We start from the raw sequence: 60,423 nt of genomic DNA, 5'->3' as shown, positions 1-60,423 counted from the left end.
CTCCAATGGGAACCGACGGACACACCGACCTCAACAAAGGAGGTAAGTCCGTTGATCAAAAGGCATACCGGTCTATGATAGGGTCCTTACTTTATTTATGTGCAAGTAGACCGGATATTATGCTTAGTGTATGCATGTGTGCTAGATTTCAATCCGACCCAAGGGAGTGTCACTTAGTGGCCGTGAAGCGAATACTTAGATATTTAGTCGCTACGCCTTGTTTCGGGATCTGGTATCCAAAGGGGTCTACCTTTGACTTAATTGGATATTCAGACTCCGACTATGCTGGATGTAAGGTCGATAGGAAGAGTACATCGGGGACATGCCAATTCTTAGGAAGGTCCCTGGTGTCGTGGAGTTCCAAGAAACAAACTTCCGTTGCCCTATCCGCCGCTGAGGCCGAGTATGTTGCCGCAGGACAGTGTTGCGCGCAACTACTTTGGATGAGGCAAACCCTCAGGGACTTTGGCTACAATCTGAACAAAGTCCCACTCCTATGTGATAATGAGAGTGCTATCTGCATGGCGGATAATCCTGTTGAACACAGCCGCACAAAGCACATTGACATCCGGCATCACTTTTTGAGAGACCACCAGCAAAAGGGAGATATCAAAGTGTTCCATGTTAGCACCGAGAACCAGCTTGCTGATATCTTTACCAAGCCTCTAGATGAGTCAACCTTTTGCAAGCTGCGTAGTGAGCTAAATATCTTAGATTCGCAGAACCTGGATTGATTTATAACATACATGTGTTTTATGCCTTGATCATGTTCCTTAATGTATATTGTTGTTTATTTATGGTGCTCAAGTTGTACAAGCACTCCTCGGACCTCACAAGTCCATTTGCAAGTGATGCACATATTTAGGGGGAGATGTGCTACAACTTGACCCTTTGAGACTAACTGTGTGCTTGAGTTTGCTTAATTTAGTCTCAAAGGAGGTTTGAAAGGGAAAAGGTGGACTTGGACCATGCAAGACTTCCACTGCACTCCGATGAAAGAGTAACTAATTCCAAGTTCATCTATGTACTCTTATTGCCTTTTTACTCTTAGTTGAAGATTTTGGTGAGGCAATGGGGTTAGAGGGCCAAAATTGATCCCGTTTTGGTGCTTGATGCCAAAGGGGGAGAAAATAAGGCCAAATCAAGAAATGGATCAGCTACCACTTGAGAATTTTGAAAATAGTAGAGTTAGAGTTTTTAGTAGAGTTAGAGTTTTTGTTTGTCAAAATACTCTTGTTTGTCTCTTATTGTCAAAACATTGATCTCTTGTGGGGAGAAGGCTTGATTATGGGAAAAAGGGGGAGTTTTTGAATCTTTGATCAATTTCTCTTGAAATATCTCTCTTTATGTTTCAACAAGTGTGTTTGACTTAGAGATAGGAAATTGAATTTGATTTGCAAAAACAAACCAAGTGGTGGCAAAGAATGATCCATATATGCCAAATTTGAATCAAAACAATTTTGAGTTCTCATTTGTATTGATGTTGCACTTCCTTTAGTTGATTTTTATTGTGTTGGCATAAATCACCAAAAAGGGGGAGATTGAAAGGGAAATGTGCCCTTGGGCCATTTCTAAGTATTTTGGTGATTGAGTGCCAACACAAGTGGACTTATGCAAAGTAATGGACAAAGTGCAAATCAAGTAAAAAGGTATGTTTCTAAGACTTAGTACATTGTTTTGGAGACTAATGTATTGTGTCTAAATGCTGGAAATAGGAGAAATCAAGTTGGAAAAGAGATGACTTTGTTCAGCCGAAGACAGCTCGGTCTGGGTGCACCGGACTGTCCGGTGGTGCACCGGACAGTGTCCGGTGCGCCAGGCCGGCGTCTGTCAACTGGCTGCTCTTGGGAAGCAATTAACGGTGTACGGCTATAAATCACCGGACTGTCCGGTCGTGCACCGGACTGTCCGGTGAGCCAACAGTCAGCCGGGCCAACGGTCGGCCGTGGATTCCGCGCGCGACGCGTGGCAGAGCCAACGGTCAGAAGGGGGCACCGGACTGTCCGGTGTGCACCGGACTGTCCGGTGTGCACCGGACAGTGTCCGGTGAGCCAACGGCTAGGAATCTGCAACGGTCGGCTTCGCCAAATAAGGAAAGAGATCCGCACCGGACAGTGTCCGGTGGTGCACCGGACTGTCTGGTGCGCCAGGCGACAGAAGGCAAGAATTGCCTTCTTGAAATGCTCTCAACGGCTCCTAGCTGCCTTGGGGCTATAAAAGGGACCCCTAGGTGCATGGAGGAGTACACCAAGCATTCCTTGAGCATTGTTGATCACTCACACTTCATTCTTGCGCACTTGTTCGACATTCTTAGTGATTTGAGCTCCGTTCTAGTGAGAACCTCGAGATATTGTCTTGAGCTCAAGTCTGGGTCTTGTGTGTGCGTATTTGCTGTGGATTTGAGTGTATTGCTTCCCTCCCTTACTCTTGTGCTTCATATTGATTCTTATTGTAAGGGCGAGAGACTCCAAAGTGTGGAGATTCCTCGCAAACGGGAAAAGAGTAAAGTAAAGAAGAACACCGTGGTATTCAAGTTGATCATTGGATCACTTGAGAGGAGTTGAGTGCAACTCTCGTCCGTTGGGACGCCATAACGTGGAGTAGGCAAGTCTTGTACTTGGCCGAACCACGGGATAAATCCTAGTGTCTCTTGTGCTTGTCCTTATTGTGTCTATTGTGCTTCACAAGAGCTCTCCTTTCTACTCACTTGATTTCATTGTTCTAACTCTTAATCAAGTTTGTGGTGTTAAGTTTTAAGTTTTACAGGATCACCTATTCACCCCCCTCTAGGTGCTCTCAATGGGTTTATCTTCTACTAATGAAATCCTAAAGGGTGTTTTGCTAGCATTTGGGAGATACCCTTCCTTAGATGTTGATATTGGCCCCAAGGCCCATCGGAGGCCTAAGGAGACTTGTAGGTGGTACCATTTTTCCCACAAATGCATGACAAAATAGCTATGTCACGTTCATGGGGGATATTGTACCAAAGAAGAGCTACTCACATAGAGTACATTAGACACACAAGTGTGCACCAAACATCACAAAGATATGGCACTTAGAGAAGTGTGTAGTGTGTTTTGGGAGATCCATAAGGCACTAGACGTATCTGGTGCACCACCAAATACCCCACTAGACATGGCTTAAAGAGATTGCACAACAACCTAAGAAGAGCTATCATGCACTAAACGTGTTTGGTCCAACGCTAGTCAAAGCACTAGATATGCATAATCAAATAGTCAGCAATGACTAGTTCCAATGTCAAGCTGATGTGTACTCATCGAACGTGTATAATGACTGCATCAGGCATGTCCAGTGAGTATATAAATTTCTAGATCATTTTTAATAGTTAGTTTTAGACTATGGGCTATATATACCCACCCATCTTCCATTTGACAGACATAGATTAGGATGCTTTACAAAATGTTAGGTTAGTTAGATCGCTTCATTAGTGCTTGCTATAGGTTTTTCTAGTGATTAGAAATGAGGTTAGACACTCCCAAACCCTTGGTGTTTGTGTGCACCAATGTATCTCTTGACGCTTGCGCATCATTGTAGGTTATAGTGGGAAGGCCTGCAATCTTATGAGATCACACTATCTGTGTTTATGGTATGACCACCACCATATACTCAAGAGAACGAGACCCATGACATTTTAGCCATAAATTCGATAGTAGGGATGGTGGGGAGCATTCGGGATAGGCTAGAACCGAAGCACCACATATGTGTAGAGAGGAACTAAAACTATTCATTGATTTACTCTTGACTAGGAGGTTGGCCCTTACATGGGGATCTAACAAGGATTACAGAGAAGCTTGCACACTTCTCGATACATTGGTAAAAAATATCGGTGTGTCAATGAAAATTTGTATCTCTATCACATTTAAGCTTTCATATATTATACCATGTTATTTTGGTTGTATGTTTTAGCTCTCTAGGCTAGTTGGGTAGATTTAAAACCTAGGTTACATACTCCATTGCGGTAGGGATAGCAACATTTAGTTTAAAATATAGTTGTACAAAAGGTAGCTTTATTTTATTGTATAAGTTTTTACTAGAAAAAATAGAGGTCGTAAGTTACAAAGAAATTAGATTACTATTGAGCACCATATCTGCCACCTGGGAAAGGCTGGACGGTACGACCGCGGACGGTCCGCCCCTAGGTATGGACGGTCCACGAGTTGATTAGATCAGGCATGATTAACCCCTTTTCCATGCGTGTTTATCCATATAAACACACAGATTCTATTGATGGACGCCTAGGAATGGGTTAAGACCTCCTCTGTTACATATATCAAGGGGCACGACCGATTGTAGGCACCAACAATCGAACCAAATCAATATATCATTTGTTCCTTTACTTTTTTCCCTAGGAGTAGCCAGTAACATAGCCTTCTTCACCTCAATCTTCACCTCTCTTCGACTCTACGCCATCTGAAGATGTCTTGGGTGGCATGCCGACCCTAAGACAAACCCTAGGATTTCTCTTCCCTGATGGGGTCCCTCCCCGGGGGGTGAGATCCAGGTGTTGTTGGTGAACGCTGCCGCCCCTGCGTAGACATGGAATGTCCGACCACTAAGCATGGACTGTCCAACTCGATGTAGGGAGACCCGCTCCTACCCCTAGGTCGTGGATCATCAAGCCCTAGGCCGTGGACCATCCACTCCACTACAGAGAGCCTGCCATGCGAGACAACTCTCAGTGATATGCGCGTAGATTTGCGCCAACACACTTTTTTGGTGACTCCGTTAAAGAATATGAGATTGGATTTATTAGGTCGGCCCCATATGGCCAGTATGAAAGATAACTCTAATGTCTCCCCTAGAAATATCATCAAACTAGCCACGGATGACATGTTGGTTTAAGAATACCAAAAACTGGAAGACGTGAGGAAGAAGATGCAGGTACAAGTTGGCGAGAAGTTCTTGGATGATTTCAAGGTCGACCGAAAACAGAAGCTCATCAAGGTCGACCGAAAACAGAAACTTGGTGAATCTTTGACTCGTTGCACTCGAACCCACTGTAAGTAAATCCGATGACATCCAAGCTCTTTGATCTTACGTACATGAAAAACGGGAACATATGCAACAAATATTAGGGGGTGTGCAAGAGGATTATAGGAGGCTAGCACGGGCATTTGATAAATCAGTCATTACCCATTTTCCATCGCATGATGTTGAAACTAAACAAAACCCATAAGATCCATCGGTTGCAAACGGGCATGCCCAATCCCAGCAACTTTATGGGATGCCGATGAACTCTAAGACTGGATAACCACATCCTCTACCACCTATATGGGAACACCCTGTGCCCTTGTGCACGACTAGACAATCCAGGCCTAAGGTCAGACGGTCCGGCCCAGTGGAGGTCGGCTCTGTTCACCGCAACGAGCTACTGAGGCCCACACTAGGAATAACAGAGAAAAATACATATTTTTACCATCAACACCTCTATCAGCCCCCAACTAACATCTCTCTAGCACCCACAGACCCTCAGTATCATGGAATGAACCCACCCACATAATGGTACGAGCCCTTTTTGACCCCCAGAAGGCCAAAAAGTTCTAGTATGCAATATGGAGTACCTAGGCCAGCATTAATGCCACACATTACCCAAGCCCGTGGGCAAGGGAGCGACATAATGATACACCAACATCCACACATATGAACCAAAGGGCCGGTGGATTACCACCGGCCGTCATTGATATAGTTAGATAGGAGATAGATGGGGCACTCCAAGACAAACTTAGAGTTAACATGTCCCATGGGGGCACTCTTATCGGAGGCCATATGATAGCTGGTTCGACTACGACCCATACCCACATGGGATGAGAATACCCGAATTTACAATTTTTTTGGATGACAAGGGTAGGAGCACACATGAGCACATAAGCCAATTCTTAGCTCAAGTAGGAGAATTGGTCGATAAGGAGGCATTCCGCGTATGTTTATTCTCATTGTCCCTAATCAGTATCGCTTTCGCATGCTACGCCACCTTGCCACCTAACTCTATTTACTCTTGGGGAGACTTAGAGGAGAATTTTCATGACAATTTTTTCTGTGGGGATTATGAGTATAGATCTAGTTGACTTAGCAGCCCTACGATAGGGAAAGGATGAATCGGTTAATGATTATATCTGGAGGTTCTAGGACACTAGAAACTGATGCTTCCAGATCCACACCATAGAGAAGCAAGCGGTAGGGCTAACTCTTTAGTGGGATGTGCTATTATCTAAAATAAAAACTAGAAGGCATCCAATTTTTTACATTAGCGCAATTACATCAGCGGGCTTTGGCTTGTGAAAGTCTGAGCAGAGATACACCTAAGGCAGCATATCACAGTATTAATTTAGTAAATTATGATCAAAGTTGCTCGGACGACAACCCAAAAGAGGTGTATGCCGTTGAGATGGTTTGGCGAGCCGAGGTCAAAGCGTCATCCTTTACCTCTCTCCAACCGGTCAAAAAAACCAGCAAGAAGAGGTAAAATATACATTTAATATTGCCAAATACGACAAAATATTTGATAAATTAGTGAAGAGCGGCAACATTAAAATGGCTCATACCATCCCACCTACTAATGTATTAAAAAGGAAAACATATTGTAAATGGCACAATTCTTTTTCTCACGCTACTAATGATTGCAATGTGTTTCACCGACAGATACAATCGACCATTAATGAGGACCGATTGAGTTTTCAGAAAATGTAGGTGGATAAAAAACCCTTCTTTGTCAACACCCTTGATCTCAATGGTAAGGAAGTCTTGGTTCTGCCGGAGGTGGCCAATAAAGACTAGAGAAATGGTGTCCTCATCGGCGACCCTTGGGTTCCTGATGAAAACAAGGAAACTATCTCCAGGAAGGTCATTGCCAAAAGAACACCAGATGGGTGAGAGACGCTGAAGATCACCATCATGTCCTCCAACACTGGGACAGGCATAGACAAGCGGCAAAGCCAAAGCTCATGTTCTGCACATCGCGGACGGTCTAGAGGCGTGGACGGTCCGGATCGCTGGTAGACAGTCCGACCACCACGGGCGGACGGTCCAGCATCGACTAGAGGCAGCAGCAACCACGAACCTTCAAACCTCAACGACCCGAAATAGGTATTTGGAAGCAAAATACAGCTAAAGCACCTAGTCAGCTGATTAAAGCCGACCCAACTTTTGATCAGTTGTTGTCCAAGTATGTCAACAAGAAGGTCGGTCACCATTATCGGTCAGGAAAGCGACCTCACACACCTGACCTGGAAAAAAACAAAACAATTGGACCTCTCCACCAAGCAAGGTCGAATGAATCATCCTAATATGTTGTCCAATTGACACCACAAACACCAGCATGGTCGCCTCCACCCCAATATTCACCCTATTATCCACTCATGACATACCCACCTAAATTCTCATACCCTCATACACCCACATCGACGGCATATGTCCCAAATAAAATGTGGGGCATACCGCTATACCCTTACAGGATGCCACCACACCAAGCCTGGGGGCACCACAAACATCTGTGTTTGACAGGTTAACCCCACCGTTGCAAGACCGATTGAGTCTCCCTCAATCTGGTCAGCAAGGATAGCTCCATCAAGATTGTCGCAATACTCAGCCACAAAGACCGACCAATTTGGCAGAGGGCATGAGAAGAAAACTCCCACATATGTAGAATTGGCCTCAAGTTCCTAGGAAGGAAAAATGACAACATCTAGTGACATCATTAAAATAGGCACAACATATGTCATCATTAATGGTAATAAGCCGATGACCTTCAGTGAACCATCCAAAAATAATAAAGAAAAAGTAAAGTCAATAGCAGTAAAAACACTTGACCCTAAATACTCCATATCCCCGATGGTGCCCATCGGGAGTAAAGCACTCTCAAAAGCGCAAGCTGCAGCACCTGAGAGCAAAAGAAAGAAGGCATGAGAAGGTGGAAAAGATATTCAATGATACACACCCTCAAATCCACCACCAAAAAGGTGGAGACCCAAGGCCGTTGAAATAAAAGAAACGGTAACAAAAATGCAAGATGAAACACCCAAGGCGCAAGCCCCTGTAGGTATCGTGGACAGTCTGGCTCCAGAAGTCGGACCGTTCGCGTCTATGGAGGACCGTCTGGCCATAGCGGTTGTACCGTCCATGCCCCACTAGGGAGCTCTTGAAGACTCCCGGTCCCTATGGACCTGAGTGGCAATAGCAATGACAATTTATTAGGAGAATACATGGTGGATTATGAAGCTTCGTTGCAGCGCGCAGATATGTAAATTAATATAATTACCTTTTCAGTCGATTATACTATTATCAGAGATGATGAACCTGTGGAGGCTCAGTTTGATTTCGGTCATAAATACATGATCTTCACCAAACCCAAGGAATCGGTCAATCATTTGAAGCTGCTATTCGTGCACCACCACATTGATGGGATACCAATTTCTAGGACGCTAATTGATACATGAGCGACCGTAAATTTAATGCCTTACTGTTGTATAGAAAGCTAGGCAAACATGATAGCGAGTTGATCAGTACCAACATGATGCTCAACGGTGTCGGGAGTGACAGACCGATCAAGGCAAAGGGTGTCACAACCGTTGAACTAACCATCAGGACAAAGACCCTCTCTGCAGCCTTCTTCGTTGCCGAAATAGAATGAAATTGTAGTATCATCTTAGGCAAAGATTGGATTCATGCTAATCAATGTGTATCTTCCACTTTACATCAAATTTTACTTCAATGGTAGGCAATGAAGTAGAAATTGCGCATGCAGACACATCCACTTGCATTGCTATGGTCGATGCCCCTTTGCTTTGGACTTATGGCACTACTAAATGTTTAACAGGAGTTGATTTTTTTAGACTACCAGTTCATAAGTGTATGCAGAGACGGCTTCACGCTGGTGATGCTAGAGCCGATGGGAAATCGGTTAAACCATAAGTGAACGATGAAAGAAACACCCATCAACTTGTACCAGGTCGCGGATGGTCCAGGCTCTAAGGCTAGACAGTACAAAGTTCAGTAGAGAGGGTCGCAGTGTGCATGCCCTCTCGTAGATGGTCAGGCCACTAGGGAGAGGGAACCTCGACCGGGACGAGGATTTTCCCGAGAACACACCCTGTTCGAGGGAAGACTCGGGCAAGGCGGAGTTATGGTGACCCTGAGAGGGGCCTCGGGCGATGCGCGGTTCATGATCCTTCGTCCTCGAGGAATGTGCCTTGATGGTGGTCTAGGGGTTAAGCGTGTTTTAGGGGTGTAATCTAGGTACCCCTAATTACGATACCCGACAGTAGCCTTCTTCACCTCAATCTTCATCTCTCTTCGACTCTACGTCGTTTGGAGGCATCTTGGGTGGCGTACCGACACTAAGACAAACTCTAGGATCTCTCCTCCCTAACGGGGTCCCTCCCCGGTGGCAAGATCCAGGTGTTATTAGTGAAAGCCGCTACCCGTACGCACACGCGGTCCATCCGACCACCAAACGCGGATCATCCGGCTCAACGCAAGGATACCCGCTCCTGGCGCCAGGTTGTGGACCGTCCGCGCCACTGCAGAAAGCCCGCCAAGCGGAACAACTCCCAGCGATTGATGCCCAAATTTGTGCCAACAATTACCTAATTCCGAGTGATTGATGCCCAAATGGCTCAAATGACAAACACAATTAGCTAGCTATTGCCTATGGTATACACGTACGAAGGTCGATCGTCGACGATGTGTCCCGACGTTTGTAGTCATGTCCAGTCCTTTGGCGTTTGTAGTCATGTCCAGTCCTTTGGCGACGTGGTGGCAGCACCGTGACTAGAATTATGTGTTCTAAGTCCTAACTTAGAAACTGGCTTACGTGAGCAGGCCAACAGTTGCTGCTAACTTATGTTACATGAGGAAGATAGCAGAGGCTGGACTGCTTAGCATGAGACTGTTGAGTGAACCAAACGAACATTGTTTGATAAATTAAATAACTAAGTAATATACTTAAGTGTATACTTGAGAGACCCAATATTTTGGGACCATGGAAGGCCGCCAGCTCGACCCCTCAGCTATGGACCTGGATCTGTTGCTGGTTGTAATCGTTTTTACCATTTATCTTTCAGCTCATCTATATAGCAATTAACTGTTCACTTTTAATTTATGATCTATTTGTCACTCACATTTTTTAAATTCTCACCTCACCTCTCTCCTCCCTCTCTCACAGACACAGCATACAAGCTTCGAAGTGAAATTTAGCTAATTTTTCCGCTGCACTGCATCTCACTGCTCCCGGCCCGGGGTACTATGTTTCGAAAATTTAATTGATCTTCTTGATCAATACAATAGCAGCTCTGCTGTCTGATTTTTTTTCAGTTTTTTTTTTTTTTTGATTGATGATGATGCCCTTACTTACGCCTTAAGTCCGATCCTGTCTTAATTTGACAGGGTATTTCGTGGTGGTCAACTAAGTTGCTATTGTTTACCCCACCCTTGCCACCTTACATTCCATTTCGGTTCACCAATTCTCAGTCCGAAGGTGAGTCCACTGACACAGACATAGTAGGGTCGTGAGTTACGAGAGGTGCGGTCATTAACAATGGCAGAACAAGGCTGAAACTCTCTCTGCACACACCATCTGACCAGATTCATCATCCTCTCAGCCTGCTAGTCAACAATTACCCAACCTCCTGGTGGGTCAAATCACCTTAATTTACCGCATCCACAAGGCTGCACGGGAGCATGCCCTTCGTATTTAGGATCAGGTGGGAGATGTCTCCAGATTTACAAGTCCAACCATGGCTCTCTGTGTGGCAGCCGTAGCAGCGCTGCACCTGCTGCATCTCCTGTCCGCCGCACCAGCGCTCCACGCAGCCACCAGCGTAGCATCGCCAGGTTGCCTCAGCGAGTGCGGCGAGGTCAGTATACCTTACCCGTTCGGTGTCGGCGCCGGCTGCTACGCCGAGGGGTTCCAGCTCACCTGCGACGAGACCCACGACGCCCCAAAGCTCCTGTTGGGCAACACTAGTGTGGTGGTGCTCAACATCTCTCTGCACGACGGGAGCCTGCACATCGACAACGGCGTCGTCAGTCTGACGGGGAGAAGCCTGTACAGCATGGACTGGGGGATCCCCCTCGGCGGCAACGGCATCTTCACGCTGTCCTCGTTCTGGAACAGCTTCTTCGTCATGGGGTGCGGGTTCAGGTTCCAGGTCAGGCAGCCGGGCGCGGACAACATGATCGTCGTGTGCCGTTCGCGGTGCCTGAGCGGGCGTCCCGCGGTAGCCACCGACGGCACCTGCTCGGGTGCTGGATGCTGCGAGGCGTCCTTGCCCGGATCGAGCAGCATGTACTCGATCAAGCTCGAATCTCTGGACGGCACCGCGACGGAGGAGCAGCCGCCGTTCAACGCCACGTTTGTCATCGCGGATAAGGAGTGGTGGATCACAGGCAACCACGGTATGCTTCTGCAGGAGGCCGTCTCGGATGGCCAGCTGGGCGTGTCGTCTGGCTCCGCTCTTCCGCTGCAGATCAAGGCTGGTGGCAAGTGGAACTTTGGAAACCTGTCTTGTGCGGACGCTCCGAGGTCAAGTGGCTATGGGTGCCTTAGCTCCAACAGCTACTGCCATGATCACTGGAACGGTGAATCGTCTGGGTACATATGCCGCTGCAGCGACGGCTACGAGGGCAACCCTTACATAAGAAATGGATGCAAAGGTCTGCAACTTGTCATCACTGAAATATAAGAGAGAAGAGTCCCAGTTCCAATTCTTCTCACAGCAGCTAGCTAACATGCTGTTTCACATAACTGTGTTTTGCATTGCAGCAAATGTTGACGAGTGCACAATCCGAGACAAGTACCAGTGCTTTGGTGACTGCATTAACGTGGATGGATTTTATAAGTGCGTCTGTCCACTTGGCACCTCTGGAAACCCCATGGAACCACATGGATGCATCCAAGATACAGAGAAGTTCTCAGGTAACACAGGTAACAACGTTTTCCAACAACCTGTAGCTTCACAACTGTCTGTGACAATGTTATCTTTTGTGGGGAAAAAAACACTACTTGAAACATATCTGAATGATTGAATCCACATACTTTTTTTTTCAGGATTAGCTGTTGCCACAGGGATTTGCTGTGGCGGGTGCCTTGTTCTTCTCATCTTCGCTGCCATCCTCCTGAGGCAAAAGCTAAGAGCCCGGAAAGCCAAGAAGCTGAGGAACTTTTACTTCAGGAAGAACCGTGGGTTGCTGCTGCAACAACTGGTAGACAAGGACATTGCTGAAAGGATGATCTTCAGCCTGGAAGAGCTAGAGAAGGCAACAGATACGTTCAACGTGGATCGCAAGATCGGCAAGGGAGGCCATGGTACCGTCTACAAGGGCATTCTGTCCGACCAACGCGTCGTAGCCATTAAAATGTCAAGACGAGCGGTGCAGAGCGAGACTGACAACTTCATAAACGAGGTCGCCATTCTTTCCCAGGTGAACCACAGGAACGTGGTAAAGCTCTTCGGATGCTGCCTGGAGACAGAGGTCCCACTGCTAGTGTACGAGTTCATCTCGAATGGAACCCTTCATGAGCACCTTCATGTCAGCTCTTCGCAGTCGTTGCCATGGAGGGAACGGCTGAGGATCGCACTTGAAGTCGCGCGATCTCTTGCGTATCTACACTCTGCTGCTTCCCTGTCAATAGTTCACAGGGACATCAAGGCTACCAATATTCTGCTTGACGACAATCTAACGGCGAAGGTGTCGGACTTTGGAGCTTCTCGTGGCATCCCTATTGACGAGACCAGAATAACCACCGCCATCCAAGGAACTTTTGGGTACCTGGATCCGGAATGCTATAACACGAGACGGCTCACCGAGAAGAGCGACGTGTACAGCTTCGGCGTCATGCTTGTGGAGCTTCTAACAAGGGAGAAACCGCATGTCTACATGTCAGCGGCAGGCGACAGTCTAGTGGAGCAGTTCCTGATACTACACAGGCAAGACAAGCTCGCTGAGATACTGGACCCGCAGGTTGCCAAGGAAGGGGAGGAAGAAGCCCGAGTAGTGGCCGAGATCGCAGCGATGTGTGTGAGCTCAAGCGGGGACGATAGGCCCACCATGAAGCAAGTCGAGATGGGACTCGAGGTGCTGCAAAGCGCAGCGACCAGCGTTAAGAACACTCCGAGAACTGAGGAGCACGTCGTGGACATTCCTTCAGCTGGGCGCCGACAGAGTGGCGGTACTACTGACGGGAAGAACATCAGCAGGCGGTTTAGTATGGAAAGGGAGGTCTTGTTGTCCATGGATTTCCCACGCTAACTTGGGTCCATTTTTGTACTCCATTTATAATGTACATAGATTTAAATATTACCAGGTAATAACCGCACGGTTGCAACGGAAAAACATAATATCATAATCTATTATGTTAAGTAAGTATTATATCATCCCAGTCATTCTCACTACCGGAATCGGCTTCTTTGCCGAGTGTCTGAATCACTCGGCAAAGCCTGAAAAACACTCGGCACAGGCTTTGCCGAGTGTCGCACTCGGCAAAGAGGGCTCGGCAACAGTACATCGGCAAACAGGGGCGGAGGGCCCATTATGGCCCATTATGGCCCAAGCCATACCTAGAAAAACAGAAATCCCTAATCAGCTATCCGCCTATCCGGCCGCCGCACGTCCGTCGAGCAGCCAACAGGCAACAGACGCCCAGCCGGCCAGCCGCCAGCCCCAGCAGCGGCACTCAGGCGCCCAGCCCCACGCCGTTCGCCCGCGGCCCCGCGCCCAGCACTCCAGCAGCCCCAGCAGGCAGTAGCGGCGCCCAGCCAACGCCAGCAGCACCCAGCACGCCGTCCGCCGCCCAGCAGCACTCCAGCAGCCGTCCGCCCAGCAGCCGCGCGCCGTCCGCCCAGCAGCCGCACGCACGCCGTCCGCCCAGCCCAGCCAGCAGCACGCCGTCCGCCCAGCAGCCGCGCGCGGCAGCCGGCAGTGCGGCACGCCGTCCGCCCAGCCCAGCCCAGCCCCACGCCATCCGCCCAGCCCAGCAGGCAGCAGCCGCGCGCGGCAGCCGGCAGTGCGGCACCGCCCAGCAGCCGAGCACTGCGGCACTCCGGCGCGCCTTCCGCTTCCAGGTTCGAGCACACGCAGCAGTAGCACGCGAGGCCTTCCGCTTCTTTGTTTGAATGTTGATGTGTGTCACAAATTTGTAGGTAATAATTATGCCAAATCAAAGGGAAAGTGGACGAAGTCACAAATTTGTAGATTTAAAAAGCTATTTTAGCCGGGCTTCTAGTAGTACAAACCCAAACCCAAGTACTCATGGAAGTGGAGTTGGCCAAGAGGTGAACAATGAAGAAGTCCAATATGAACAAGATGTCAGTGGAACAGGTAGTACAGTCAATGAGTTTCATATGGATCATATTATCTCTGATCCCGGTATTCGCATTCCAATTGATCAATTTGCTCCTAATATTAGAAGTGAAGTTAGGAGAGCATTCATAGAAAAAGGTCCAACACAACCAATTGGTCATAATTTTCCTAAAGCACATGATAAAAGGTCATTTCAGGAACATTGGTTTAAGCAACACAATTGGTTGGAATATAGTTTGGTGAAGGATAGTGCTTATTGCTATTATTGCTATCTTTTTAGAGATGATTGCAAGGATGAGAAATTCTGTCATGACACTTTCACAAAAACGGGCTTCAAGCAATGGAAGAACGCCCTGTTGATATTTAGAAAACATGTTGGGGGTCCGAGTAGTTTGCACAATCGGGCAAGATCGACTTTTGAGGATTTTGATAATCAAAGATCAAGTTTAAAACATAAAGTCATAACTCATAGCAAAGATGCACTTGTGAAGTATGAAACTCGATTGGAAACTTCTTTGGGTATTGTAAGTCTGCTTGCATTGCAAGGTGAACCATTTCGTGGCCATGATGAAACGGTTACTTCACTAAATAAAGGGAATTTTCTTGAGACTCTTGAGTGGTACAAAATTAGAAATGAGGAAGTGAGAAAGGCATTTGATGAGCTTTGTCCTAAGAATGCAAAAATGATTTGAGAAGTGAAGGTTGGGATCCATTGTTTGAAGAAGTCAAAGCTTTTTGTGTGGAAGCTGGTATTGATATACCAGATATGGATGGTCCAATACCAAGATTTGGTCAGTCAAGAAGAGGAGGAAGAAATAATATCACTCAAGATCATTTTTATCGTGTTGATATCTTCTATGCTGCCATTGACTCTCTTATATCAGAGTTGGATCATCGATTCAATGAGGTATCCTCTGAATTGCTTACTTGTTTTGCTTGTCTTGATCCAAGAGATTCATTCAGCAAGTTTGATGTGAATAAGCTTGCTAGTCTTACGGAGATATATTTGGAGGATTTCTCTTTTGATGATCGCAAGTTAATCAAAGATCAGTTACTGACATTTATTGTTCATGTGCGAAGAGTTGATGAATTTAAAGCTTGTCATGATCTTGCAAGCCTAGCAAAAACAATGGTTCAAATTGGCAGGGATACTGTATTTCCTTTGGTCTATCGGCTCATTGAGTTAGCATTGTTACTCCCAGTAGCAACGGCCACGGTTGAAAGGGCTTTTTCTGCCATGAAGATTATCAAAACTGAGTTGCACAACAAAATGGGTGATTATTGGCTTAACGATTTAATGGTGATCTACATTGAGAGAGAATTGTTCAAAGAGCTTGATCTTCAAAATATTAAGAAGGCATTTCAAAAGAAGAAGGATAGGCAAATGCAATTGCCTAGGTCTCCAAGACATATATAACAAAATCAGTGGTATGACAATTTCATGTTTTGTAGCAATTTGTTTTTATTTTAGACAATGTTTTATTTCTTTATATATATCGCGAGTTGTTATATAAGTTGATCGATTGTGTGTTAAATATTATATGGTTGTGTAGAGCCATACCTAATTTTTTTTCGTCCTCCGCCACTGTCGGCAAAACCTTCTTTGCCGAGTATTTTTTCTCGGACACTCGGCACAGACTTTGTCGAGTGTCAGGCAATACTCGGCAAAGAAAAGCCGCCGTCACGGCGCTGGGGTGATGGAGACGGCATCTTTGCCGAGTGTCCTAGGAGACACTCGGCAAAGGAGTTACCTTTGCCGAGTGACTGTCGTCCAGTACTCGACAAAGAATCCGTCAGCGGGTTCCCATGTCAGGTTCTTTGCCGAGTGCTTTATACGGCACTCGACAAAGCGTGTCTTTTTGCCGAGTGCCAGGGCCACTACACTCGACAAAGAACCTCTACCGGTGCCCAGGTCTTGGTTCTTTGTCGAGTGTTATAGCCCTGACACTCGGCAAAGCACCTTTTTGCCGAGTGTCACACTCGACAAAGTGACCAGTACACACCTTTTTTATTTGTTTTTCCTATTCCATCCAAACAAACAAAAAATATATCACAGATATCACATATATACATCACAGATCATCACAGACATAAATATCCAACACAAACATTAATATACAAGTTCTCAACACAAACAGTATCAACACAAGTTCAGAAGTATCAATACAAGTTCTTTGCCGAGTGCTATGGCCCTGACACTCGACAAATATTCCTTAACCTCAATGCAAACATGTTAAGCAAAGATTATATAATCTTTGCTTAACATGTTTGCATTGAGGTTAAGGAATATGCAATCAATTAGTGTGTCAAGATCATGGTGTGTGGTACACATATATCATGAGGAAGACATATTTCACCATCACCACCCGCCACCTCAGACCCTCTCCACCGATGCGCAGCCTGCAAACTAGTGCTGGGAATTGGGTCGGGCCGGGCCAGCCCGGCCCAAGCCCATCGTGCTTCGTGCCAAACGGGTTCGGGCCAGAAAAGCCGTCGTGCCGTGCCAGCCCGAAATGCAAAAACAGTGGCCCAGTCCGGCCCTAAACCACGTCGTGCCTTCGTTGGGCCGTGCTGACCCAAGCCCGGCCCGAATATTTGACCGCATAATATCAAAATATTACAACCACATGAAGTACATAACTTACTAAATTAAAGATATTAAACAATCCTAATCATATAAACTCTAAATATTACAACAATATAAAGGTGATATCTTACTAAAATAAAGAAATTAAACCAATTGGGCCTAATTGGGCCGTGCCGGCCTAAGCCCGGCCCATCTGTGCGGGCCATGCTGGGGGCCCGACGGGTCGGAATTTGAGGCCCGACTTCGGGCCGTGCTAGCCCGGCCCATATTATTTCGTGTCGGGTCGTGCTTTGGCTCCTGTTTTTGGGTCGTGCTCGTGCTGGCCCAAAAAGTCCAACCCATATTCCCAGCACTACTGCAAACCACGTGTCACTTTTGCCATCATTTTGCGCACTAGCTTTAGATGTCGCATAGGATCCCAAAGGTAATGATATTAGCAATGAAGCAACGACTATCTTGGAATAACAAGAAGAACCTGTCTAAAATCTCCACCTACAACTACGGTCTTCCCTCCGAACAACGCCTCAGGTTGGTCCATTATATCATGGTGATTATTGTTTAGCGCCTCGATGGCCTTCCCCTTTGTCATGATAGTTGTCGGATATCGTAATTAGGGGTACCTAGATTACGTTCCTAATACGTGCTTAACCTCAAAACCGCCGTCAGACACATTCTCCAAGGTCAAGAAAGAGTAAACCACGATTTGCATGAGGTCCCTCTCGGCGGTCGCTCATAACTCCGCCACGCCCGAGCCTGCTCTCGGACAAGGTATGTACTCAGGGAAATACTCCTCCCAACTGTGGTACCCTGTCTACGGAACCACTGTTTCCACCTCGCCCGAGCCCGTCTCGGGCAAGGAAGACAACCCCGAGCCAAGCCTCAGCCGAAGGGAACATGAGTATTCAATGCGCATACCTACCCCATGCAATGTCGTAGTCGAACAGGAGCAACAAGACCGCGGTCCCGTCGGTTTTCACCAACTACGATGACGCATGCCTAGGTACAACGTCCACTGTTCCCCCACATCGCATGACAACTCCTGATGGGACGCGCATACGACAAAGCATAGGCTGGTCCTCGGGAGGAAACTACGCCTCGCCTGAAGCCAGTCTCAGCCTCGGAACAAACTCTACCTTGCCCGAGCTCGGCCTCAGCTACCAACTCCCTGTGTATCCCGCAGGAGGCCACTCCTTCAACTGTGTCATGCATAGCTGCGAACCCCGGAGCAAGCTCGGCCACGGCCTCGGGAAGGCTTCAGCCTCGCCCGAGCATGGCTTCAGCCTTGATATTAGCAACAGGTATAGATGGCCAAATGTGTCGTGCTTGACGGGCCGGCCCGAAGCACGACCCATTTAATAGTGCCGGGCCAGGCCCGGCACGATAGTCATGCCGTGCTTGGGCCGCTGCCTCGGCCCACAGTGTCGGCCCGGCCCAGCATGATTATATTTTTTATTTTATAAAACATAGTGTGTATATATATATTTTATATTTGCTATTTACAATAAATGCACTAGAGTTTCACTGGTTAGTCTCTTATGTATAGTGCGTTCCGCCTTGTAGAGGGAGGTCCTAGGTTTAAAACCCCGTTGCGCACAGTTTTTTTGCAATTTTTCTGATTTAATGGGCAACATAGGCAAATTAAACGGGCTGGCCCGGCACGGCTACCAGTCCGGCGTGCCATGCTTGGGCCGCGTCTGCGGCACATGGGCCGACCAGGCACGACCTGTTTATCTGTCGGGCCTAACGGGCCCGTGCCGGGCCGCCCGTTTGGGCACCTATAGCAACAGGAGAGCACCCGACGTCACCAGAAGCAACAGAGCTGATGTATTATCAGGAGCTTTTCGTCATACTTACGACTCCTCCAACCACTACGACCTGGACAGTTTCCCCATCAGACAGGCTCGGGTACATTACCGAACCCTCAGCCCTGACCTCGGCTCTCTGCGTAGTCAAAGATGCAAATACATGAACCGAACGCCCTCCTCCCGGCACAAGTCAGCAGCAAGTACAATGGCTATACCACAGGCCATACCGGCTATAGGGGCTCAGCCACACCTCCTCTCTCGTATGTGACAAGCCCCAACGCTCTTGGCACCCTCCTTGAGGCTATAAATAGATTTAATGTACATAGATTTAAATGTTTTTAGGTAATAACCGCACATTGCAACAACAAAAAACATAATACCATAATCTACTATGTTAAGCAAGTATTATATCATCCCAGCCATTCTACGTATATAAACTTTGCTTAACATGTTTGCATTGAGGTTATAGCATTCCAGATATAATCTATTATGAGTAGCACCCCATGCCCGGCTGATGCTCCCGGATTGGCCGATGACGAGACACCCTCGTGAGGGACCTGACGAGCATTAGCCTTATGCCTGGAGCATCTGCATCAACACACGTCACCCCTGCACTAACTCTACTGACTCCTCCTATAGTGTGGGGAGTGTCGGCTTTTCCTGGCTCCCCATGCCATGGGTCGAGTCACGACATCTTTGCTGGCACCCCCACTTGCGGGTCGGGAGGCGCTAGCTTCACCAAGCTAGGAGATGTCGGCTCCATCATTTGCAAGAAGAGAACCATCGGTGTTCAACCCCATCCCTTTCAAGCAAGCTTTGACACAAGCGCCTTCACCAGCATGTATGTTGATCTCCCCTTCCGCTCAGAGTGCCTTGACTCCGAGGAGGAAGATGGTCTGGGCCCTGGCCTGGACTTCTCTAGACTTCGTGACCCTGAGGCCATGCTACAGTTCTTGTTCGCATGCGACGGCCTCCTCTTCGACGGCTCCAACGACTACAACTCTGACGAGGAGGGTTACGACCCGACTTGAGAGTGCTTTCACGTGGGGCACGAGGAGCATGGCGAAGGGAACCATCTCGACATGCCTTGGGAGGACAACACCCTGGCACCACCCCTGCACACCGGTGTGGCTCAGACCCCCACGAGGAGTCACATAGTCCACCTCGAGTAGCTAGCGAGCTGCACACCAAGCTCGAGGAAGAACAACAGCGACTACAACAGCTTTGGCAAGTTCTTGAGCAGGAAGTCACAGGTAGAGCCCTTGACAAGGGAGCACGCGCCAAGGCTCACGATGTCCATCGGCGCATCATGGCAGATGCCGAGGTTGAAGCCCCTCTGGCCTTTCATAGGGCTAGCCAGAACCTCGTTGCAGCAACAATCTTGCTTCGAACCAAGCCGGAGCCATCCACCACCAAGGGAAGCCGAATCCACGGTGAGATCAAGGGACTTCTAGAGTGTGCTATGGTCCAGCAGGCTGAGAGCTATGCCTCTCGACTTCGGGAACCCGCCTCGGAACAACGAGAGGGGCCCTCTCACCAAGAGAGGGAGGCCTTGGTCCATCCCGAGCCAACAAAGGAGAAAGCCTCGTGGTTCGGGACCACCTCTTCGATAACCGCCAGAACTGTGGTGTTCACGACCGCCTCAACGGACGACTACACCACGACGACCGACGACATGCCACACATGGCTACCACCCTTGGCGGGGTGGTTGGTACGACAGTGGGGAAGATCGAAGCCCCTCGCTCGAGCCATTAGGTCCACAAGTCTTCAGCCGAGCCATCCACAGGGCGCCGTTCCTAACCTAGTTCTGAGCCCCAACGACTATCACCAAGTACTCAGGGCAAACCAAACCAGAGCTATGGCTCGCTGACTACCGCCTGGTCTATCAGCTCAGAGGGACGAGTGATGACAACCTCATCATTCACAACTTACCCTTCTTTCTATCCGATTCTGCTCGACCACCTCCCACCTTCCCAAATCCATGATTGGGAGGACCTCGAGAATTCTTGGGACCTTCGGAGCTATCGACAGAAGCAGGACGAGACTCTATGGGAGTACATCCACCGATTCTTCAAACAACACACCGAGCTCCCCAACATCACTAACTCCAACGTCATCAGTGCATTCCTCACTGGCAAGTCCTACCACGATTTGGTCAGCAAGATGACTCGCAAGACCCCCACCAACGCACGCCAACTGATGGACATCACCACCAAGTTCGCTTCGGGGCAGGAAGGCATCGAAGCCATCTTACACAAGGACAAGGATAGTGGGAAGCAGAAGGAGGATGCCCCCAAGGCGACCTCCCAACGCAACCCCAAGAAAAATAAGAAGGCATCGTAGGGCCAGCGCAAGGCTCTCAACATAGATCTTGTTGCCATAGCGGGAACGACAGAACCCCGAGGTCCTCAAGGAGGTCCCAATGCTTTCGACAAGACAAGATGCTAAAGGATTCTTGCCCTTATCACAAGGGCCTCATCAAGCACACCCTCGAGGAGTGCGACATGCTCCGACGCTTCTATAATAAGCCTAGACCCTCAATAGAGGATGGCAAGAAGAAGTGTTCCAGTGACAAGAAAGACGACTAGGGTGAAGAGTTCCCGAATGTCCACAACTGATATATGATCTTTGGCAGGCATACGGTGAACCTCTCCACACAACAGTGGAAGCAGGAATGGCGAGAAGTCTTCTCCATCGAGGTAGCAGCGCTAGTCTATCTAGACTGGTATAGCCGCGCCATCACCTTTGACCGAGACGACCACTCAGACTACGTCCCGAACCCTGGGAGGTACCCGCTCATCGTCGACCCAATCATCAATAACACCAAACTCAGCAAGGTAATCATGGATGGAGGCAACAGTCTGAACATCATCTATGTAGAAACCTTGGACCTCATGGGGATTGGTCGGTCCCAGGTCCGAGCTAGGGCCGCGTCATTTCATGGCATCACCCCGGCAGAAGAGTTCACCCCCTCGGGCAGATCGACCAACCCATCTGCCTCGGGACCCCATCCAACTTCAGGAGGGAGGTCCTGACTTTTTAGGTGGTAGGGTTCAGAGGTACCTATTTGTAAGTGCAATCAACCCCAATTGAGGGTTTTGGTGATTTAATAACAAAACAAATAAGGTTACTAACAAATTTGCTCCTAGTGTATACTCAGTGTCAATAAAGATAAAAGGAGCAACAACTTTAGTTGAGAAATTAAAAGGGAAGTTTCAAGGACAAAGCAAATACATCAGTGGTGCCTTGGAAAGTTTCCATACGACGATCGTGTAAAATTTTCTATATATCTTGAGTCGCAAGATCTAATTATTCCTTAGTAGTTTTTGCTTAGGTAATGGTGTTTGCTATTGCTCAAGCCTCTAAATTCAAAAGTTATTTTGAAAACCAAAATTCTTTGGACACTCTGTATGTGACTGATGTTAGGATTGAGAAACGGAGAGTGTTCCTGATGAAAAGCAGCAGAACTTGACTTTGCTGAGTTGAGCTTTTCTTGAGCTAGGTTGAACTTGACTTTAGGTGAGTTGAGCTTTTCTTCAGCTGGGTTGAACTTGACTTCAGCTGAGTTGAGCTTTTGTTCAACTGGGTTGAACTGACTTCAGCTGAGCTGAGCTTTTCTTCAGCTAGGTTGAACTTGACTTCAGCTGAGTTGACCTTAACTTCAACTGAGAAACTCTCTAGTCAAAACCGTTGAACCTGCCTCAAGGCCAGTTCAACCTGGGTTTTCTCTCCTGAACTCTCTGGTCAATACTAGTTGAACCGGCCTTGAAGCGGTTCAATAGGTGTCTGGGTCAGGTGCCCAGTCTGACCTGCTGGCATACTGCCACCAGGCGGTTAAACCGGCCCTAGGGGTGGTTCAACCGGTGTTAGGGCCAGCTGACCAGTCTGACCTCTGGCGAACTGTCTGTCAGCCTGCCATGAGGCGGTTGAATTAGCCCTAGGGGCGGTTCAACCGGCCCTACACAGAAAAAGTCAGTCCAATAGCTCTTTTTGCGGAGGCTCTATAAATACCCCCTCATACCTCTCTTCTCATTTACCCTGGTCGCCCTCACACTTATTGCTCACCTAACTTGAGACAAAAGCACTCTCTCTCTCACCCGATCTAGCTCTCAAATCAATAAATTGAAGGGGCCCCTTTGGTGTGAGGTATGTGCTTATGGCCCTCGGATTTGGTTTTCCTCTCCCTTCTCTTTCTCATCTCTTGAGCTTGTTGCAAACACCTCTTATGCAATATTGTTGTTCTTGGAACCCTCGAGTTCCTCGACGGGTTGAGGTTGTTTGGGAGTCTCCAAAGTTGTAGATGACCCTAAGAAGTTTGTAATCCCCGCTCCTGTGAGCAGATTTGGGAAAAGATTCCCTTGACCTTGGTGGTCAGGTTGAGGAGGATTAGGGTTGGAAAAGACCCGGCCCTTTGTGGGCTCCTCAACAGGGAGTAGGACCCTTTTTGGTGTGGTCGGACCTCAGGATAAAATCTTGTGTCTTGTGTTCCTACTTGGATCCATGATTGTGTTTTCTAGTTGGCAAGATAGGCATATAGGTTTGTTCATTGTGTGGATCTCGTGGTGAATTAACTCTTGTATTTCTCACCATCCACACTTAGTTTAAACCTTGTGTTTTCCATTCTAAGGAATCCCTCATTGTATTTCCGTGTAGTTCAAAGCCTAGATTTACTCTAGCAGTTGGACTGGTTCAGAGTAGTTCAACTTGCCTTTGTAGCGGTTGAACTGGCCTACACTAGTTGAACTATAGATTTAACATTATCTCGAAGTTTGTGGTGATAATTTTTAGGTTTAGCCTATTCACCCCCTCTAGGCTACTTTCACTATCATGCCATTCTGGGAAGGCCATGCTATGCCAAGTTCATGGCCATCTCAAACTACGCCTACCTCAAGCTAAAGATGCCAAGACCAGCAGGTGTCATCACCGTCGGCCCCACGTACCGCCATGCCTACGAGTGCGACGTCGAGTGCGTCGAGTACGCCAAAGCACTCATATAGTCCGAAGCGCTCATTGTCAACCTGGAGAACCTCGCCAACAAGGTTCCCGATCCCATGCGGCATGTTGGCAGCTTTGAGTCAGCTGAAGTGTGACAAAGACCATCCCCTCGACCCCAGTGGTTCCGACGATAAGACACTGCAGATCAGCTCTAAGCTCGACCCAAAATAGGAAGAAGTGCTCATCGACTTCCTCTACACGAATGCTGAGGTATTTGCGTGGAGTCCCTCGGACATGCCAGGCATACCGAGGGAAGTCGTCGAGCACTCCTTGGACATCCGCGCCAGCTCCAGATCGGTGAAGCAGCACCTGCGTCGATTAGACGAGGAAAAGTGCAGGGTCATCAGGGAGAAGGTTCACAAGCTTTTGGCGGTCGAGTTCATCAAGGAGGTTGTTCATCCCGAGTGGTTGGCAAATCTCATATTAGTTAGGAAAAAGGGGGGAAATGGAGGATGTGTATAAACTACACTGGTTTAAATAAAGCATGTCTGGAAGTTCCCTACCCCCTGCCTCGGATTGATTAGATCATTGACTCCAATGCGGGATGCGAAACTTTATCCTTCCTTGACGCCTGCTCCGGTTATCACCAAATCTGGATGAAAGAGTCCGACCAGCTCGCAACCTCTTTCATCACCCCTTATGGTATATATTGCTATACAACAATGCCCTTCGGTTTGAGTTCGACCAGCAGTCACTTCGGCGCTATCACACAAGGAGTCTCTGACCCCGAGGATTCCAAGAGGGGGACATGGTACTTCGGTTACAGCAAGACAATCGAGGGCGTCACAAGCTCACTCCTCCCTGGGGAGGACCTTTCATCATTGCCAAGGTGCTAAAACCTAGAACCTACAAGCTCAGCAACGAACAAGGAGAAGTCTACGAGAATGCTTGGAACATCGAACACCTATGTTGCTTTTACCCTTAGATTTGCAAGTTGTTATGTACTTCAAATACTTATGAATAAAAAGTCTAACCTTCAAGAGAGGCTCGGCCCTGTCTTCCCCATACCAAACCTCCCTTGGGGCTAGAAGGGGGAACCCCTCTGTGCCACTTTTTCTCTGAAGTTTTTTCTTAAAAAATGAGCTTCGTGCTTTCGGCCTAGTCATAAAATGGGATCCTAAAAGAATAGGAGACATCCTAATAGGAAAGGGTGGCCGAGCCACGGGAACACCTACGTCTCCGGGATATGGTTTCCGCACTCACCATGCTTCTCTTAAAAGAAGAGAAGTTGGGCCAGACTGGGCACCACCAGACATGCCTGGTGCTGGCCTGGTCGGCTGGCCCACACTAGCTGTTCTCAGGAAAATATCGAGGCTCGCTGGCTAAAATTCACCGGACAGTCTGGTGTGCACCAGACATGTCTAGCGTGCCAGACGAGCAACGACTCTTCACCCGCACCAACGGTCAGCCGCGCGATCAGCACCGGCCACGTTAGCAGACGACGTGAGGGTGCGCCACCGGACAGTCCAGTGCACCCACAGATAGAAGGCAACTAGGGCCTTCCAAATGGGACTTCAATGGCTCCTAGCCCCCTTGGGGATATAAAAGGGAGTCCTAGGTGCATAGAGCAGAAAAAACATACTTTGAGCACACTACCACTCTGAGACTCCGCGACCACGCCTCTGAAGTGTTCTAGAGATATTTGAGCATATTTTCTGAGTCGTTACTCCATCGCTTTATTGCTGCGCTCTTTTCTTTGCATTTGTTTGTGTTGTGTTGTGCTCTTGTGTGCGTACTCTACTCCCTCCCTTGCTCAGGTTTTTTATTGTGATCTCTTGTGTAAGGCATGAGACGCTCCAACTTGTAGATATTCCTCACATCCGGGATATTGTGAAATATAAGGAAGTATCGTGGTACTTGAGAGCACCTAAAGGGGGTGAATAGGTGATCCTGTAAAATCAAACACTAAATAGCCACAAAGCTTAGTTATTGAAGTGTTAGTGTGACTAAGTAGCTTTGAAGTGAGTTCTTGTGAACAAAACAATCACAGAGAAAGCAACACAAGAGACACGCGATTTTTATCCCGTGGTTCGGCCAAGTAACACTTGCCTACTTCCACGTTGTGGCGTCCCAATGGACGAGGGTTGCACTCAACCCCTTTCAAGTGATCCTATGATCAACTTGAATACCACAGTCTTTTCTTTTAGAGTATTTTCTCGCTTGCGAGGAATCTCCACAATTTGGAGCCTCTCGCCCTTATAGTGATGATCACAAGAGAAACACAAAAGTAAGGGAGGGAAAAGCAACACACACAAGATTCAATCCGCAGCACACACACACACATAAGTGAAGAATTGAGCTCAAATGACAACACGGGGAGTTCACAACTCAAATGGAGCTCAAATCACTAACACGACGAATCAAATGCGTGGGAGTGGAGTATGAATGTCTTAGTATGCTTAGAGAATGCTTGAGTGCCTGCTCCATGCGCCTAAGGGTCCCTTTTATAGCCTCAAGACTGCTAGGAGTCGTTGGAGATCAACATGGAAGGTTATCCTTGCCTTCTGTCGAGTGGCGCACCGGACAATCCGGTGTGCCACCGGACAGCCACTGTAGCATGTCCGGTGCGTGATTTCCTTCCAAATCAGGCACAACTTACCGTTGCTCCCGTGGGTCAGATGGCGCACCAAACACTGTCCGGTGCACACCGGACAGTCCAATGCACCTAGCCGACCGTTGGAGCAGCCACGTGTCGCGCGTTGATTGCGCGGACAACCGTTGGCGTGGGCGCCGTTGGCTCACCGGACAGTCTGGTGCACCACCGGACAGTCCGGTGAATTATAGCCATGTCACCCTGTTCCTTTTCCCGAGAGCAATGAGTTCGCTATGGATGTCTCACCAGACAGTCCGGTGTACCACCAGACAGTCCGGTGTACCACCGGACAATCCGGTGAATTATAGCCGTACGACTCCGTCGAATCCCGAAAGTGGCTAGTTCACCGGAGACTCGCCTGGGGCACCGGACACTATCCGGTACACCACCGGATAGTCCGGTGTGCTAGGCCGAGCTGGAATTGGTTGTACACAGCCAACTCTTTTCCAATTCATTTCTTCTCTCCTCGACACTGTTTCTAGCACTTAGATAACCATGTTAGTACTCAAAAACAATTCACAAAGTCTAGAAACATACCTTGTCTTTGATTTGCACCTTTTGCTTGTTTAGCACATAAGAGTTCAAAACATTTGTGTTGGACACTTAATCACCAAAATAATTTTAGAAATGGTCCAAGGGCACATTTCCCTTTCAATCTCCCCCTTTTTGGTGATTTATGCCAACACATCAAAAAGCAACAAAAAGAGTGCAACATCAATGCAATTTAAGACCAAATTATTTTTGCTTATGATTTGGCATATTCGGATCACTCTTTGCCACCACTTGGTTTGTTTTTGTAAATCAAATTCATTTTCCTATCTCTAAGTCAAACACGCTTGTTTGGGCACAAAGAGAGATATTCCAAAAGTGAGATTGATCAAGTGCCAAAAACTCCCCCTTTTCCCATAATAAAAAATCTCCCCCATAAGAGACCGAATTTTGCAATAAGAGCATTTTGGGAAAAATGCAAACTCTAGCTCTACTATTTTTGAAATTCACACAAGTGGTAGCTGATCCATTTGCTTTGGCCTTAATTTCTCCCCCTTTGGCATTAAGCACCAAAACGGGATCATTTTTGGCCCTTTAACCCCCATTGCCTCACCAAAAATGTCAATTAAGAGCAAAAAGGCAATGAGAGCATAAGAATGAACTTGGAATTAAATACACTAATACTAGAGTGCAGTGGAAGTCTTTGCCTCATCCAAGTCCATTTTCCCTTTTAATGTACCTTTGAGACTGCATCAAGGGTACTCAAACAAACAGGTAAGTCTCAAAGGGTCAAGTTGTAGCACATCTCCCCCTTAATATGTGCACCATTTGCATATGGACTTGTGAGGTCTAGGGATGACGTGTACAACTTGAGCACCACAATTAGACAATAATGGATTAACTACATAAAGTGACATGATCAAAGGCATAGAACACATGTATGCTATAGATCAATCCAAGTTACGCGAATCTAAGACATTTAGCTCACTACGCAACCTGCAAAACCTTTTCTCATCTAAAGGCTTAGTGAAGATATCAGCTAGCTGGTTCTCGGTGCTAATATGGTACACCTTGATATCTCCCTTTTGCTGGTGGTCTCTCAGGAAGTGATGTCGGATGTCTATGTGCTTAGTGTGGCCGTGTTCAACAGGATTATCCGCCAAGCGGATTGCACTCTCATTGTCACGTAGGAGTGGGACTTTGCTCAGATTGTAGCCAAAGTCCCGGAGGGTTTGCCTCATCCAAAGTAGTTGTGCGCAACACTGTCCTGTAGCAACGTACTCGGCCTCAGCGGTGGATAGGGCAATGGATGTTTGTTTTTTTAAACTCCAGGACACTAGGGACCTTCCTAGAAATTGGCACGTCCCCGATGTGCTCTCCTATCAACCTTGCACCCGGCATAATCGGAGTCTGAGTATCCAATTAAGTCAAAGGTAGGCCACTTTGGATACCAGATCCCAAAGCAAGGCGTAGATACTAAATACCTAAGAATTCGTTTAACGGCCATAAGGTGACATTCCTTGGGGTCGGATTGATATCTAGCACACATGCATACACTAAGCATAATGTCCGGTCTACTAGCACATAAATAAAGCAATGAACCTATCATGGACCGGTATGACTTTTGATCAACAGACTTACCTCCTTTGTTGAGGTCGACATGCCCGTCAGTTCCCATCGGTGTCTTTGTGGGCTTGGCGTCCTTCATCCCAAACCTCTTGAGAAGATCTTGAGCATACTTCATTTGGGAGATGAAGGTGCCATCCTTAAGTTACTTCACTTGGAACCCAAGGAAGTAGGCCAGCTCGCCCATCATTGACATCTCAAACTTTTGTGTCATCACCCTGCTAAACTCCTCACAAGACTTTTGATTAGTAGAACCAAATATTATGTCGTCGACATAAATTTGGCACACGAAGAGATCACCATCACAAGTCTTTGTAAAAAAGAGTGGGATCAGCTTTCCCAACCTTGAAAGCATTAGCAATTAGGAAATCTCTAAGGCATTCATACCATGCTCTTGGGGCTTGCTTAAGTCCATAGAGCGCCTTAGAGAGCTTATACACGTGGTTGGGATACCTGTCATCCTCAAAGCCAGGGGGTTGTTCATGTATACCTCCTCCTTGATTGGCCCGTTGAGGAAAGCGCTCTTTACGTCCATTTGAAACAACCTAAAAGAGTGATGAGCGGCATAGGCTAATAATATTTGAATAGACTCTAGCCTAGCCACAGGAGCAAAAGTTTCCTCGAAATCCAAACCTGCGACTTGGGCATAACCTTTTGCCACAAGTCGAGCCTTGTTTCTTGTCACCATCCCGTGCTCGTCTTGCTTGTTACGGAACACCCACTTGGTTCCCACAACGTTTTGCTTTGGACGTGGCACCAGGCTCCAAACTTCATTTCTCTTGAAGTTGTTGAGTTCTTCCTGTATGGCCAACACCCAGTCCGGATCCTGCAAGGCCTCTTCTACCCTGAAAGGCTCAATAGAAGAGACAAACGAGTAATGCTCACAAAAATTAGCTAAGCGTGAGCGAGTAGTTACTCCCTTGCTGATATCACCCAGAATCTGATCGACGGGGTGATGTCTTTGGATCGTTGCTCGGACTTGAGTTGGAGGGACTCGTGGTGCTTCTTCCTCCATTGCTTGATCTTCTTGTGCTCCCCCTTGATCATGCCCTTCTTCTTGCGATACCTGTTCATCGTCTTGAGTTGGGGGATGCACCATCGTGGAGGAAGATGGCTAATCTTGCTCCTGTTGTTCCTGTGGTCGCACATCACCTGTCGGCATCGTGCGCATTGCGACCGTCGGAACTTCGTCTTCATCTATGTCATCAAGATCAACTTGCTCTCTTGGAGAGCCATTAGTCTCATCAAATACAACGTCGCTAGAGACTTCAACCAAACCCGATGATTTGTTGAAGACTCTATACGCCTTTGTATTTGAGTCATACCCTAGTAAAAAACCTTCTACTGCCTTGGGAGCAAATTTAGAATGTCTACCTTTCTTCACCAGAATGTAGCATTTGCTCCCAAATACACGAAAGTAAGAGACATTGGGTTTGTTACCGGTAAGGAGTTCGTAGGAGGTCTTCTTTAGGAGGCGATGCAGATAGAGTCGGTTTATGGCGTGACAGGCTGTGTTCACAGCTTCCGACCAAAACCGCTCGGGCATCTTGAACTCTCCAAGCATCGTTCTTGCCATGTCGATTAGCGTCCTGTTCTTCCTCTCTACTACACCGTTTTGCTGTGGTGTGTAGGGAGCGGAGAATTCATGCTTGATTCCTTCCTCCTCAAGATACTCCTCAACTTGCAGGTTCTTGAACTCGGACCCATTGTCGCTTCTTATCTTCTTCACCTTGAGCTCAAACTCATTTTGAGCTCTCTTTAAGAAGCACTTTAGGGTCCCTTGGGTTTCTGATTTGTCCTACAAAAAGAACATCCAAGTGAAGCGGGAAAAGTCATCAACAATTACAAGACCATACTTACTTCCCCTGATGCTGAGGTAGGCAACGGGTCCAAAGAGGTCCATGTGAAGAAGCTCCAATGGTCTTGATGTTGTCATCACGTTCTTGCTGTGATGAGTGCTTCCTACCTGTTTCCCTGCCTAACATGCTGTACAAGGTCTGTCTTTCTCAAAACAGACATCGGTTAGTCCTAACACATGTTCTCCCTTTAGAAGTTTATGAAGGTTCTTCATCCCAACATGTGCTAGACGGTGATGCCAAAGCCAACCCATATTAGTCTTAGCTATTAAGCATGCATCTAGATCGGCCTCTTCTTTCGAAAAATCAACTAAGTAGAGCTTGCCATCTAATACACCCTTAAAAGCTAATGAACCATCACTCCTTTTAAAGACAGATACATCAACGTTTGTAAAAAGACAATTGTAACCCATGTGACACAATTGACTTATAGACAGAAGGTTGTACCCAAGCGACTCTACTAGAAATACATTCGATATGGAGTGCTCGTTAGTGATGGCTATCTTGCTCAAGCCTTTGACCTTGCCTTGGTTTCCATCTCCAAAGATGATCATATCCTGGGAATCCTTGTTCTTGACGTAGGAGGTGAACATCTTCTTCTCTCTCGTCATGTGGTTTGTGCATCGCTGTCGATTATCCAGCTAGAGCCCCCGGATGCATAAACCTGTAAGGCAATTTAAGCTTAGGTTTTAGGTACCCAACTCTTATTGGGTCCTGCAAAGTTAGTCACAATAACTTTTGGAACCCAAATACAAGTCTTGTCTCCCTTGCATTTGGATCCCAGCTTCCTAGCAACTACTTTAGCATTCTTACAAGTAAGTACAAACGAAGTATTGCAAGCATGATAAATAGTAGACGGTCCATTGCACATTTTCTTAGGAGCATGAGACACAACATGATTTCTCCTAGGCCTACCTCTACCATGAACAAAAGTTGAACTAGAGGCGAACATTGCATGTGAATCATAAGCAGCATGATCATAATTCTTATGAGAACGACTAGCAGTTTTTCTATCATAAATAAAGGCATGGTTCCTTTGAGGACTACTAGCCATAGGGGCATTCCCTTTCTCCTTGTTGAGAGCGGGAGTCCTTTGACTTGTTAAGTTCTTGGTTTCCTTTCGAAAACCAAGCCCATCCTTAATTGAGGGGTGTCTACCAACAGTGTAGGCATCCCTAGCAAATTTTAGTTTATCAAATTCAACTTTGCAAGTCTTAAGTTAAGCATTAAGACTTGCCACCTCATTGTTCAATTTAGTAATAGAAGCAAGATGTTCATCACATGCATCAACATCAAAATCCTTGCATCTATTACAAATAACAACATGCTCTACACATGAACTAGTTTTGTTAACTTCCTCTAGCTTAGCATTTAATTCATCATTTAAACTCCTTAAGCTAGAGACAGATTCATGGCAAGCATACAACTCAGAGGATATCATTTAATTCCTTTTAGCTTCTAAAGCAAGAGATTTTTGAACATTAACAAACTTGTCATGTTCCTCATACAATATATCCTCTTGTTTCTCTAGCAATCTATCCTTTTCATTTAGAGCATCAATTAATTCATTAATTTTGTTTACCTTAGCTCTATCTAAACCCTTAAACAGATCAGAGTAATCTACTTCATCATCAGAGAATTCTTTGTCACTAGAAGAAGAGTACTTAGGAGTATCTCGAATACGTACCTTCTTCTCCTTAGCCATACGACATATATGACGTTCGTTGGGGAAGAGTGAAGACTTGTCGAAGGCCGAGGCAGCAAATCCTTCGTCGTTGGAGTCTGATGAAGAGCAGTCAGAGTCCCATTCCTTTCCTAGATGCGCCTCGCCCTTCGCCTTCCTGTAGTTCTTTTTCTCCCTCTTCCCGTTCTTTTCTTGTCCCTGGTCATTATCATTATCAGGGCATTGTGCTATGAAATGACCAGTCTTACTGCATTTGAAGCATGAACGCTTTCCCCTTGTTTTATTCTTGTTGGGGTACTCTTTGCGTCCTTTAAGCGCGGTCTTGAAGCGCTTGATGATAAGCGCCATTTCGTCCTCGTTGAGCCCGACAGCCTCCACTTGTGCTACCTTGCTTGGTAGCACCTCCTTGCTGCTTGTTGCTTTGAGAGCAACGGGCTGCGACTTGTAGACGAATAGTGGACCGTTCAAGGCATCATCTACATATCTTGCCTCCTTGACCATCATGCGCCCGCTTACGAATTTTCCGAGGATCTCCTCGGGTGTCATTTTGGTGTACCTGGGGTTTTCACGAATAAGATTCATAAGATGGGGGTCAATTACAGTAAATGACCTTAGCATGAGTCGGACGACATCATGATCCGTCCAGCTTGTGCTTCCATAGCTTCAAATCTTATTGACTAGGGTCTTGAGCCTGTTGTAGGTTTGAGTTGGCTCCTCTCCCCTGATCATCGCGAACCTCCCTAGCTCGCCTTCCACTAGTTCCATCTTTGTGATCATAGTGGCGTCGTTTCCATTTTATGACTCCAGAAAGAGTAGTCTTCTCCATCAAAGTGAGGAGGTTTCCCAAGTGGAATTGATAGCAAATGAGCATTTGAATTGTACGGAATACGAGAATAATCAAATGAATAGTTTTGATTAACCGTCTTTTTCTTTGACGAGGAGTCGTCGTCATGTGGTGAAGAAGACGAGGCATCGCTGTCATAGTAAATGATCTTCTTGATTCACCTCTTCTTCTTCCCGTCTCTCTTCTTGTGACTTGAGCCTGAGTCGGTAGGCTTGTCGTCTCTTGGCTCATTGAAGACAGACTCCTTTTCCTTGTCGTTGACCACTATCCCCTTTCCCTTAGGATCCATCTCTTCGGGCGGTTAGTCCCTTAGATGAAGAGTATGGCTCTGATACCAATTGAGAACACCTAAAAGGGGGGGGGGGTGAATAGGTAATCCTATAAAATCAAACACTAAATAGCCACAAAGCTTAGTTATTAAAGTGTTAGTGTGACTAAGTAGCTTTAAAGCGAGTTCTTGTGAACAAAACAATCACAGAGAAAGCAACACAAGAGACACACGATTTTTATCCTGTGGTTCGGCCAAGTAACATTTGCCTACTTCCACGTTGTGGCGTCCCAATGGACGAGGGTTGCACTCAACCCCTTTCAAGTGATCCTATGATCAACTTGAATACCACGGTCTTTTCTTTTAGAGTATTTTCCCGCTTGCGATAAATCTCCACAATTTGGAGCCTCTCGCCCTTACAGTGATGATCACAAGAGAAACACAAAAGTAAGGGAGGGAAAAGCAACACACACAAGATTCAATCCGCAGCACACACACGCACACAAGTGAAAACTTGAGCTCAAATGACAACACGGGGAGTTCACAACTCAAATGGAGCTCAAATCACTAACACGACGAATCAAATGCGTGGGAGTGGAGTCTGAATGTCTTAGTATGCTTAGAGAATGCTTGGGTGCCTGCTCCATGTGCCTAGGGGTTCGTTTTATAGCCTCAAGGTAGCTAGGAGCCGTTGGAGATCAACATAGAAGGCTATCCTTGCCTTCTATCGAGTGGCGCACCGGACAGTCCGGTGTGCCACCGGACAACCACTGTAGCATGTCCGGTGCACGATTTCCTTCCAAATCGGGCACAACCGACCGTTGCTCCCGCGAGTCAGATGGCGCACCGAACACTGTCCGGTGCACACCGGATAGTCCGGTGCAACCAGCCGACCGTTGGAGCAGCCACGTGTCGCGCGTTGATCGCGCGGACGACCGTTGGCGCGGGCGCCGTTGGCTCACCAGACAGTCCGGTGCACCACCGGACAGTCCGATGAATTATAGCCATGTCGCCCTGTTCCTTTTCCCGAGAGCGATGAGTTCGTCGCGGATGTCTCACCGGACAGTCCGGTGCACCACCGAACAGTCCGATGAATTATAGCCGTACGACTCTGTCGAATCCCGAAAGTGGCTAGTTCATCGGAGACTCGCCTGGGCACCGGACACTGTTCGGTGCACCACCGGACAGTCCAGTGTGCCAGGCCAAGCTGGAATTGGCTGTACACAGCCAACTCTTTTCCAATTCATTTCTTCTCTCCTCGGCACTGTTTCTAGCACTTAGATAACCATGTTAGTACTCAAAAACAATTCACAAAGTCTAGAAACATACCTTGTCTTTGATTTGCACCTTTTGCTTGTTTAGCACATAAGAGTTCAAAACATTTGTGTTGGACACTTAATCACCAAAATAATTTTAGAAATGGTCCAAGGGCACATTTCCCTTTCAGTACTCAAGTTTGATCTTTGGATCACTTGAGAGGGGTTGAGTGCAACCCTTTTCCATTGGGACGCCACAACATGGAGTAGGCAAGCATATTACGCTTGACCGAACCACGAGATAAAAATTGTTGTGTCTCTTGTGCCATTTACTTTATTGCAATTTTTATCTCTTCATCGTTCCAATTATTCACTTGTGATATTGCTCTAAGTCTAATTAAATCTTGATAGAGCAATCAAGTGAAAGAAACTTCTTCTCTACTCTCAAACTTGGTTTTAATTCTCTCTAACTCATATTTTAAACCAAGTTTGTGTTGTTGGAGTTAAGTTTTGCAGTATCACCTATTCACCCCCTCTAGGTGCTCTCACTAAGACAAACCTCTTTATTGAATCCCTTTTACTTTGAACTGGAAAGTTATAAGTTGCTTCCTCAAAAAAATATAGACCAAGAGGCCCATCAGAATAGATGGGAGGTAACTTCCTCCCAGCCTTACCTCTCTCACTTCCCGAACCCTTACCCCTAGAAGATCTCGAAGACATTTGTTTCGCACAATGAAGTGAATGCAGAATGGTTCACATATATATAAGCAGAGGGAGAGTTAGTAGCTGTTGTACAACCCGTTATACCAGCATCAACACCCTAGATGTTTCTGAAAAGTCTACATGCCATTTTTGTAGTATATGCTATAAATGCTTCTAAAAAGGCTATGTAATGGCTCTGAAAAGGCTAGATGCCATATTCACAATAGATGATACAAATTCATCAGAATAGGGTAGATGGTGTAGACGCCTCTGAAAAGGCTAGCTTCCATAGATATCTACCACAAGGACACTGTAAAAGACAAGATTTGTGTATTGATATGTCTATTCACATTTAATTTTTTTTGCAAAGGAGGCAATGGAGGAGAGTTTCTGCAAAGAACTATACACTACGATTTCACAAAATTTTGGCACATTTTCCCTTGTTTTAGATCGATCCAACATATACAAATGTAGGAGCATATGACATACAAGTCCATATAAGTTCATACAATTCCATACAAGCTCAAAAAAGTCCATACAAGCTAATAAAGTCCATGCAAGCTCATAAAAGTCCATGGAGGTCATGCAACTCCATATAAGTTCATCATACAAGTCCATAGAGGCCATACAAGTTCATAAAAAGTCAGTCCATACAAAAGAAATTCCATGGAAGAAAATATAGTCAGTCAATGCCTCCTAGCCTTACCCTTGCCTAAAATGTCGGTGCCTGAAGTGTAATGTTGTGGAGAGCGGTGCCGCCTACGCTGCTCTGGCTAGGATGGTTGTGTCGAAGGAGCCCAATAGAGCTATGAACTCGATCTCGTCTTGATCGTCATCAAAGCCAAACTGTTGTCCGGTGGACGTTGTTGTTGTGTGGGTAGACGACAGGACATGCACGTCATGTGATACCATGGTCCTGCAATCACAACGAGCGGTAGCTCCGCGTAGACACTTAGATAAATGTTGCGCACCAGAAATATGTTACTTGACAACATATTCAAAAATATTGGAGGCTCCTATTCATTCATAAATTTAGGACTATTGGAGGCAATAAATCCATCTCCGAAGTGGACACGTGCCACAATCGTAGAATCAACCACAACATCAGTGTTGGACTGCAGTCAGGTTAAAAAACTCATCTAACGTTTCCTTTATGTCACCACCTATCATATACCACAACGACTTAAAAAACTTCACTGTAAATCCATCATGACAAGGAGCAGTGTTACTCTTCATGCAGTTTACTTTTTTTTTCCTTTTGAAACAAAGTTTCCAAATATTGTTTAAGCTACTTTGGTTCTTATTTATTTGCTAGCCAAGTATGATATTTGATCTACATAGCCATTATCAAGATCCTTATATCACTTGAAACGTTGCACTTAGGTTTTGGACTTGCTTGAGGTTCTACAGTTTAGATGTCCGGATACTTCAACGAAGTATCCACAGCTGCTTTCCAGCTTGGGAATCGAATCGAAGGTATGGCCTTTAAACTTCCAGTTCCATAGATTTTTTAGTTCTCACTACATTTTGGTACACAGATTGAAGAGATCCTAAGGAACTCTGCCAATTTTGAAAATGGTGGTGTATATTATTATTCAAAGAGAGGTGACCGACTGATTGATCTTGATGCTTTCCATGAAAAACTTCTCCAGGTTCTGTGTTCATTCTTATGTGTCCTTGTTCTGTTCATTTTTTCCAAAATTGATCTCATGTTTAATGAATTCTTTTTGTTACTTAGATTTCACAAGAATTGAACTCACAATTAACCGAGCCTGAGAAAGCTGGACTAAAAGAATAAGTTCATCGTTTCCTCAAATGGGCGTGGCGATATAACAAAAAACTTGAAGAGCAGGCTGCCCAACTTCACATGTTGACTGGCTGGTCACAGATTGTTGAAGTGAGTTGGGTTTATGCTCACTTGCTTATCATTTGTGTAGGTTATAAAATTTTATTTGATGCACTGATATCTGTTTATGAGAATCAGGTTGCTGTATCAAGAAGGATGTCATTATTCGAGGACTGTTATCAGCTATTGTTTGAGTGAGTGATGCCTCCCTTGATGCAAAATGAAAAACTATTGTTTTGATAATTGTACTGATATTGGTTTATGCAGACTGCTTGATGCTTCGTTGAATGCCTGTTTTGCCCATTCTAGGAGAAGCATACCAAGTTCTCAGTGACCCTACACAGCGCCAAGCTTATGACTCGCATGGGAAAGACGACATCTCAACGTACGTTCAGTTACAAATAAATTACTTGCTGCCGCTTTTCAATGGAACCAGGGCTTGTTGGAACATGGGAAAGTTTCTTATTTCTATGTGAATCAAACTGTTTCAAACCAGTCCAGTGCCTTTTTTTTGGCACTGCTGCTGCTTTCAGCAGGAAAATAAAACTTGAAGTGCTACCAAGTGGCATGATTCTGCTGCATCTTATTAGTAGGAAACAGAGGCTGTACCAAAAGGGAGGGTGTTAAGCTCAGAGAGTCAGGATTCATGATTAACCATCATGTATATTGTATTTGGAACTTTAGAGAAAATTATATCCCCTGCTGAAGAGGCTGTTCAAAAGGATCGGGAAGAAAAACTTGCAGAGACACTGAAAAACCGGCTACACATCACTGTGCAAGGAAATAAGGCAGAATTCATCCAGCATGCTGAAGCAGAGGTGTCCAAACTTAGAAATGCAGGTTTTAGCCATTACTAATCAGCCCTTCTATCCCTCGATGCTAAATATGTTTTTTTTCTTTTGATTCTATGCTGTCTGTGTTCTTAGTTGGCATATGGTATTGAATAAGTTTTTCTTGTCTCTTTTATTTATTATATGGTTCAATATATAGTTAAATATCTTCGACGGGGAGGGGATTATTGATCCTGCAACAATTTTTGCAATTCTGTTTGGTAGTGAGCTTTTTGAGGAATATATTGGTCAACTGGCAATGGCATCAATGGCTTCACTTGATAATTTTGGTGAAGATGAGTAGATTGATGCAAGAAAACTGCAAGAGAGAATGCAGGTATGTTCCTTTAGCAGGATTGTTCTATAAACTTCCAGATAGTTGGTTAATAACTTAATATCATCATGGTTGTTGGTTGGTCAATATCACATATTCCTATCCCTGTTATTTTTCTTTTGCATTTCATACTCTTTCTGCAATAATATCATGCTCGATGTAAAACTAAAACTGCAGGCTGTTCAAAAGGATCGGGAAGAAAAACTTGCAGAGACACTGAAAAACCGGCTACACATCTATGTGCAAGGAAATAAGGCAGAATTCATCCAGCATGCTGAAGCAGAGGTGTCCAAACTTAGAAATGCAGGTTTTAGCCATTACTAATCAGCCCTTCTGTCCCTCGATGCTAAATATGTTTTTTCTTTTGATTCTATGCTGTCTGTGTTCTTAGTTGGCATATGGTATTGAATAAGTTTTTCTTGTCTCTTTTATTTATTATATGGTTCAAGATATAGTTAAATATCTTGACAAGTATTACTGCATTTGATGTCACTCTTAAAACTATTAACTTTAGTTGAACGTTGAAACATAACTGGATATCTATTTTTTTACAACCACTTATTGAGTTTCTTCGCCTAAATGCCAGAAAATACAAGCACAAGAAGCACATTCGAGTTTCTTAATGCCCTCTTAACTAAGAACTGAAAACAAAGTTTGAAACCGACCTCTTATCTGATGTAAAAACATAATATTGCAGCTGGCAGATATGCCATTCTCCTTTGTCCCTGAAGTTATGACAGTGTCATAATCCTATGGGATTTTTTTTTGCCAAACCTGTTGTTTAGTGTTATCAGTATGTGTAACGCCCCGAATTTTGCAGTTGAATTTTTTCTTTTCTTTACTCGCCAAAATTCGGGCGTTACCTTTTCTTTTTCTTTTTCCCTTCGCTAAACCTTGACCTTTTCCAAAGTTCTAGCGGAGTTCGGCTTGGAATTCCCGTGTAAAGAAAAAACCTAAAATTACTTTATGTTGTTTGATGCATCATGCCGAACTATGCATTCTTTGATTGCTTAGAAATGTAAGTGCATTCATTTAGGAAGATCGGATTCCGAAAGTGAGGAGAAGATCTTTTCTTTCTTTTTTCTCTCTCTTTCTCTCTCCTCTTTCTTTTTCTCTCTCTCCCGCGCCGTGGGCCGACCCCGGCCGGCCCAGCCGCCCCTGGCGCCCCCCCCTTGGGCCCAATAGGCCCATGCCGCCCCCCCTCCCTTTATTTTCCCCAAAACCCCCCAATCCCTCTCCCTCCCTCTCATTTTCTCTCTTCCCCACCCTAGCCGCCGCCCCTGCCCAAGCCGCCGCCCCTGCCCCCTCGCCGATCGGCCGCCCCGCTCGGCCGCCCCGCCCCGTCCCCGTCCCCGTCCCCGGTGAGGCCCCCTCCCCCTCTCCTCCCTCCCCCATCCCCCCTCCCCTTTCCCCTCGCCGCTCGGCGCCATGGCCGCCGCCATGGCCGGCTCGGCCAACCCCCGCGCGCCCCGGCCGCCCGCCTTGGCCGCGCCCTGGCCGCCTGGCCGCCCGGCCGCCCGCCTGGCCGCCCCAGCCCGCCTGGCCGCGCGCCCCTGGCCGCGCGCCCTGGCCGCCCGCCCGGCCGCGCCCCCGCCCCTGCGTGCTCGGCCGCCCAGCCGGCCGGTTCAACCGCCCCTAGGGCCGGTTCAACCGCCCCCCCCCCCTCTCTGTTTTTTTTTATTTTTTTTATTTTATTTTATTTACTTTCTGTGATCATAGCTATTTTATTTTAGGTAAGCTAATCATTGTTCATGCCATTAAAATAGGAAGTTTAATTCAAAATTCCGTTATGCTAGTTGATTCATGTAGTTAATTGTTTACCTCGTGCAATGTTGATCAACTTAAAATGATTAGGTTTCCATTAGTGTATATGTAACAGAATTCTTTTGTTAAGAACCAATTGTAATTGATCGTTAGTGCATAAGATTTAACCCCCTGCGAGACCCTTTCCCGTTTCTTTCTAACCATAACAAATGCAATATCGAATGTCATACTTGATGCATACTCACTTTATTTGTTCCCTTGTATGGTGTACTGTTCTTTTGTATTAAATGTGGATGGATGTATGTATGTTTGCAATCGCATAGAGAACGATCCGGTCGAAGAGCCCGAGGAATTCGCAGGAGAAGCCCCTGAGCAGCAGTCGGTTGGTGGAGGCAAGTGTCCTTTGACCTATCTCTGTCCTATTCATTATTTAATTCACCTCCCGCATTACACCTTTATACCTAAGGATTGACTAGCTTTTGTTATCCATGTCCTTGTTTACCTATTTGGGTTGGATTATTACTGTTTAGCTTTATGCTATTGCTCAACTCTAATCAATGAACATGATGAGATTATCTATGATACGCTGTTTTCCCTTCTCTTATTATGATGTTGTACTTGTGGTATTCAAGGGGGCTCGAGCGGTTTCTCGAGTGCCTCTCCGTAAGGACCTGTTCTATGGATGACCGCCCGGGAAAACAGTGCAACCATGAGGGTGGAATGGGGTGCCCTTAGCTGAATAATTAGAGGATCCGGGGTGTAGTTCACTTAGCCGTCGTGCCGTCAATGGGGCTCGGTGTATGCGGCTCGCTCTGCCAAGTTTGGGTTCGCCCCTTGGGGAGGAGTGCGGTGCATTTAGGAAACCTAACGGGTGGCTACAGCCCCGGGGAATCTTTGTAAAGGCTACGTAGTGAAACCCTGCCTATTCACCTTGGTAGTGTTTAAGGGTTTGATCGGCCCGAGGCAAGAGGGAATCACGGCTTGTGGGTAAAGTGCACAACCTCTGCAGAGTGTTATGAAAACTGATATATCAGCCGTGCTCGCGGTTATGAGCGGCCAAGGGAGCTCCAGTGATTAGTGGTACTTGATAAGAGACCCTTTGGTACAGGTGACAATGAGATTGATGGTTCTGATTACGATTATGGTATTGGTAAGTGGTATTCTTTCCGTTTGGAAAGGGTACATCGGGTTAATAACTTGGGTTAATGCTAAAACTTGGCTTTCTACTAGTAAATAATAATCTGACCAACTAAAAGCAACTGCTTGACTTATCCCCACATAAAGCTAGTCCACTACAGCCAGACAGGATACTTGCTGAGTATGTTGATGTGTACTCACCCTTGCTCTACACACCAAACCCCCCCCAGGTTGTCAGCATTGCAACCACTGCTCAGGCGAAGATGAAGCTGTGGAAGGAGACTTCCAGGAGTTCCAAGACTACGACGAGTTCTAGGTGTGGGTTAGCGGCAACCCCCAGTCGGCTGCCTGTGAAGGCCGCGTTATCTACGTTTCTTTTCCGCACTTTGATTTATTGTAAGAACTAGATGGACGTCTCAGACGTATGATGTAATCGACTATTTCCCTTATTAATACTATTTTGAGCACTGTGTGATGATGTCCATATTATGTAACTGCTGTGTACGTGAATAACTGATCCTGGCACGTACATGGTTCGCATTCGGTTTGCCTTCTAAAACCGGGTGTGACATAAGTGGTATCAAAGCCGTGCTGACTGTAGGACCGCTAACCTAGAGTAGAATGGTCGTTCTAAGGACTATAGACCTCTGTCTCTGCCTTGACTTTGATATCCCTTCAAAAGTTGGTCCTACCGACCAAACCTATGTTTTACTATATATTATACCTTGCTAAAAAATTGTGTTTCATTCTGATCCTTCGTTTACTTATTACTTGCTGGTCATATTGATTCTGTTCTCACCCTTTTGCTTGCGATGTCTTTTGTAGATGGCTCGACTTAGACACACTGCACGAAAGTCAGTCATCCCCTTCTTACCCTCCCGCCTTGCTGAGCGTCCGCTTCGCCGTCCCGTGGCCGGACAGTCCAGCCACTTGGAGAGACTACACCACCGCCTGCGTGAGGAGCAGGAGCGTCGACGACAGGAGCAGCAGAGCTCTTCCTTCTCGCTCCACCAGGAGATAGAGTCTGTGAGGAGCTGCTCCCCTGTGCTTCCTCTGGAGCCGCCCCCTGCACCACCACTGGGCGCCCCAGCTTCTGGAGTAGCTGCTGGAGGAGACCCAGACGACGGAGATGGCGACGACAGCTCGAGCCACGACACCGACTTCTCTGCTAACCTTGAGCCGGAAGGATGGGTTGCTCGACCCATCACTCGCGACGCTGCTCGCGGGTGTCACTTCCACGATGCGCTCGACACCCTGCTACGTCGGGCATTTGACCGGCATACTTGGTCCGTCGAGTATCGCTGTGTGGTCTACCAGCATAGTCGCGGGGTCTACCCGGACCGCTGGGAGGCGACTTGCTTGGTGCGCTGCCCGGAGGACAGTCTCCAGGGTGCGGAGGCATGTTCAGAGCACTATTCTATCTCTGAACGGGACTCAGCTGAGGCAGCCATGCAAGATGCTGCACGGCGTGCGCTTTCGCACTACTGCTCGGTTTTCGGTGGGGCAGCTGATGGTCTTGACCTGAAGTATTACCCCTGCCGTTCATCTGGCAGCACAGGAGGCGTGATTGTCTCACCTGTCGGTGAGGGCAATCCTAGGTTGAGCAGCACAGTCAACCTAGCCGCCGTGCTAAACACGGAGCTGGACCATGCATTAGACGAGCTGAGTAGGGCTCGTGCTGAGATCGCCCAGTTGCGGGCTGAGCGCGCGGAACGTCGTCATTTGGATGGTGGTTCCCCCGCTCCCGTTGGGACTCAACACCTGTACCGCTCACCTCAGCGTGGACACCAGTCTTATGGCAATCCCGCCTGCAAGACCAAGATAAATCTAGAACCATAGATCGCTAGAGTTGGATCTTGTAATTAATACGAAATATATATACATAGAAGCTTCAGTCTTAGCGTTAGTCTCAGTCTTAGTTAGTCTTAGTTAGACAGGGTAGTTTGCTATATCCTGTGCATTTATGTTTGTCATGATGAACTATGATTGGTTTGGATCTTTGTAATGATTGTCACCAGAGTGTGGGTATCCCCTGCATTTTGGTTTACATATTATGTTAATAAAGTTAGTTACATAGATGGGAAACCCCTTTTATTCCACTTTCCTTTCTATCTGAGAAGCTGTGTGGTCTGTGTTGGAGATCAGTGAAGATGCTCATCTGTTCAGTGCTGTTGAAGACTTCTATTCTCTTTCCTTATGCTGCAAGATTTGCCAGATCAGTTCTGATGTGTGGTTGCATTCTGCAGATGTCAGAGAACAGGCGCAGAGGAGGAAGGCATGCTCAGCAGGAGCGAGCCGCTCAACAGGAGGAGGCGCCCCAGCAGCAGCAGCTGCCACCCCCGCCCCCGATGTCCATCGAGCAGATGTTTCTGATGCAGACTCAGGCAGTTCGAGCCATCGGTCAGACTTTGGCCGCCATTCAGCAGCAGCAGCAGCAACAACAGCAAGCACCACCCCAGCCTCAGATGCCCAGAGACAAGCGTGCTGAATTCATGAGAGGTCATCCCCCAACGTTCGCTCATTCTTCTGACCCTATGGATGCTGAAGATTGGCTGCGCACTGTGGAGCGGGAGTTGCATACCGCTCAATGTGATGATAGGGAGAAAGTTCTGTATGGTCCCCGTCTGTTGAGAGGAGCAGCCCAGTCATGGTGGGAGTCTTACCTCGCCACCCATGCCAACCCCGACACCATCACCTGGGAAGAATTCAGAGGTAGCTTTCGTCAGTACCATGTTCCTGCAGGTCTGATGACAGTGAAGAAGGAGGAGTTCCTGGCCCTCAAGCAAGGGCCATTGTCTGTCAGTGAGTACCGGGACAAGTTTCTGCAATTGTCTCGCTATGCTCCTGAAGATGTCAACACCGATGCCAAGCGGCAGTACCGTTTCCTGAGAGGCTTGGTTGACCCTCTGCAGTATCAGCTGATGAACCACACTTTCCCGACATTCCAGCACCTGATTGATAGAGCGATCATGACAGAGAGAAAGAGGAAGGAGATGGAAGATCGTAAGCGCAAGATCAGTGGACCGCAGTCTGGAAGCAGCAGTCGTCCTCGTTTCTCAGGCAATCAACCTCAGCAGTTCAGGCAGAACCAGCGTCCACCTCAGCAGCATCAGCAGTTTCAAAGGCAGTATCCTCAGAATCAGTACCAGAACCGTCAGAGCAATCAGTTAGGAGGTCAGTTTCAAAGGCAGAATCAGCAGGCACCTCGTCTTCCTGCCCCAGCAAATCAGCAGAACAGTCAGGCAGCACCAGCTCAGGTTGGAAACAGGGCATGTTTCCACTGTGGAGAGCAAGGCCACTGGGTGATGCAATGTCCGAAGAAGGCAGCCCAGCAGCAGTCAGGCCCCAATGCCCCAGCAAAGCAGAATGTGCCTCAGCCTGGAGCAGGCAATCGCCCTCAACAGCGCTATAATCATGGAAGATTGAATCACTTGGAGGCTGAAGCAGTTCAGGAGACCCCCGGCATGATAGTAGGTATGTTCCAAGTCGACTCCCATATTGCAGAAGTGTTATTTGATACTGGAGCAACGCATTCTTTCATTACTGCATCATGGGTAGGAGCACATAATCTTCCAATTACTACCATGTCAACCCCCATTCAAATTGACTCAGCCGGTGGTAGAATTCGAGCCGATAGCATTTGTTTGAATATAAGTGTGAAAATAAGGGGGATAGCGTTTCCCGCCAACCTTATAGTAATGGGTACTCAGGGAATAGATGTCATCCTAGGGATGAATTGGCTAGATAAGTATCAGGCAGTTATCAGTTGTGATAAAAGGACAATCAAGTTGGTGTCCCCACTAGGAGAAGAAGTGGCGACCGAGTTAGTCCCGCCTGAGCCAAAGAAAGGAGGTTGTTATCAGATGGCTGTTGATAGCAGTGGAGCAGACCCAATTGAGAGCATCAAGGTTGTTTCCGAGTTCCCGGATGTGTTTCCAAAGGACTTACCGGGTATGCCACCAGAGCGGAAAGTTGAATTTGCCATAGAGCTTCTTCCTGGAACCGCCCCTATCTTTAAGAGAGCTTACAGAATATCCGGACCAGAGTTGGATGAACTTAAGAAGCAAATTGATGAGCTGTCAGAGAAAGGTTACATCCGGCCAAGCACCTCGCCTTGGGCCGCTCCTGTCTTGTTCGTAGAAAAGAAAGATGGCACCAAAAGGATGTGTATCGATTACCGAGCTTTGAATGAGGTCACGATCAAGAACAAGTATCCCTTGCCCAGAATAGAAGATCTGTTCGACCAGTTGAGAGGAGCCAGTGTGTTCTCTAAGATTGATCTGAGGTCAGGTTATCATCAGCTCAGGATCCGACCTTCGGACATTCCGAAGACGGCATTCATTTCCAAGTATGGGTTGTATGAGTTCACAGTGATGTCTTTTGGTTTGACCAATGCGCCAGCATTCTTCATGAACTTGATGAATAGTGTACTCATGGATTACCTTGATAAGTTTGTGGTGGTATTCATTGATGATATTCTAGTTTACTCTCATAGCGAAGAAGAGCATGCAGATCATTTGAGGATGGTATTGCAGAGATTGCGAGAGCACCAGTTGTATGCAAAGTTGAGCAAGTGTGAGTTCTGGATCAGTGAAGTCCTGTTCTTGGGTCACATGATCAACAAGGAAGGATTGGCTGTGGATCCGAAGAAAGTGGCAGACATTTTGAACTGGAAAGCGCCAACAGATGCTAGAGGAATCAAGAGTTTCATTGGAATGGCCGGATATTATCGGCGATTCATTGAAGGGTTTTCGAAGATTGCGAAACCTATGACAGTGTTGCTAGGCAACAAGGTTGAGTTCAAGTGGACCCAGAAATGCCAAGAGGCCTTTGAAGCGCTGAAAGAGAAGTTGACTACAGCGCCTGTCCTAGTCTTGCCTGATGTGCACAAGCCCTTTTCGGTGTATTGTGATGCTTGTTACACAGGTTTGGGATGTGTGTTGATGCAAGAGGGAAGAGTTGTGGCTTACTCGTCCCGACAGTTGAAGGTTCATGAGAAGAACTACCCAATCCATGACCTAGAGTTGGCAGCAGTAGTTCACGCACTGAAGACATGGAGGCACTATCTGTATGGACAGAAATGCGATGTTTACACAGATCATAAGAGTCTGAAGTACATATTCACTCAGACAGAGTTGAACATGAGGTAGCGAAGATGGTTAGAGCTGATCAAAGACTATGAGTTGGAGATTCATTACCATCCAGGCAAAGCAAACGTAGTGGCAGATGCTTTGAGCAGAAAGAGTCAAGTCAATCTGATGGTCGCTCGCCCGATGCCTTATGAGTTGGCCAAGGAGTTCGACAGGTTGAGTCTCGGATTTCTGAACAATTCGCGAGGAGTCACAGTTGAGTTGGAACCTACCTTGGAGCGCGAAATCAAAGAAGCGCAGAAGAATGATGAGAAAATCAGTGAGATCCGGCGACTGATTCTAGAAGGCAAAGGCAAAGATTTTCGAGAAGATGCAGAAGGCGTGATATGGTTCAAAGACCGCTTATGTGTTCCCAATGTCCAGTCCATTCGGGAGTTGATTCTTAAGGAAGCTCATGAGACAGCTTATTCGATTCACCCTGGCAGTGAGAAGATGTATCAGGATCTGAAGAGGAAATTCTGGTGGTACGGAATGAAGAGGGAAGTCGCAGAGCATGTGGCTATGTGTGATAGTTGTCGAAGAATTAAGGCAGAGCACCAGAGACCTGCTGGATTGTTGCAACCGTTGCAGATCCCTCAGTGGAAATGGGATGAAATTGGTATGGATTTCATAGTCGGATTGCCTCGCACTCGAGCCGGCTACGATTCCATTTGGGTAGTAGTGGACCGCTTGACCAAGTCAGCCCACTTCATACCTGTCAAGACCAACTACAACAGTGCAGTATTGGCAGAATTGTATATGTCTCGGATCGTTTGTCTTCATGGTGTGCCAAAGAAGATAGTGTCAGACAGAGGAACGCAGTTCACCTCTCATTTCTGGCAGCAGTTGCATGAAGCCTTGGGCACGCATCTGAATTTCAGTTCAGCTTATCACACGCAGACAGATGGCCAGACTGAAAGGACCAATCAAATTCTTGAAGATATGTTGAGAGCCTGTGCGTTGCAAGATCAGTCCGGATGGGACAAGCGATTGCCTTATGCAGAGTTTTCCTATAACAACAGTTATCAGGCCAGTTTGAAGATGTCACCGTTTCAAGCGCTTTATGGAAGGAGTTGTAGAACTCCGTTGCAATGGGATCAGCCTGGAGAAAAGCAAGTGTTTGGGCCAGACATTTTGCTTGAAGCCGAAGAGAACATCAAGATGGTCCGAGAGAATCTGAAGATAGCGCAATCGAGGCAGCGAAGCTATGCAGACACAAGAAGAAGAGAGCTGAGTTTTGAAGTCGGAGACTTTGTCTATCTGAAAGTGTCACCGATCAGAGGAGTCAGAAGATTCGGAGTGAAAGGCAAGCTAGCACCCCGCTACATTGGTCCGTACCAGATCCTCTCAAAGCGTGGAGAAGTGGCTTATCAGCTCAGTTTGCCCGAGAATTTGTCTGCTGTGCATAATGTCTTTCATGTGTCTCAGTTGAAGAAGTGCTTGCGTGTGCCAGAAGAGCAGTTGCCAGTGGAAGGTCTTGAAGTCCAGGAGGACTTGACCTATGTTGAGAAGCCAGCTCAGATCCTTGAGGTTGCAGACCGAGTCACCCGGAGGAAGACCATCAGAATGTGTCCAAACTTAGAAATGCAGGTTTTAGCCATTACTAATCAGCCCTTCTGTCCCTCGATGCTAAATATGTTTTTTCTTTTGATTCTATGTTGTCTGTGTTCTTAGTTGGCATATGGTATTGAATAAGTTTTTCTTGTCTCTTTTATTTATTATATGGTTCAAGATATAGTTAAATATCTTGACAAGTATTACTGCATTTGATGTCACTCTTAAAACTATTAACTTTAGTTGAACGTTGAAACATAACTGGATATCTATTTTTTTACAACCACTTATTGAGTTTCTTCGCCTAAATGCCAGAAAATACAAGCACAAGAAGCACATTCGAGTTTCTTAATGCCCTCTTAACTAAGAACTGAAAACAAAGTTTGAAACCGACCTCTTATCTGATGTAAAAACATAATATTGCAGCTGGCAGATATGCCATTCTCCTTTGTCCCTGAAGTTATGACAGTGTCATAATCCTATGGGATTTTTTTTTGCCAAACCTGTTGTTTAGTGTTATCAGTATGTGTAACACCCCGAATTTTGCAGTTGAATTTTTTCTTTTCTTTACTCGCCAAAATTCGGGCGTTACCTTTTCTTTTTCTTTTTCCCTTCGCTAAACCTTGACCTTTTCCAAAGTTCTAGCGGAGTTCGGCTTGGAATTCCCGTGTAAAGAAAAAACCTAAAATTACTTTATGTTGTTTGATGCATCATGCCGAACTATGCATTCTTTGATTGCTTAGAAATGTAAGTGCATTCATTTAGGAAGATCGGATTCCGAAAGTGAGGAGAAGATCTTTTCTTTCTTTTTTCTCTCTCTTTCTCTCTCCTCTTTCTTTTTCTCTCTCTCCCACGCCGTGGGCCGACCCCGGCCGGCCCAGCCGCCCCTGGCGCCCCCCCCCTTGGGCCCAATAGGCCCATGCCGCCCCCTCCCTTTATTTTCCCCAAAACCCCCCAATCCCTCTCCCTCCCTCTCATTTTCTCTCTTCCCCACCCTAGCCGCCGCCCCTGCCCAAGCCGCCGCCCCTGCCCCCTCGCCGATCGGCCGCCCCGCTCGGCCGCCCCGCCCCGTCCCCGTCCCCGTCCCCGGTGAGGCCCCCTCCCCCTCTCCTCCCTCCCCCATCCCCCCTCCCCTTTCCCCTCGCCGCTCGGCGCCATGGCCGCCGCCATGGCCGGCTCGGCCAACCCCCGCGCGCCCCGGCCGCCCGCCTTGGCCGCGCCCTGGCCGCCCGGCCGCCCGCCTGGCCGCCCCAGCCCGCCTGGCCGCGCGCCCCTGGCCGCGCGCCCTGGCCGCCCGCCCGGCCGCGCCCCCGCCTCTGCGTGCTCGGCCGCCCAGCCGGCCGGTTCAACCGCCCCTAGGGCCGGTTCAACCGCCCCCCCCCCCCTCTCTGTTTTTTTATTTTTTTTATTTTATTTTATTTACTTTCTGTGATCATAGCTATTTTATTTTAGGTAAGCTAATCATTGTTCATGCCATTAAAATAGGAAGTTTAATTCAAAATTCCGTTATGCTAGTTGATTCATGTAGTTAATTGTTTACCTCGTGCAATGTTGATCAACTTAAAATGATTAGGTTTCCATTAGTGTATATGTAACAGAATTCTTTTGTTAAGAACCAATTGTAATTGATCGTTAGTGCATAAGATTTAACCCCCTGCGAGACCCTTTCCCGTTTCTTTCTAACCATAACAAATGCAATATCGAATGTCATACTTGATGCATACTCACTTTATTTGTTCCCTTGTATGGTGTACTGTTCTTTTGTATTAAATGTGGATGGATGTATGTATGTTTGCAATCGCATAGAGAACGATCCGGTCGAAGAGCCCGAGGAATTCGCAGGAGAAGCCCCTGAGCAGCAGTCGGTTGGTGGAGGCAAGTGTCCTTTGACCTATCTCTGTTCTATTCATTATTTAATTCACCTCCCGCATTACACCTTTATACCTAAGGATTGACTAGCTTTTGTTATCCATGTCCTTGTTTACCTATTTGGGTTGGATTATTACTGTTTAGCTTTATGCTATTGCTCAACTCTAATCAATGAACATGATGAGATTATCTATGATACGCTGTTTTCCCTTCTCTTATTATGATGTTGTACTTGTGGTATTCAAGGGGGCTCGAGCGGTTTCTCGAGTGCCTCTCCGTAAGGACCTGTTCTATGGATGACCGCCCGGGAAAACAGTGCAACCATGAGGGTGGAATGGGGTGCCCTTAGCTGAATAATTAGAGGATCCGGGGTGTAGTTCACTTAGCCGTCGTGCCGTCAATGGGGCTCGGTGTATGCGGCTCGCTCTGCCAAGTTTGGGTTCACCCCTTGGGGAGGAGTGCGGTGCATTTAGGAAACCTAACGGGTGGCTACAGCCCCGGGGAATCTTTGTAAAGGCTACGTAGTGAAACCCTGCCTATTCACCTTGGTAGTGTTTAAGGGTTTGATCGGCCCGAGGCAAGAGGGAATCACGGCTTGTGGGTAAAGTGCACAACCTCTGCAGAGTGTTATGAAAACTGATATATCAGCCGTGCTCGCGGTTATGAGCGGCCAAGGGAGCTCCAGTGATTAGTGGTACTTGATAAGAGACCCTTTGGTACAGGTGACAATGAGATTGATGGTTCTGATTACGATTATGGTATTGGTAAGTGGTATTCTTTCCGTTTGGAAAGGGTACATCGGGTTAATAACTTGGGTTAATGCTAAAACTTGGCTTTCTACTAGTAAATAATAATCTGACCAACTAAAAGCAACTGCTTGACTTATCCCCACATAAAGCTAGTCCACTACAGCCAGACAGGATACTTGCTGAGTATGTTGATGTGTACTCACCCTTGCTCTACACACCAAACCCCCCCCCCCCAGGTTGTCAGCATTGCAACCACTGCTCAGGCGAAGATGAAGCTGTGGAAGGAGACTTCCAGGAGTTCCAAGACTACGACGAGTTCTAGGTGTGGGTTAGCGGCAACCCCCAGTCGGCTGCCTGTGAAGGCCGCGTTATCTACGTTTCTTTTCCGCACTTTGATTTATTGTAAGAACTATATGGACGTCTCAGACGTATGATGTAATCGACTATTTCCCTTATTAATACTATTTTGAGCACTGTGTGATGATGTCCATATTATGTAACTGCTGTGTACGTGAATAACTGATCCTGGCACGTACATGGTTCGCATTCGGTTTGCCTTCTAAAACCGGGTGTGACAGTATGCACTCTTTGTGCACTTTAGGCTATTCTTCTCATCTGTTCTTTTCCAGGTAAGAAGCTGTGCTCTATTAACTGAAGTTTTTGGGTGTTCCATTTATTATCGAATGGTTTAGGGACAAAGGGCATTTTATCAAATCCCAATTAACAGCTGCCACAGGTAACATAGAACTAATCATTGTTTATCTGGGAGTTCTATCTGAAAATCTTGGAAGCATGTAATGCAGCTTTTGGCATCATCTATTAACGAATTAATAGTAAAGTTCCTATAGTTGTCCAAAATACATAGCACTACATCCCTCTCAAGCCGCATGACCTGCTCTTGTACAAGAACATCCTTGTCCTTGCAGAGACCTTAGAACCTTGGGTATTTAAATTCTAAAGGAACTTCCCCTAGAAAAGAAGGTCCCGTCCCCATTGTAATTTTGACATGAATTTATCTGCTCTAGGGATGCAGATTAACAAATCTGGAAGGAGAACGCATGGCATACCTTGGTCGAGGCACCCGCGACCGAAGCAATATTAGAATTCCTTCCTCTCCGGCAGAGGGGCAAGCTCCTTTTCCTTTGGATCCTCCAGGGACGGGGGCGTGGGAATGTAGGGGAAAGAGGATGTTGGCATGCGGGGATATGATCAATGGAAGGCGCAGTGAGTAGGATTAGGGAGTTTGTCCCGCCGCAATCGATGCGCAACAGATTTGAGGTGGCTGCAGTGGCCACGACGGGATTTGCGGGATTGCCGCGTGCTGGCGTTAGGGCGGGCGTTAGGGCGGCTCGCCATGGGTCGCGGCTTGGTTTGAGGCGTGTGGGGTTCCATGGATCGACCATGGCGTGTAGCAATGGTTGGCGCGGGCGGTTCGCGGAGGTCGCGACGGATGCAGAGGCGTGTGGGGCGTGTGGGATTGCGGCGTGTGAGCGGCTTTCGCGGCGGTCTCGACGGGCTTGCGGCGTGGGGATGGTGGTAGGGTGGCTCGCAGATTTCGCGGCGGACGCGGCGGGACTGCGGCTTGGGAGCAGGCGAGCGGAGGTGGGCGGATGTAGGCGGATTTGGCGGCGAGGTTTCCGACGTGCGCAGGCGAGCGGAGGTGGGCGGAGGTGGGACGCGGCGGGACTGCGGCTTGGGAGCAGGCGAACGGAGCTGTGCGGAGGTAGGCGGATTTGGCGGCGAGGTTTCCGGCGTGCGCAGGCGTGCGGAGCTGTGCGGTGGTGGGCGGATTTGGCGGCGAGGTTTCCGGCGTGCGCAGGTGGGCGGAGGTGGGCGCGGGGTTTTATGGGGCGGGGGCAATCTACAGAGCGATCTTAATTATTAGTAGAGATTAGGGTCCGCCCGTATTAGCTAGACGCCAATAGTACTGCGTCGACCAAAAATCCATTTTTTAAAACAAAACTGAAAATGTCATTTTTATTAAAATATAACACAAAAGACTAATAAATTGTAAAAAAGTTGGCCGCAGCGCCGCCCTTCAGACCCTTCTCTTCATCTTCACTCTCCTGGTTTATTCCTCCGTGCCGATCTCGTCTTCTCCGGCGGGACCATGGCGCCGTCCTCCTCCCGATTCGAGTAAGCTATCTACAGCCTGTTATTACTCAATTTGCCTTCACTTTCGCCCAATTGCTCCGCCCCCTAGCGATCTCACCCACCCGCATCGTCCTCTCGTGTCAGCGATCCGGCGGCGGTGAGGCGCCCCCCGCAGCATGAACGGAAGCCGCCGTATATGTTGCTTCTCCCGCTCGTCTACGCCCCCGTCCTCCCCCTCAGTACAGTCTCCGCGCCCTTCCCGCAATCCCCCCTTCCCTAGCTGCGTTTGCTGACTTGTGTTTCGATTTTTTTCACCGCGTGGTTCAACGGGGCAGTCAGGATCGGGCTGCGGCACAATCCCGTAGTGAGGGACCGTCTCTTCTACGGCGTCCTCGCCGGCGCATTCGCCCACGGCGCCTACCTCATGTACGTTTTCCTACACACACGTGCTTCCCTGCTTCTCCATGTGCCCCTGTTCTTATTAGATGTCGATTGCTAAAAAAGAAACAATTCTGGTTGCTGCGAATCGCGCTTCTGCTATTCATGCTTACCTGGTAATGCTTATGCTGATTGGAACATCTGTAATTTCGTGTCATTGCAATAAGGCGTGCATTGCAATGCTCAACTGTTCAAGCATATGTTGTGTAATTGTAAGGCAAATAAATGTGCACCGGATAGTTTGCTAGAATTTTTTTACCTACTAAAATCAACAGGGAAATAGCGAAGCTAGTATGATTTCGATGGTGCACACTAAGGAACTAACATTCCGTTCACTGCACATAAATCTAACTAACATTCTGTTCACTGCACGTAATTTTTTTTACCACAATGAAAGTGGCCATGTCATATGGCATATGTATGTCATACAGTGATAGAGAGCAGAATTCGTCATTGTGAGGTCCCGAGTAGTATGACAATGCAATACTGCACAATCATATTGGAGGAGGAGATCAAGCAATCACATTAAGGAGATTTTCTAGAAAAAAATGAAAGAAAAAGACTTTGTCAGAATATGATCTTATGAACTTGACAATATATATATATATATATATATATATATATATATATATATATATATATATATATATATATATATATATATATATATATATATATATATATATATATAACAGCATCGTGGTGATTATGATAATATATTTTTTATGTTTTCCCACGAGAAAAATTAGTGACTTGGCATGCTGTGATTTACGAGCAGTATTAACATTTAACAAGGTACTACAGATCATTATATTTTTCCAGTGTTCATATTTCATACTTAAGGTTTCAGAACAAGCAGGACGATTTATCGATGCATCTAAAATTAAAAGCTGACCCCTACATACTGCTGGTATACTTACACACTGTTGTGTGCAATCCAGATCTTAGTTATTGTTATGGTCGGCAACACATATGGGCGCCGGAACAGGAAAAGAGGACTCGACCAAGAGTCCCAACAGGGGAACAAAACAGCTTAGACTAGCTAGGCCTTAATGGGCCAATAGATTAGGCCTTATTAGTATAGGATTAGATTGAGATAGGGATATAAATAAGATTTTGGAGAATAAAGCTAAGCAGGATCAACACAGACGTTGGTCTACTGCCCCAGCCAACGATTAACCACAAGTATAATCTATGCAGTAGAAGACACCAATCTGGTATCAGAAATGCCGAGATCCGACGACACGTCCAGCGAGATCGCATCCGCTAATGCTGCCACAACCACCAATTCAACCCTGGAACAGAAGATCGACAACATGACCAAAGTGATCGCCGATCTCGCCACCAAGGTGTTGAACCTGTCGCTGCACGTCATAGAGATCGAAGACCGCACTGTTCATATCGTTTCCCCCATCTCCAACCCATTGGGGTGTCCCTGTGGCCTTCCAGGCTATGGCGGAATTTTGGAGCTCCCAGCGACATCCGCAAGCGCCACCATTTGCCTTCGCCGCACCGCCACTGTCCACGGCTCCACCTCCATCCAAGTCGCTGCCAATCCACCAAATCTCCATGCCACACTCACCATCACCACTGCCGTCTTCCCCCCCCCACATGCAGCCGCAACAACCGTCACATTATCGAGTCTATACCTCCCCACATACTGATGGCCTTGGTGTTTCACGCTACCACAATCTAGAATTTCCAACCTTTGATGGCAAGGAAGATCCCCTCGGATGGTTGAATCGCTACGAGCAGTTCTTTTGGGGCCAACGCACGCCGGAGGATGGCAAGGTGTGGCTTGCCTTTTACCACCTCATGGGAGTTGCACATACATGGTACTTCATGGTGGAGCGCGACCACACCACCTTGACATGGTCCCAATTCAAGGAGCTCTGCAATGACCGCTTCGGACCACCGCTCCACAATAATGCATTCGGCGAGTGTTAGGGCGAAGGCGAAACCAGACCTCGATCGACAACTTTGTAAACTCTCTTCGGCCACAACTAACCTTGACCGAATGCAAGACCAGACTAAGGTGAAGGCTAATGTGGCGGCTGAAGGCGAAGGCAACGACGAGGTCCCCTCAGTCGTAGAAAGAGCGAAGGCCAACACGGGGGCTGAAGACGAGGGCCCGCGTCCTATGAAGGGCTGATCAAGGAAGCGAAGGCCCCTCTCAGCGAGGGCTGCGGGAAAACCTCCTCCTGACGAAGGCCCCAACGACTTCGCCTCAATCACCAAGAACGGGTTCGCAATAGTGATACCTGTGGCCTGGAAGGAGACCCACGCCGCTCCCGGGTGGCCCCACTTGTCAGTGGTTGCTGAGGGTAGAGAAATTGGTGTAACTAGGGCTATGTGCGTACAACTCTGTAATTACCCCGTTGTACAACATATTCAGGGAATGTAGCAGGTAAAAGGGGGCATGGACGTATTTAGGTCACCTACCCTCGGCTACCCTATAAATACCCCCTTGCACTGTAGCTAGACAAGATACGCTTAACAAGACATACGTGCTCCCTGCCTACTGTTTTATTGAGCCACCCGTTTGCCATCTGTCACACTGCTCCCAAGTGCTTGGGCCCACTGCTCTCAGTCCCAACATTTGGCGCCCACCGTGCTTGCTTCGAAGACCAACCTGCGATGGCTCCTAAGAAAGTAACCACCAGGGCCAACTCCTCCTCGGACTAGGCCATGAAGGCAACCCTCGCTTCCAATAAAGGCAAAGTCACCTTCGCCGACAACATCCTACCCCTCACAGCTGAGAACACCAACGGGTCTGAGGCAGAAAACAACAAACACCCTTGAACTGAAGACCCGCCTACCTTGGAGGGCAGCATTCACACCTACAGCTCCGAGAGCATACCTGAAAACCCTCCCAACATGCATTACCTCAACATTCATCACATGGTGGATAACATTCCATAATTTATCTCTAATGTTACTCTTGTCCCCACTCTTGGAAAGGATAGTGAGTCTAGCAATCTTGTTGATCACTGCTGGATGGTGCCTGACTCCTGAGGTTTCTCCAAACCTCCTGGCAATCTCCAACCTTGCAGGCTCATAGTATTGCACATAATTCTCAAAGTTTTCTTTAGTATAAAGATCAATACCAGCCGAGACCAAGTCATACTCCAAACTGTTTGCAGCAACAAACTCAACAAAGGTTGCATCAAACCTCTTAAACCCTGTCATACAGATAATTGTCTTCTCCTCAATGTCAAATCTCTGTAGTGGCAAGGAACTGTCTGACCGCCATCCCATTGTAGGCAGTCTTCTGTCCCATAAACTCATATAGCCATCATGCCTTGAATTTGGAAATTAAACCCTCCATCACCATCTCATTCTGAATATACTCCCAATCAATCACCTAGTACTTGTGGAAGTAGGTATCCATCAAAGTTCCCTAGAAACATCGAATTGCAGCTGAGTATGAAAGAATGGGATGTTAGTGTCACTGAGCAGGGAGTATTGATTTACTGTCCTTTTGGAAGAGTACTCTGCCATCGAAAATCTTCTCTTGGGAAAGGTCCATCCTGTGACACCAACATTAAAATCTGGGTGCCTCTGTGGAGCATCTTCTTTATCCAGAGACACATTTCCCCCTACTGAAGACTGAGACTCAATATCTGCAGCAGGATCATAGTCCATGTCAGCATTGGCCCTGTGGAGCTTTGAAGCACTAATTACGAAGCGCCCTACCATCTTCGTCGGAGATTTTTAAGACCACCGTAACGCACAAAGAATATATCCAATAAATATTATAGTGAAAACAACATATTGCATGGAATGAAGATGTTTTGAACTGACGCTGGCGAACGGTCCGCGCTAGGGGGCCGGACAGTCCGCACTACTGAAGCCGAACAGTCCGCGCGCCTGCAGAGGCGACTTTGAAGTCTAAAATCGCCTAATTCAAACTTTCTTTGGTCTGTACCAATTTAACCAACAAAACTATCTCAAATTTTAGCAGCATGATCATAGAGAGTAGCACAATCAATTCCCCTAACAAATTTGATGAATCCACTGCCCGGTTTCAGGTCAGAGAGAAAACCCTAGAGCATCCTAAACTCGAGTAAACTGATAAAATTTCAATGAAATTTGAAATATTGAGAGGAAGACATCTTGCGCTGAGTGCCAAACTTCTTCCTAGATAGTCCACAGAAGAATCCAAGTCTTCGCCCGCTCACAATCGACAAAAGAGACTTAGGTGCTTTGGTGTGAGAGAGAATGGTTACAAGTTGAAAATGACCTTTGCTCTGTCTCTGGTCGACTTATCTACCTGTCGCGGAAGGTCCGCGGGACACACCTGGACGGTCCACGACCTGATATCTTGGACTGTCCAGGACCTGGTGGTTCGGATGGTCCACGGTCAGGGACCGGACGGTCCGGGACCTAGCAGACAGTTTCTCAATCTCTACCTTTTTTTTGAATCAGAAATTTAAATAGGGTTCTTTGCTCAAATATGGACATTTTGACTGATCCAAGGGTTAGTATGCATGCATAAACACATATTAAACTAAAATATACAAGATTTTGACATGAAAGCACTAAGATCATATTAGAAAAAAAATTCTTGAAAAATAGGCAATAAAATGACTTAAGCTACATTTGAGAAATCAATCACATTCATCTCGCTTCTTATTTGCAAAACCTTGATTCATCCAAAGGTTTTGTGAATATGTTCGCTGATTGATCATCGAATCCAATAGAACATATGAGATATCCCTTTTACCAACATGATGCCTTAAGAAATGATGCCTTATATCAATATGCTTTGTTCTTGAGTGTTGAACTGGATTTGTAGCCAACTTCACGACACTCTCATTGTCACAAATAAGTGGCACATTTTTGAAAGAAATCCCATAGTACAATAAAGTTTGCTTCATCCACAATAGTTGAGCGCAACAATTATCGGTCGATCCGTCGATATATACTCTGCATCGGCAGTAGAGAGAGCGACCGAGTTTTGCCTCTTAAATGACCATTAGACTAGAGACCTTCCAAGAAATTGACAACAACCGGAGGTGCTCTTTGTATCAACCTTGCATCCCACATAGTCGGAATCCGAATATCCAATTAATTCAAATTGAGTACCCTTGAATACCATAAACCAACATTGGATATATGTTTCAAATATCTTAGAATTCTCTTTCCGGCTTTCAAATGAGCTTCTCTATGCGAAGCTTGAAATCGAGTACACATGCAAACACTAAACATGATATCGGGCCTATATGCGGTAATGTAAAGCAAACTACTAATAATAGAGCGAAAAAGCTTTTGATCAACAATTGTACCTCCCTCATCTAAGTCAAGATGACCATTTGTAGCCATGTGAGTCTTGATCGGTTTGGTATCTTCTAGCCCAAATTTCTTTAGCATGTCCTTCAAATATTTAGATTGACTCACAAAAATACCATCTTTGAATTGTTTAATTTGAAGGCCAAGAAAAAAAACTAAATTCTTCTATCATTAACATTTCAAACTCTTTTGACATCATTTTGCTAAATTCCTGGTGAAACAACTCATTAGTAGACCCAAAAATGATGTCATCAACATAAATTTGACAAATAAATACGTCTTTATCAATTCTTCTAGTGAACAATGTAGTGTCAACCTTCCCAATTTTGAAGTATTTGGAAAGCAAGAAATCTCTAAGCCTTTTATACCAAGCGCGTGGAGCTTGCTTAAGCCTATAGTGAGCTTTAGAAAGCTTGTACACATGGTTAGGCTTCTTGGGTTCCTCAAAACCGAGAGGTTGCACCACATACACTAGTTCACTAATCTTACCATTTAGGAGAGCGCTCTTTACATCCATTTGGTAGAGTTTAATGTTGTGAGCACAAGCATAAGCAAGAGGAATCCAGATTGCCTCCAATCTTGCCTCGGGGTCAAATGTCTCACCAAAATCCAATCCTTCTATTTAAGTATATCCTTATGCCACTAATTTTGCCTTGTTCCTCACTACCAATCTATCTTCATTATGCTTGTTGCGAAACACCCATTTGGTACCAATAACAATGTGGTTCTTAGGTCTTTCAACTAGCTCCCAAACTTTATTTCGGGTGAAGTTGTTTAATTTCTCATGCATTGCATTCACCTAATCAACATCAAGTAGTGCTTCATCTACACGGTTAGGACCAATACAAGATAAAAAAGAGAAATGTTCACGAAATGAAGCAATACAGGAGCGAATTTGAACACCCTTACTTATATCACCCACAATTTGATCAACCGGGTGATCCTTTGCAGTAGAATGATGGATCCTTACAATGTGAGAGTCACTTGTTGAAGTTTGAGGAGGAACCGAGTGACTTGAAGTATCATGATCATGAGCATCTTAAACTTCATTTTTTGTTGACTTTGCTGGTTTTCCTCATTTAGAGTTGAAGAGGATGAAATAACAACCATGTTATCATCATCTTCTCTTGACTTTATTTTATCAATAGCCATAATATTAATAGCATTCCTCAAGTGAACTCCACTAACATTATTAAGGTTTTCACTTTCATCTTGAGATCCATTTGCTTCATCATACTTAACATCATAGGATTTCTCAATAATACCATGAGTTTTGTTGAAAACCCTATAAGCCTTGCTATTTGATGAATGAATACCCAAGTAGAAAACCCTCATCACATTTCTTCTCAAACTTAGAGAGCCGACTTCCTTTTCTCGAGATATAGCATTTGCAACCAAATACTCTAAAATATGAAATGTTTATCTTTTTACCAATAAGTAATTCATAGGGAGTCTTTTTCAAAAGCTTATGACAATATAATCTATTTGAAGTATGACAAGCAGTATTTATAGCTTCGATCCAATAAAAGTTCAACACATTGTATTCCACAAGCATTGACCTAGCCATATCAATTAGAGTCCTATACTTCATTTCAATAATACCATTTTGTTCCGGTGTATATTTAGAAAAAAAATCATGCTTGATACCCTTGACATCATAATAATCATCAATTATAGCATTTTTAAATTTTTATCCATTATCACTTCTAACTTTCTTGATATCAAATTCAAATTGATATGAGCTAATATAGCAAAAGACTTGAATGTCTTAAAGACATTTGATTTATCATGATGAAAATAAACTCAAGTGAATTTAGAATAATCATCTACAATCACAAGGCAATAGGAATTACAACCAATACTCATAAATGATGTTGGTCCAAAGAGAACCATGTGAAGTAATTCCAATGACCGATGTGTTGATATTTGACTTTTATTTGGATGAGTATTTTTCACTTGCTTTCCAGCTTGAAAAAAAAACTCGACCTGCGGGAGGTAAGACAGGGCATTGTATTAAGAAGAAGACCTTCTCACACAGGTCGAGAAAACCCCCGAACCCCTGCCCCACCCATACACAGCGGCATCGAAGCCCATGTGAGAACGACCACGACCGGGGCTGAGCCTTAGACCTGTGCTTTGGCGTGGGACAGACGAGGGGATTTTTTTAACCACAGTCCACAGCCTGAAATTCGCTCCCACGGGGATTCGAACCCAGGACCTGAGGAGTGCTACTTAGACCACCTAACCAACTCAGCTAGATGCCCTTTCGCGCTTTAAAAGCTTGACAAGAGCTACATAATTTGTTTTTTTCAAACTTCACGTCTTTCAAGCCGCAGACTAGGTCATGCTTGGTTAATTGATTAAG

At 46.5% G+C, this 60,423-nt stretch overlaps 2 protein-coding genes and 1 pseudogene across 3 annotated transcripts in view; all 3 read left to right on the top strand.

The window, feature by feature from the left end:
• Positions 1 to 10,634: 10,634 nt before the first annotated feature.
• LOC103630079 (wall-associated receptor kinase 5) lies at positions 10,635 to 13,288 on the top strand. The gene is made up of 3 exons (XM_020540105.2): positions 10,635 to 11,670; positions 11,780 to 11,932; positions 12,065 to 13,288. Exons 1-3 carry the CDS (start codon positions 10,752 to 10,754, stop codon positions 13,264 to 13,266), a joined length of 2,274 nt encoding a protein of 757 aa, XP_020395694.1. The 5' UTR covers positions 10,635 to 10,751; the 3' UTR covers positions 13,267 to 13,288.
• Positions 13,289 to 14,154: 866 nt separating this feature from the next.
• LOC103630078 (uncharacterized) lies at positions 14,155 to 38,538 on the top strand (annotated as a pseudogene).
• A 13,701-nt stretch (positions 38,539 to 52,239) lies between these two features.
• Positions 52,240 to 60,423, top strand: part of LOC100276587 (uncharacterized) — a 16,639-nt gene continuing 8,455 nt past the window's right edge. The window contains exons 1-3 of one of the 2 annotated variants that reach the window (NM_001351688.1): positions 52,240 to 52,370; positions 52,473 to 52,567; positions 52,664 to 52,754. In NM_001351688.1, the coding sequence (NP_001338617.1) occupies positions 52,345 to 52,370; positions 52,473 to 52,567; positions 52,664 to 52,754 (212 nt within the window). In that variant the 5' untranslated portion in view covers positions 52,240 to 52,344. Of the gene's footprint in view, positions 52,371 to 52,472; positions 52,568 to 52,663; positions 52,755 to 53,609 lie in introns of those variants that run through there. The other variant, XM_020539497.3, reaches the window with a different exon arrangement.

The sequence above is a fragment of the Zea mays genome, chromosome 6, assembly GCF_902167145.1.
Source record: "Zea mays cultivar B73 chromosome 6, Zm-B73-REFERENCE-NAM-5.0, whole genome shotgun sequence".
NCBI classification, from domain to species: Eukaryota; Viridiplantae; Streptophyta; class Magnoliopsida; order Poales; family Poaceae; genus Zea; species Zea mays.
Note: the sequence above shows the minus strand (reverse complement) of the source record. Positions and strands in the feature narration are given on the sequence as shown.

Coding starts and splice junctions, on each gene's coding strand:
- LOC103630079 (XM_020540105.2), top strand. CDS start 10,752: ATGGCTCTCTGTGTGGCAGCCGTAGCAGCGCTGCACCTGCTGCATCTC. Junction 11,671..11,779: donor CATAAGAAATGGATGCAAAG/GTCTGCAACTTG, acceptor TTTGCATTGCAG/CAAATGTTGACGAGTGCACA. Junction 11,933..12,064: donor AGATACAGAGAAGTTCTCAG/GTAACACAGGTA, acceptor TTTTTTTTTCAG/GATTAGCTGTTGCCACAGGG.